We start from the raw sequence: 56,395 nt of genomic DNA, 5'->3' as shown, positions 1-56,395 counted from the left end.
AGAAAAATAACTTCGACCAGATGCAGCATTCAGATCTAGTACGTTTTATTTGACTGACCAGGCTCACTTACAGGTTGTTACGGAAGAGGACTGAATGAAATGTGACGAAGACTTTTGGACAAAAACACAAAACAGAACAGACCATTGTTTTTTTATGGGGAAGTTTGGTCCATGGACAATGTATAAGAGTGGTAAAATTAAACACATTTGATGTCATATATTACTTCAAGACAATATTCCAGGGAAATCTATCTTTTAAAATCCATAGTGCATCTGAGGGGCACCGTTGACAAATGATTGTGTCAAAATAAAAACAAAAATGGAATGTGTAACTTGATTAGGACACAGTGACGTCCAGTCACCAGCTGAGATGTAGCTCTTGATTAGGACACAGTGACGTCCAGTCACCAGCTGAGATGTAGCTCTTGATTAGGACACAGTGACGTCCAGTCACCAGCTGAGATGTAGCTCTTGATTAGGACACAGTGACGTCCAGTCACCAGCTGAGATGTAGCTCTTGATTAGGACACAGTGACGTCCAGTCACCAGCTGAGATGTAGCTCTTGATTAGGACACAGTGACGTCCAGTCACCAGCCGATTGTAGCAGAGGTGAGCGTCCTGCAGCAGTAGAAGAGACACTTGTGTGGTTCTTTTCCAATACAGTGACAGAAACTATGGATTGTACCCAGACCAGAGCAGTCATAGCCTGGTGTACTGTAATATCACCCTGACCCCTGACCCTGTCCTGTAATATCACCCCCGTGGTACCAGTCTGTTTGTGCTAACATTCCACTGTTGCCATGACAAGAAAATGGAATGTTAGCACAAACAGATCTGGGGCCAAGCTAGTTCGGTCGGGCAGGAATCAGAACATTTCTGCCAAGGTTAAAAGCGTATTTCTTGATGGCTTGCTGACACAAACTGTAGAGAGCCCGTTGCTACTCAAAGCATCGCTAACACATTGCATCACATACTGCAAGCTCACGTTCACAGCTTATTTAAAGGATAACGCTTCACAGGAAATAAGTGAAGACAGTTCATTGATAACAAATAGAAGTATGCAGTAAACAACCAATACTGACAATGCTTTCAATCAATGACCTTAATCATAAAAGTCATTGGAAAAAGAAAGAAAATAACAGTCTGATGTATAGACAGTCACAATGTACAGTCCAGTAACAATCTGATGGATACAGTCATAATATACAGTCCGGTAACAGTCTGATGGATAGACAGTCACAATGTACCGTCCAGTAACAGTCTGATGTGGATGTAAGAGTGGGGAAATGTAGAGCAAGGTGCCTCCATCTCCTATAACAACATATGAGAGTTTATTGAAAGTGTATTCAGATGATAACAGTGGTAAGAGACAGCATCACATCTAGTGAACAGAGGAGACAGACAGCATCACATCTAGAGAACAGAGAGAAGAGGAGACAGACAGCATCACATCTAGTAAACAGAGAAGAGGAGACAGACAGCATCACATCTAGAGAACAGAGAAGAGGAGACAGACAGCATCACATCTAGAGAACAGAGAAGAGGAGACAGACAGCATTACATCTAGTGAACAGAGGAGACAGACAGCATCACATCTAGAGAACAGAGAAGAGGAGACAGACAGCATTACATCTAGTGAACAGAGAAGAGGAGTCAGACAGCATCACATCTAGAGAACAGAGAAGAGGAGACAGACAGCTTCACATCTAGAGAACAGAGAAGAGGAGACAGACAGCATCACATCTAGAGAACAGAGAAGAGGAGACAGACAGCATCACATCTAGAGAACAGAGAAGAGGAGACAGACAGCTTCACATCTAGAGAACAGAGAAGAGGAGACAGACAGCATCACATCTAGAGAACAGAGAAGAGGAGACAGACAGCATCACATCTAGAGAACAGAGAAGAGGAGACAGACAGCATTACATCTAGTGAACAGAGGAGACAGACAGCATCACATCTAGAGAACAGAGAAGAGGAGACAGACAGCATCACATCTAGAGAACAGAGAAGAGGAGACAGACAGCATTACATCTAGTGAACAGAGGAGACAGACAGCATCACATCTAGAGAACAGAGAAGAGGAGACAGACAGCATTACATCTAGTGAACAGAGAAGAGGAGTCAGACAGCATCACATCTAGAGAACAGAGAAGAGGAGACAGACAGCTTCACATCTAGAGAACAGAGAAGAGGAGACAGACAGCATCACATCTAGAGAACAGAGAAGAGGAGACAGACAGCATCACATCTAGAGAACAGAGAAGAGGAGACAGACAGCATCACATCTAGAGAACAGAGAAGAGACAGACAGACATAATCACATCTAGAGAACAGAGGAGACAGACAGCATCACATCTAGAGAACAGAGGAGACAGACATCATCACATCTAGAGAACAGAGAAGAGGAGACAGACAGTATCCCTTCTAGAGAACAGAGAAGAGGAGACAGACAGCATCACATCTAGAGAACAGAGAAGAGGAGACAGACAGCATCACATCTAGAGAACAGAGAAGAGGAGTCAGACAGCATCACATCTAGAGAAAAGAGAAGAGGAGACAGACAGCATCACATCTAGTGAACAGAGAAGAGGAGACAGACAGCATCACATCTAGAGAACAGAGAAGAGGAGACAGACAGCATCACATCTAGTGAACAGAGAAGAGACAGACAGACAGAATCACATCTAGAGAACAGAGGCGACAGACAGCATCACATCTAGAGAACAGAGAAGAGGAGCCAGACAGCATCACATCTAGTGAACAGAGAAGAGGAGACAGACAGAATCACATCTAGAGAACAGAGGAGAGGAGACAGCATCAAATCTAGAGAACAGAGGAGACATACAGCATCACATCTAGAGAACAGAGGAGACAGACAGCATCACATCTAGTGAACAGAGAAGAGACAGACAGACAGAATCACATCTAGAGAACAGAGGAGACAGACAGCATCACATCTAGAGAACAGAGGAGACAGACAGCATCACATCTAGAGAACAGAGAAGAGGAGACATACAGCATCACATTTAGTGAACAGAGAAGAGACAGACAGACATAATCACATCTATAGAACAGAGAAGAGGAGACAGACAGTAGCACATCTAGAGAACAGAGAAGAGGAGACAGACAGCATCACATCTAGTGAACAGAGGAGACAGACAGCATCACATCTAGAGAACAGAGAAGAGGAGACAGACATCATCACATCTAGAGAACAGAGAAGAGGAGACAGACAGCATCACATCTAGAGAACAGAGAAGAGGAGACAGACAGCATCACATCTAGAGAACAGAGAAGAGGAGACAGACAGCATCACATCTAGAGAACAGAGAAGAGGAGACAGACAGCTTCACATCTAGAGAACAGAGAAGAGGAGCCAGACAGCATCACATCTAGAGAACAGAGAGAAGAGGAGACAGACAGCATCACATCTAGAGAACAGAGAAGAGGAGACAGACAGCTTCACATCTAGAGAACAGAGAAGAGGAGACAGACAGCATCACATCTAGAGAACAGAGAAGAGGAGACAGACAGCATCACATCTAGAGAACAGAGAAGAGGAGCCAGACAGCATCACATCTAGTGAACAGAGAAGAGGAGACAGACAGCATCACATCTAGAGAACAGAGAAGAGGAGACAGACAGCATCACATCTAGAGAACAGAGAAGAGGAGTCAGACAGCATCACATCTAGAGAACAGAGAAGAGGAGACAGACATCATCACATCTAGAGAACAGAGAAGAGGAGACAGACAGCATCACATCTAGAGAACAGAGAAGAGGAGACAGACAGCATCACATCTAGAGAACAGAGAAGAGGAGACAGACAGCTTCACATCTAGAGAACAGAGAAGAGGAGCCAGACAGCATCACATCTAGAGAACAGAGAGAAGAGGAGACAGACAGCATCACATCTAGAGAACAGAGAGAAGAGGAGACAGACAGCATCACATCTAGAGAACAGAGAAGAGGAGACAGACAGCTTCACATCTAGAGAACAGAGAGAAGAGGAGACAGACAGCATCACATCTAGAGAACAGAGAAGAGGAGACAGACAGCATCACATCTAGTGAACAGAGAAGAGGAGACAGACAGCATCACATCTAGAGAACAGAGAAGAGGAACAGAGCTGCCTGAGGAGAGTTGGTAGATTTGGAGAGTTAAGGATTCTGGGATGGTATCCTTAGGGCTGTGAGAGGAAGACAGGACGTGGTGATTGGTCAAGGGGGAGGGTCCTCAGTAAGGACGCTCTGACACGTATATCGTGAGCCGTATGATGCTGCTGCCTCTGAAGTTGATGACGTTGTTAACGGTTACCATCTCCAGGTCCAGGACCAGCTCCCTGGGACCCTTGATGGGCCGAGACAGGACCAGAGTGGCACTCACGTTACTGGTTTGCTGAAAGAGAACAGAGAAGAAAAGAGATAGAGAGAACTTTGTGACAACTCCGTTGACGTAAAAAGGGATTGATAAATAAACATGACAGACTGATTGACATCATGTGCTACTAGTTAATGTGATCCTATCTCCCCACAAAACTGGTCTTACCAGGCCTATTGCATAACGGTTATATACAGTGGAAGTATTCAGACCACTTCACTTTTTACACATTTTGTTACATTACAGCCTTATTCTAAAATGGATTACATTTATTTTTTTTCCTCATCAATCTACACACAATACCCCATAATGACAAAGCAAAAACAGGTTTTTAGAAATGTTTGCAAATGTATAATTTTTTTTAAAATGCCTTATTTAAATAAGTATTCAGACCCTTTCCTCAGTACTTTGTTGAAGCACCTTTGGCAGCGATTACAGCCTCGAGTCTTCTTGGGTATGACGCTACAATCTTGGCACATCTGTATTTGGGGAGTTTCTCCCATTCTTCTCTGCAGATCCTCTCAAGCTCTGTCAGGTTGGATGGGGAGCGTCGCTGCACAGCTATTTTCAGGTCTCTCCAGAGATGTTCGATCGGGTTCAAGTCCGGGCTCTGGCTGGGCCACTCAAGGACATTCAGAGACTTGTCCCGAAGCCACTCCTGCATTGTCTTGGCTGTGTGCTTAGGGTCGTTGTCCTGTTGGAAGGTGAACCTTCGCCCCAGTCTGAGATCCTGAGCGCTCTGGAGCAGGTTTTCATCAAGGATCTCTCTGTACTTTGCTCTGTTCATCTTTCCATCAATCCTGACTAGTCTCCCAGTCCCTGCCGCTGAAAAACATCCCCACAGCATGATGCTGCCACCACCATGCTTCACCGTAGGGATGGTGCCAGGTTTCCTCCAGACGTGACGCTTGACATTCAGGCCAAAGAGTTCAATCTTGGTTTCATCAGACCAGAGAATCTTTTTTCTCATGGTCTGAGAGTCCTTTAGGTGCCCTTTGGCAAACTCCAAGCGGGCTGTCATGTGCTTTTTACTGAGGAGTGGCTTCCGTCTGGCCAATTTTGAGTCTCATAGCAAAGGGTCTGAATACTTATGTAAATAAGGTATTTCTGTTTTTTATTTCTAATACATTTGCAAAAAAAATCTAAAAACCTGTTTTTGCTTTGTCATTATGGGGTATTGTGTGTAGATTGATGAGGAAAAACAAACAATTTAATCAATTTTAGAATAAGGCTGTAACGTAACAAAATGTGGAAAAAGTCAAGGGGTCTGAATACTTTCCGAATGCACTGTATGTTATAACACTGTCCCTCCCGTATGTTATAGTATGAAAAATGTATGCACTCATTAACTGTAAGTCGCTCTGGATAAGAGCGTCTGGTAAATGACGTAAATGTAAATGTAAATGTAAATAACACTGTACTGTTTAAGGAACTCAAATATACTGGCTTTTCCCTTCTGCATAGCAGTAGTTTAGTTAAAACCACTTCCTACTTTCCTTCATGCAAGTCATGATTTATGGTTTCAGATCAAACACTGCCGGATCATGAGCAAACAGAGGGTTCGGCACGACACTGTACGCCACAATGTACTTTGGAGGGATTTCATTACGGTCTTTGCAGTAGATTATTTAAAAACCAAAATCAAACAGCAGTCTTATTATTAGAGAACACAATCAGAATCTCCTGAGTGAGTGAGTCTGCATGACACTGGCCTAGCAGAGTAGAGCTCCACCTCTCTCTAACCCTACACACTCTTAGTGCCCCATCTGCTGGCCAACTACACCAAGCACAGTGCGCATACTGGATCCTGGACTTCCTGACGGGCCGCCCCCTGGTGGTAAGGGTAGGCGACAACACATCTGCCAAGCTGATCCTCAACACTGGAAAGGGAAAGGGCGATACCTAGTCAGTTGAATTCATTCAGCTGAAATGTGTCTTCCACATTTAACCCAACCCCTCTGAATCACAGAGGTGTGGAGGGCTGCCTAAATCGAGATGCACGTCTTCGGCGCCCGGGGAACAGTGGGTTAACTGCCTTGCTCAGGGGCAGAACAACAGATGTTTACCTTGTCAGCTCGGGGATTAGATGAGGGTTCTACATGAGGGTGAGTAAGGGAGGGAGGGAGGGAGGGAGGGAGGGAGGGAGGGAGGGAGGGAGGGAGGGAGGGAGGGAGGAGTTCTACATGAGGGTGAGTAAGGGAGGGAGGGAGGAGAGTAAAAAAAATATTTAAAAAAATAAATAAATAAAATTAAAGAGCAGCAGTAAAATAACAGTAGGGAGGCTATATACAGGGGGTACCAGTACAGAGTCAATGTGCGGCGGGGGCACAGGTTAGTCGAGGTAATTGAGGTAATATGTACATGTGGGTAGAGGTAAAGTGACTATGCATAGATAAAAAACAGAGAGTAGCAGCATCGTAAAAGAGGGGATGGGGGATAGTCCGGGTAGCCATTTGATTAGCTGTTCAGGAGTCTTATAGCCTGGGGGTAAAAGCTGTTAAGAAACCTTAGGGACCTAGACTTGGCGCTCCGGTACCGCTTGCCGTGCGGTAGCAGAGAGAACAGTCTATGACTTGGGTGGCTGGAGTCTTTAACAATTTTTAGGGCCTTCCTCTGACACCGCCTGGTATAAAGGTCCTGGATGGCAGGAAGCTTGGCCCCAGTGATGTACTGGGCCGTACGCACTACCCTCTGTAGTGCCTTAAAGTCAGATGCTGAGCAGTTGCCATACCAGGCGCTGATGCAACCAGTCAGGATGCTCTCAATGGTGCAGCTGTATAACTTTTTGAGGATCTGAGGACCCATGCCAAATCTTATCAGTCTCCTGAGGGGGAATAGGCTTTGTCGTGCCCTCTTCACGACTGTCTTGGTGTGTTTGGACCATGATAGTTTGTTGGTGATGTGGACACCAAGGAACTTAAAACTCTCAACCTGCTCCACTACAGCCCTGCTGATGAGAATGGGGGCGTGCTCAGTCCTCTTCTTTTTCCTGTAGTCCACACATAATCATCTCCTTTGTTTTGATCACGTTGAAGGAGAGGTTGTTGTCCTGGCACCACATGGCCAGGTCTCTGACCTCCTCCCTATAGGCTGTCTCATCGTTGTCGGTGATCAGGCCTACCACTGTTGTGTCATCGGCAAACTTAATGATGGTGTTGGAGTCGTGCCTGGCCATGCAGTCAAGGGTGAACAGGGAGTACAGGAGGGGACTGAGCACGCACCCCTGAGGGGCCCCCGTGTTGAGGTTCAGCGTGGCAGATGTGTTGTTACCTACCCTTACCACCTGGGGGCGGCCCGTCAGGAAGTCCAGGATCCATGAGCTGTTGTCAATGAATAGCATTCTCACGTACAGTTGGGAAAAAAAGTATTTAGTCAGCCACCAATTGTGCAAGTTCTCCCACTTGAAAAGATGAGAGAGGCCTGTAATTTTCATCATAGGTACACGTCAACTATGACAGACAAATTGAGAAAAAATATCCAGAAAATCACATTGTAGGATTTTTTATGAATTTATTTGCAAATTATGGTGGAAAATAAGTATTTGGTCACCTACAAACAAGCAAGATTTCTGGCTCTCACAGACCTGTAACTTCTTCTTTAAGAGGCTCCTCTGTCCACCACTCGTTACCTGTATTAATGGCACCTGTTTGAACTTGTTATCAGTATAAAAGACACCTGTCCACAACCTCAAACAGTCACACTCCAAACTCCACTATGGCCAAGACCAAAGAGCTGTCAAAGGACACCAGAAACAAAATTGTAGACCTGCACCAGGCTGGGAAGACTGAATCTGCAATAGGTAAGCAGCTTGGTTTGAAGAAATCAACTGTGGGAGCAATTATTAGGAAATGGAAGACATACAAGACCACTGACAATCTCCCTCGATCTGGGGCTCCACGCAAGATCTCACCCCGTGGGGTCAAAATGATCACAAGAACGGTGAGCAAAAATCCCAGAACCACACGGGGGGACCTAGTGAATGACCTGCAGAGAGCTGGGACCAAAGTAACAAAGCCTACCATCAGTAACACACTACGCCGCCAGGGACTCAAATCCTGCAGTGCGAGACGTGTCCCCCTGCTTAAGCCAGTACATGTCCAGGCCCGTCTGAAGTTTGCTAGAGTGCATTTGGATGATCCAGAAGAGGATTGGGAGAATGTCATATGGTCAGATGAAACCAAAATAGAACTTTTTGGTAAAAACTCAACTCGTCGTGTTTTGAGGACAAAGAATGCTGAGTTGCATCCAAAGAACACCATACCTACTGTGAAGCATGGGGGTGGAAACATCATGCTTTGGGGCTGTTTTTCTGCAAAGGGACCAGTACGACTGATCCATGTAAAGGAAAGAATGAATGGGGCCATGTATCGTGAGATTTTGAGTGAAAACCTCCTTCCATCAGCAAGGGCATTGAAGATGAAACGTGGCTTGGTCTTTCAGCATGACAATGATCCCAAACACACCGCCCGGGCAACAAAGGAGTGGCTTCGTAAGAAGCATTTCAAGGTCCTGTAGTGGCCTAGCCAGTCTCCAGATCTCAACCCCATAGAAAATCTTTGGAGGGAGTTGAAAGTCCGTGTTGCCCAGCGACAGCCCCAAAACATCACTGCTCTAGAGGAGATCTGCATGGAGGAATGGGCCAAAATACCAGCAACAGTGTGTGAAAACCTTGTGAAGACTTACAGAAAACGTTTGACCTGTGTCATTGCCAACAAAGGGTATATAACAAAGTATTGAGAAACTTTTGTTATTGACCAAATACTTATTTTCCACCATAATTTGCAAATAAATTCATTAAAAATCCTACAATGTGATTTTCTGGAAAAAAAATTCTCATTTTGTCTGTCATAGTTGACGTGTACCTATGATGAAAATTACAGGCCTCTCTCATCTTTTTAAGTGGGAGAACTTGAACAATTGGTGGCTGACTAAATACTTTTTTCCCCCACTGTAGGTGTTCCTTTTGTCCAGGTGGGAAAGGGCAGTGTAGAGTGCAATAGAGATTGCATAATCTGTGGATCTGTTTGGGCGGTATGCAAATTGGAGTGGGTCTAGGGTTTCTGGGACAATGGTGTTGATGTGAGCCATGACCAGCCTTTCAAAGCACTTCATGGCTACAGACGTGAGTGCTACGGGTCAGTAGTCATTTAGGCAGGTTACCTTAGTGTTCTTGGGTACAGGGACTATGGTGGTATGCTTGAAACATGTTGGTATTACAGACTCAGTCAGGGACAGGTTGAAAATGTCAGTGAAGACACTTGCCAGTTGGTCAGCGCATGCTCGGAATACGCGTCCTGGTATTCCGTCTGGCCCTGCGGCCTTGTGAATGTTGACCTGCTTAAAAGTCTTTCTCACATCGGCTACGGAGAGCGTGATCACATAGTCATCCGGAACAGCTGGTGCTCTCATGCATGCTTCAGTCTTGCTTGCCTCGAAGTGAGCATAGAAGTAATTTAGCTCGTCTGGTAGGCTGGTGTCACTGGGCAGCTCGCGGCTGTGCTTCTCTTTGTAGTCTGTAATAGTTTTCAAGCCCTGCCACATCCGACGAGCGTCGGAGCCGGTGTAGTACGATTCAATCTTAGTCCTGTATTGACTCTTTGCCTGTTTGATGGTTCGTCGGAGGGCATAGCGGGATTTCTTATAAGCGTCCGGGTTGGTGTCCCGCTCCTTGAAAGCGGCAGCTCTACCCTTTAGCTCGGTGTGGAAGTTTCCTGTAATCCATGGCTTCTGGTTGGTGTATGTACGTACGGTCACTGTGGGGACGACGTCATCGATGCACTTATTGATGAAGCCAGTGACTGATGTGGTGTACTCCTCAATACCATCGGAAAAATACTGGAACATATTCCAGTCTGTGCTAGCAAAACAGTCCTGTAGCTTAGCATCTGTGTCATCTGACCACTTCTTTATTGACGAGTCACTGGTTCTTCCTGCTTTAGTTTTTGCTTGTAAGCAGGAATCAGGAGGATAGAGTTATGGTCAGATTTGCCAAATGGAGGGTGAGGGAGAGCTTTGTATGCGTCTCTGTGTGTGGAGTAAAGGTGGTCTAGAGTTTTTTTCCCTCTGGTTGCACATTTGACATGCTGGTAGAAATGAAGTAGAACGGATTTAAGTTTCCCTGCATTAAAGTCCCCGGCCACTAGGAGCGCCGCCTCTGGATGAGTGTTTTCCTGTTTGCTTATGGCCGTATACAGCTCATTGAGTGCGGTCTTTGTGCCAGCATCAGTTTGTGGTGGTAAATAGACAGTTACGAAAAATATAGATGAAAACTCTCTTGGTAAATAGTGTGGTCTACAGCTTATCATGAGATACTCTACCTCAGGAGAGCAAAACCTTGATACTTCCTTAATATTAGATTTTGTGCACCAGCTGTAGCGTATATCCCGCCAGCTGTATGTTACAAATATACACAGACCGCCACCCCTTGTCTTACCGGAGTCTGCCGTTCTATTCTGCCGATGTAGCGTATATCCCGCCAGCTGTATGTTGTCCATGTCGTCGTTCTGCCACGACTCGGTGAAACATAAGATATTACAGTATTTAATGTCCCGTTGGTGGATATTCGTGATCGTAGTTCGTCTATTTTGTTATCCAATGATTGTAGGTTGGCTAATAGGACTGATGGTAGAGGCAGATTACCCACTCGCCGTCGGATCCTTACAAGGCACCCCGACCTACGTCCCCGATATCTCTGTCTCTATGTGAATGAAGGGAATTTGGACCTTGTCGGGTGTCCGAAGAAAATCCTTCGCGTCCGACTCGTTAAATAAAAAATATTCGTCCAGTACGAGGTGAGTAATCGCTGTCCTGATATCCAGAAGCTCTTTTCAGTCGTAAGAGACGGTGGCAGAAACATTATGTACAAAATAAGTTACAAATAACGCGAAAAAACACACACACTAGTACAATTGGTTGGGAGCCTGTAAAACGACAGCCATCTCCTTCGGCGCCATCTACCTCAATACCTTACTCCCCCTCATGTAGATCTCTCCTCCCTCCCTCCCTCCCTCATGTAGATCTCTCCTCCCTCCCTCATGTAGAACTCTCCTCCCTCCCTCATGTAGATCTCTCCTCCCTCCCTCATGTAGATCTCTCCTCCCTCCCTCATGTAGAACTCTCCTCCCTCCCTCATGTAGATCCCTCCTCCCTCCCTCATGTAGATCTCTCCTCCCTCCCTCCCTCCCTCCCTCCCTCATGTAGAACTCTCCTCCCTCCCTCATGTAGATCTCTCCTCCCTCCCTCATGTAGATCTCTCCTCCCTCCCTCATGTAGATCTCTCCTCCCTCCCTCCCTCATGTAGATCTCTCCTCACTCCCTCATGTAGAACTCTCCTCCCTCCCTCATGTAGGACTCTCCTCCCTCCCTCATGTAGAACTCTCCTCCCTCCCTCCCTCCCTCATGTAGAACTCTCCTCCCTCCCTCATGTAGAACTCTCCTCCCTCCCTCCCTCATGTAGATCTCTCCTCCCTCCCTCATGTAGATCTCTCCTCCCTCCCTCATGTAGAACTCTCCTCCCTCCCTCCCTCCCTCCCTCATGTAGATCTCTCCTCCCTCCCTCATGTAGAACTCTCCTCCCTCCCTCATGTAGAACTCTCCTCCCTCCCTCATGTAGATCTCTCCTCCCTCCCTCATGTAGATCTCTCCTCCCTCCCTCATGTAGATCCCTCCTCCCTCCCTCATGTAGATCTCTCCTCCCTCCCTCCCTCCCTCCCTCATGTAGAACTCTCCTCCCTCCCTCATGTAGAACTCTCCTCCCTCCCTCATGTAGATCTCTCCTCCCTCCCTCATGTAGATCTCTCCTCCCTCCCTCCCTCCCTCATGTAGAACTCTCCTCCCTCCCTCATGTAGAACTCTCCTACCTCCCTCCCTCATGTAGATCTCTCCTCCCTCCCTCATGTAGATCTCTCCTCCCTCCCTGATGTAGAACTCTCCTCCCTCCCTCATGTAGATCTCTCCTCCCTCCCTCATGTAGAACTCTCCTCCCTCCCTCATGTAGATCTCTCCTCCCTCCCTCATGTAAATCTCTCCTCCCTCCCTCATGTAGATCTCTCCTCCCTCCCTCATGAAGATCTCTCCTCCCTCCCTCATGTAGATCTCTCCTCCCTCCCTCATGTAGATCTCTCCTCCCTCCCTCATGTAGAACTCTCCTCCCTCCCTCATGTAGATCTCTCCTCCCTCCCTCATGTAGATCTCTCCTCCCTCCCTCATGTAGATCTCTCCTCCCTCCCTCCCTCCCTCATGTAGATCTCTCCTCCCTCCCTCATGTAGATCTCTCCTCCCTTCCTCATGTAGATCTCTCCTCCCTCCCTCATGTAGATCTCTCCTCCCTCCCTCCCTCCCTCATGTAGAACTCTCCTCCCTCCCTCCCTCATGTAGATCTCTCCTCCCTCCCTCATGTAGATCTCTCCTCCCTCCCTCATGTAGAACTCTCCTCCCTCCCTCATGTAGATCTCTCCTCCCTCCCTCATGTAGATCTCTCCTCCCTCCCTCATGTAGATCTCTCCTCCCTCCCTCATGTAGATCTCTCCTCCCTCCCTCCCTCCCTCATGTAGATCTCTCCTCCCTCCCTCATGTAGATCTCTCCTCCCTCCCTCATGTAGAACTCTCCTCCCTCCCTCATGTAGATCTCTCCTCCCTCCCTCATGTAGATCTCTCCTCCCTCCCTCATGTAGAACTCTCCTCCCTCCCTCCCTCATGTAGATCTCTCCTCCCTCCCTCATGTAGAACTCTCCTCCCTCCCTCCCTCATGTAGATCTCTCCTCCCTCCCTCATGTAGAACTTTCCTCCCTCCCTCATGTAGATCTCTCCTCCCTCCCTCATGTAGAACTCTCCACCCTCCCTCATGTAGATCTCTCCTCCCTCCCTCATGTAGAACTCTCCTCCCTCCCTCATGTAGAACTCTCCTCCCTCCCTCCCTCATGTAGAACTCTCCTCCCTCCCTCATGTAGAACTCTCCTCCCTCCCTCCCTCATGTAGATCTCTCCTCCCTCCCTCATGTAGAACTCTCCTCCCTCCCTCATGTAGATCTCTCCTCCCTCCCTCCCTCCCTCATGTAGAACTCTCCTCCCTCCCTCATGTAGAACTCTCCTCCCTCCCTCATGTAGAACTCTCCTCCCTCATGTAGATCTCTCCTCCCTCCCTCATGTAGAACTCTCCTCCCTCCCTCATGTAGATCTCTCCTCCCTCCCTCATGTAGAACTCTCCTCCCTCCCTCATGTAGATCTCTCCTCCCTCCCTCCCTCCCTCATGTAGAACTCTCCTCCCTCCCTCATGTAGATCTCTCCTCCCTCCCTCATGTAGATCTCTCCTCCCTCCCTCATGTAGATCCCTCCTCCCTCCCTCATGTAGAACTCTCCTCCCTCCCTCATGTAGATCTCTCCTCCCTCCCTCCCTCCCTCATGTAGATCTCTCCTCCCTCCCTCATGTAGAACTCTCCTCCCTCCCTCATGTAGATCTCTCCTCCCTCCCTCCCTCCCTCATGTAGATCTCTCCTCCCTCCCTCATGTAGATCTCTCCTCCCTCCCTCCCTCCCTCATGTAGATCTCTCTCCTCCCTCCCTCATGTAGATCTCTCCTCCCTCCCTCCCTCATGTAGATCTCTCCTCCCTCCCTCATGTAGATCTCTCCTCCATACTACATAGAGCCATGACTACATGGAACTCTATTCCAAGTCCGGTAACGGATGCAAGCAGTAGAATCAGGACTGTGAAGAGACACACGCATACGGGCGCTAGCACACGTACTCTACACACACACACATTGTAATATTGTTGTATGGTGATATCGTACATTTTGTGTTGTAGATACAGTGCATTGGGAAAGTATTCAGACCCCTTGACTTTTTCCACATTTTGTTACGTTACAGCCTTATTCTAAAATGGATTAAACCCTCATCAATCTACACACAATACCCCATAATGACAAAGCGAAAAAAGGTTTTTAGAAATGTTAGCTAATTAATTAAAAATACAAAACAGAAATACCTTATTTACATAAGTATTCAGACCCTTTGCTATGATACTCTAAATTGAGCTCAGGTGCATCCTGTTTCCATTGATCATCTTTGAGATGTTTTTACAACTTGATTGGAGTCCACCTGTGGTAAATTCAATTGATTGGACATGATTTGGAAAGGCACACACCTGTCTATATAAGGTCCTACAGTTGACAGTGCATGTCAGAGCAAAAACCAAGCCATGAGGTCGAAGGAACTGTCTGTAAAGCTCAGAGACAGGATTGTGTCGAGGCACAGATCTGGGGAAGGGTACCAAAAAATATCTGCAGCATTGAATGTCCCAAGAACACAGTGGCCTCCATCATTCTTAAATGGAAGAAGTTTGGAACCCCCAAGACTCTTCCTAGAGCTGGCCGCCCGGCCAAACTGAGCAGTCGGGGTAGGAAGGGCTTTGATCAGGGAGGTGACCAAGAACCCTATGGTCACTCTGACAGAGCTCCAGAGTTCCTCTGTGGAGATGGGAGAACCTTCCAGAAGGACAACCATCTCTGCAGCACTCCACCAATCAGGCCTTTATGGTAGAGTGGCCAGAGGGAAGCCACTTCTCAGTAAAAGGCACATGACAGCCCGCTTGGAGTTTGCCAAAAGGCCCCTAAAGGACTCTCAGACCATGAGAAACAAGATTCTCTGGTCTGATGAAACCAAGATTGAACTCTTTGGCCTGAATGCCAAGTGTCACGTCTGGAGGAAACCTGGCACCATCCCTACGGTGAAGCATGCTGGTGGGAGCATCATGCTGTAGGGATGTTTTTCAGCAGCAGGGACTGGGAGACTAGTCAGGATTGAGGGAAAGATGAACGAACGTGCCCCTGAATGTCCTTGAGTGGCCCAGCCAGAGCCCGGACTTGAACCTGATCTAACATCTCTGGAGAGACCTGAAAATAGGTGTGCAGCAACGCTCCCCATCCAACCTGACAGAGCTTGAGAGGATCTGCAGAGAGGAATGGGAGAAACTCCCCAAATACAGGTGTGCCAAGCTTGTAGCGTCATACCCAAGAAGACTTGAGGCTGTAATCGCTGCCAAAGGTGCTTCAACAAAGTACTGAGTAAAAGGTTTGAATAAATAAAAAAAATTCTCTTTTTTCATTTGCAAAAAAGTCTAAAAAACGGTTTTTGCTTTGTCATTATGGGGTGTTGTGTATAGATTGATGAGGGGGAAAAAACAATTTAATCAATTTTAGAATAAGACTTTAACATAACAAAACATGGAAAAAGTCAAGGGGTTTGAATACTTTCTGAATGCACTGTATGTAGTGGTGTAATAATGTTATATGATGTACTGTTTTATCTTTTGTTTTATGTGTAATGTAAGTGCCTTAATGTGTTTGGACCACAGGAAGAGTAGCTGCTGCCTTGGCAGGAACTAATGGGGATCCATAATAAACCCCAGGAAGAGTAGCTGCTGCCTTGGCAGGAACTAATGGGGATCCATAATAAACCCCAGGAAGAGTAGCTGCTGCCTTGGCAGGAACTAATGGGGATCCATAATAAACCCCAGGAAGAGTAGCTGCTGCCTTGGCAGGAACTAATGGGGATCCATAATAAACCCCAGGAAGAGTAGCTGCTGCCTTGGCAGGAACTAATGGGGATCCATAATAAACCCCAGGAAGAGTAGCTGCTGCCTTGGCAGGAACTAATGGGGATCCATAATAAAAGAGTAGCTGCTGCCTTGGCAGGAACTAATGGGGATCCATAATAAACCCCAGGAAGAGTAGCTGCTGCCTTGGCAGGAACTAATGGGGATCCATAATAAACCCCAGGAAGAGTAGCTGCTGCCTTGGCAGGAACTAATGGGGATCCATAATAAACCCCAGGAAGAGTAGCTGCTGCCTTGGCAGGAACTAATGGGGATCCATAATAAACCCCAGGAAGAGTAGTTGCTGCCTTGGCAGGAACTAATGGGGATCCATAATAAACCCCAGGAAGAGTAGTTGCTGCCTTGGCAGGAACTAATGGGGATCCATAATAAACCCCAGGAAGAGTAGTTGCTGCCTTGGCAGGAACTAATGGGGATCCATAATAAACCCCAGGAAGAGTAGTTGCTGCCTTGGCAGGAACTAATGGGGATCCATGATAAACCCCAGGAAGAGTAGTTGCTGCCTTGGCAGGAACTAATGGGGATCTATAATAAACCCCAGGAAGAGTAGTTGCTGCCTTGGCAGGAACTAATGGGGATCCATAATAAACCCCAGGAAGAGTAGCTGCTGCCTTGGCAGGAACTAATGGGGATCCATAATAAACCCCAGGAAGAGTAGCTGCTGCCTTGGCAGGAACTAATGGGGATCCATAATAAACCCCAGGAAGAGTAGCTGCTGCCTTGGCAGGAACTAATGGGGATCCATAATAAACCCCAGGAAGAGTAGTTGCTGCCTTGGCAGGAACTAATGGGGATCCATAATAAACCCCAGGAAGAGTAGTTGCTGCCTTGGCAGGAACTAATGGGGATCCATAATAAACCCCAGGAAGAGTAGTTGCTGCCTTGGCAGGAACTAATGGGGATCCATAATAAACCCCAGGAAGAGTAGTTGCTGCCTTGGCAGGAACTAATGGGGATCCATAATAAACCCCAGGAAGAGTAGTTGCTGCCTTGGCAGGAACTAATGGGGATCCATAATAAACCCCAGGAAGAGTAGCTGCTGCCTTGGCAGGAACTAATGGGGATCCATAATAAACCCCAGGAAGAGTAGCTGCTGCCTTGGCAGGAACTAATGGGGATCCCTAATAAATACAAAAATACAAATACCTCCCTCCCTCCCCCCTCATGTAGAACTCTCCTCCCTCCTTCATGTAGAACTCCCTCCCTCATGTAGAACTCTCCTCCCTCCCTCACCCTCATGTAGAACTCTCCTCCCTCCCTCACCCTGATGTAGAACTCTCCTCCCTCCCTCACCCTCATGTAGAACTCTCCTCCCTCACCCTCATGTAAAACTCTCCTCCCTCCCTCCCTCCCTCCCTTCCACCCTCACCCTCATGTAGAACTCTCCTCCCTCCCTCCCTTCCACCCTCACCCTCATGTAGAACTCACCTCCCTCCCTCCCTCCCTCCCTTCCACCCTCACCCTCATGTAGAACTCTCCTCCCTCGTTGCCCGGTCCTTTGATCTGGAAGATATAGAAAGCTCCGGGGTATCGCGTGGTGGCCTGCATCTGGAAGATGTCTGCTGGGACACTGCGGCCTGAGGACAGGTCCATGTGGCGGTACAGGATGGTGAAGGGCCTGTCTCTACAAGCTGGGTTCACAGCACTACACATACACTGACTGGAGGGAGGGAGGGAGGGAGGGAGGGAGGGGGAAAAAGAGAGATGCATCACTTAGAGAGAGACGCATCACTTAGAGAGAGCCACATCACTTAGAGAGAGACGCATCACTTAGATACTTATCACTTAAAGAGAGACGTATCACTTAAAGAGAGACATATCACTTAGAGAGAGACGTATCACTTACAGAGAGACATATCACTTACAGAGAGACATATCCCTTACAGAGAGACATATCCCTTACAGAGAGACATATCACTTACAGAGAGACATATCACTTACAGAGAGACATATCACTTACAGAGAGACATATCCCTTACAGAGAGACATATCCCTTACAGAGAGACATATCACTTACAGAGAGACATATCCCTTACAGAGAGACATATCACTTACAGAGAGACATATCCCTTACAGAGAGACATATCCCTTACAGAGAGACATATCCCTTACAGAGAGACATATCACTTACAGAGAGACATATCCCTTACAGAGAGACATATCCCTTACAGAGAGACATATCCCTTACAGAGAGACATATCCCTTACAGAGAGACATATCCCTTACAGAGAGACATATCCCTTACAGAGAGACATATCCCTTACAGAGAGACATATCACTTACAGAGAGACATATCCCTTACAGAGAGACATATCACTTAAAGAGAGAAAGAAATATCACTTGAACTCCTGTGTTCATGTTCATAACGCATCAGAGTAGGAGTGCTGACCTAGGATCAGGTCCCCCCCTGTCCATATGGAGTGCTGATCCAGGATCGGGTCCCCCCCTGTCCATATGGAGTGCTGATCCAGGACCAGGTCACCCCCTGTCCATATGGAGTGCTGATCCAGGACCAGGTCACCCCCTGTCCATATGGAGTGCTGATCCAGGATCGGGTCACCCCCTGTCCATATGGAGTGCTGATCCAGGATCGGGTCACCCCCTGTCCATATGGAGTGCTGATCCAGGACCAGGTCACCCCCTGTCCATATGGAGTGCTGATCCAGGATCGGGTCCCCCCCTGTCCATGTGATGTATTCATTATTATCGAAAAGGCTAAACTGATCCCAGATCAGCACTCCTACACTGAGATGCATTATGAACATAGGAGCATTAAAATGAGAGTGAGTATAAGAGGTAGTGAGTAGACATACAAAACCACAGTCCAAGACAGACAGACAGACAGACAGACAGACAGACAGACAGGAGGACAGACAGACAGACAGACAGACAGACAGACAGACAGACAGACAGACAGACAGACAGACAGACAGGCAGGCAGGCAGGCAGACAGACACCGAGTGTACAAAACATTAAGAACGCCTTCCTAATATTGAGTTGCACCCCCCCTTTTGTCCACAGAACAGCCTCAATTCGTCGGGGCATGGACTTTAAAAAAGGTATCGAAAGTGTTCCACAGGGATGCTGGCCCATGCTGACTCCAATGCTTCCCACAGTTGTGTGAAAAACCCAGCAGCGTTGCAGTTCTTGACACAAACCGGTGCGCCTGGCACCTACTACCATACCCCGTTCAAAGGCACTTAAATCTTTTGTCTTGCCCATTCACCCTCTGAATGGCACACATACCCAATCCATGTCTCAATTGTCTCAAGGCTTAAAAATCCTTCTTTAACCTGTCTCCTCCCCTTCAGCTACACTGATTGAAGTGGCTTTAAGAAGTGACATCAATAAGGGATCATAGCTTTCACCTGGATTCACCTGGTCAGTCTACGTCATGGAAAGAGCAGGTGTTCTTAATGTTTTGTACACTCAGTGTAGATCAAAACATTTGGGTGAACTGTTGGAATCAGAGAAACAGAATGACTAATTCTATGGTTGGTGTTGTTGGCATGACAACAAATTAAAAAGCCAGGTAGGAGTTATGACAGGGTAGGAACCAAAGAGCAGGTGTTCCTATTGTCAGTGTAAACATAACCACAGTCTTAAGACACAGAACGTACTGGTACTCACTTGTCACCGAGTTCAACGTACGGTGGATCACATTTTAGCGGATCCAAGCATGTATAGCCTCCCTGGAAATTGAAACATACTTGTGCTGTTGTACACGTGTTGTTACCAGTCTCACATTCATTGATATCTTCAAAATCAAACACACAACAATTCACGTCAGTTAGACAACATCGGCAGCATCATCCAGTTATTATTACACAAGGTTAAAAAAATTCACAAAACAAGAGGTTGTAAACCATGTTGACTGCAGTATGTCTGAGAAAAAGGGTTTTGTTAAAGTTGGTCACGGAGTGAATCTCAAATTAGTCCTCTTCTTCTCACCATTTGAGAAGGAGGCGGCAAGGAGAGAGGACTTGAGGAATCACGGAAATATACTTTTGAGATTCACCCACAAAAGTAAGGTGCATCTGAAATGGCATCCAATTCCTTATATAGTGCACTACTTTTGACCAGAACTCTGTAGTGCACTACAGAGGGTATTATAAGTATTCACCCTCCTTGGACTTCTAAACATTTTTAATTGTGTAACAAAGTGAGATTAAAATGGATTTAAATTGTAATGTTTTGTCAACAAATACACAAAATTCTCTTTAATGTCAGTGGAAGAAAAATGCAAACATTTTTTAAAGATTAATTTCAAATAAAACACTAATATACCTTGATTAAATAAGTATTCCCCCCCCCCAATGCTAACTAGCATTAGCGCAATGACTGGAAGTCTATGGGTATCTGCTAGCGCAATGACTGGAAGTCTATGGGTAACGCTAGTTAGCAATTGCGCTGGCGCTAGCTAGCAACGTCCTTCATACTGCACGCAGAGACATAAAAATGGTATCAACAAGTTCATCGGACTCTGGGGAAGTAGATACAGGGCTCTGCCAAAATCCAGAAGTTTCCCTTTAAGTCAAAACTGTAACTAGGCCACTCAGAAACATTCACTGACTTCTTGGTAAGCATCTCCACTGTAGATTTGGCCTTGTGTTTTAGGTTATTGTCCTGCTGAAAGGTGAATTCCTCTACCAATGTCTGGTGTAAAGTAGACTGAAGCAGGTTTTCCTCTAGGATTTTGCCTGTGCTTAGCTCCATCCTGTTTATTTTTATCCTGAAAAAGTATTTTCCTATGTCAAGCATTCCCATACCGTAACACAGCCACCACCATGCTTGAAAATAAGGAGGCAGTTACTCAGTGATGTGTTGGATTTGCCCCAAACATAAGGCTTTGCATTTAGGCCAATAATGTATTGCTTTGCCTTGTTTTTTTTTGCATGTTTTGGAATATTTTTATTCTGTATATTTGTATTCTTCTTTTCACTCTGTCATTTAGGTCATTATTGTGGAGTCACTACAATGTTGTTGATCCATCCTCAGTTTTCTACCATCACAGCCATTGAACGCCATAGCTGTTTTAAAATCACCAATGGCTTCATGGTGACATCCCTGAGCAGTTTCCTTCCTCTCCTGCAGCTCAGTTCAGAACAATGACTGTATCTTTGATGTGTCTGGATGGTTTAATAAATAATCCACAGCATAATTATTAACTTGAACATGCTTAAAGATAATTTATGTCTGATTTGTTATTGTTACCCATCCACCAATCACAGCCCTTCTTTATGAGGCTTTTGAAAAGCTCCCTGGTCTTTGTAGTTGAATCCGTGCTTGAAATTCAACACTTGACTGAGAGACCTTACAGATATTGTATGTATGGGGGCCAGAGGAAGGGTTAGTCATTTAAAAAAAAAATATTTCACACAGAGTGAGTCCATGTAACTTATTATGTGATTTGTCAACCCTCTACTCTCGTAACCATATACGGGTTGAAAATGGCAGATTTGGACACTGATAAGCACCTACATTGTAACGTAGTGGCTGTACAGTAACATGCTATACATGACGTCAGAGATCAGTGGCAGTACAGTAACATGCTATACATGATGTCAGAGCTCTGTGGCAGTACAGTAACATGCTATACATGATGTCAGAGCTCTGTGGCAGTACAGTAACATGCTATACATGACGTCAGAGCTCTGTGGCAGCACAGTAACATGCTATACATGATGTCAGAGCTCTGTGGCAGTACAGTAACATGCTATACATGATGTCAGAGCTCTGTGGCAGTACAGTAACATGCTATACATGATGTCAGAGATCAGTGGCAGCACAGTAACATGCTATACATGACGTCAGAGATCAGTGGCAGTACAGTAACATGATATACATGACGTCAGAGATCAGTGGCAGTACAGTAACATGCTATAGATGACGTCAGAGCTCAGGCTCTGAGCTTCACAGCTCTGTAAAGGGTTTTGACTGACAGCCGTTCTGAACCTGAGGACCACACGCAACAAGAAGTTTCCCCCCATCCCTCTTGCTGATTGGGCAACTTTAGCACATGTTTTGTTGTCGGAGTGACGGAAATGCTGTAAATTACGAGGACTCGATTGTATTTTGAAAGATGAGACGTTGAGGATTATAATAAATACCGGTTTGATGTCATACAAGCGAACCAAACATCCGTGAGTCCAAATGTGCACTTCACATTTCCATATCATAAAAGTAATGTTATATACAGCGTCAACGTTTATGATCACTGTTTGATGTACAGTTAAAAGATGACATGGCGTCATACCCTGGGTTGTCCTGAACAGAATGAGCCTGTTTGATGTATTGTGAAGAAAATTTGCCGCGGACCACGCATCTGAATGCACTCATGACACCTAAATTGCGATCGGCTTCTCTGAATTGCCCAGTGAAAGCCTAACCACTGTAAGATCGTATTTTATAATTTAGCTAGTCATGTTGGCAATAGAACAAGCTTTCAAATGACGACCACCTGACCCAGATTGAGATTTATAATGGATCGTTTTTGGATTCTAACAGTAATTGTGTGATGGCGGGGATGCAGGGTTGTGTTCCAAACGAAACAACTACCAGTGTGTTTGCTCTAGTTCCTCAACAGAACAGCTAGGAGAGCTAAAACAAGCACCTTATAGTTGAAGACTCTTCTTTGAGTCATAAAAGTGCATTGAAATTACTTAGGAACTGTGCACACTTTGGAGAGGTGTGGCCACTTGGAGACACCAGCAGTTAGTCCTCTCACTCAAACCCAGTGTAAAGGGGTTAAGCCACCAAATGTTACTCCTGAACTAATTTAGGCTTGCCTCAACCAAGGGGGTGAATACTTAAGCAACAACTATATTATAGTTATTTAATTTGTATTAATTTGTAGAATCTTCTTTTCACTTTGACATTACAGAGTATACTGTGTAGATCAATGACAAAAATAATCACAATTACATCTATTTCAATCACAAATTTGTAACAACAAAATGGGTTAGTACAGTAGGTGTCCATTACCTTCACAGCTCCTCCCATTCCCTGGGCAGGTTAGAGTTAGTACAGTAGGTGTCCTGATTACCTTCACAGCTCCTCCCATTCCCTGGGCAGGTTAGAGTTAGTACAGTAGGTGTCCTGATTACCTTCACAGCTCCTCCCATTCCCTGGGCAGGTTAGAGTTAGTACAGTAGGTCTCCATTACCTTCACAGCTCCTCCCATTCCCTGGGCAGGTTAGAGTTAGTACAGTAGGTGTCCTGATTACCTTTACAGCTCCTCCCATTCCCTGGGCAGGTTAGTTAGTACAGTAGGTGTCCTGATTACCTTCACAGCTCCTCCCATTCCCTGGACAGGTTAGAGTTAGTACAGTAGGTGTCCTGATTACCTTCACAGCTCCTCCCATTCCCTGGGCAGGTTAGAGTTAGTACAGTAGGTGTCCTGATTACCTTCACAGCTCCTCCCATCCTCATAAAGGTAGTATCCTCCTGGGCAGTGACACTGGAAGGAGCCAGGTGTGTTCACACAGTGGTGTTGACACAGAAACTCAGAGAAGCCACACTCGTCCAGGTCTACAGTCGATACACACCGTTAGTAGTCATCACATTACATGGCATCACAGTAATCACACTAGTGGCAGACTACCGTTGGTTAAATAAACACTAGTGGCAGACTACCGTTGGTTAAATAAACACTAGTGGCAGACTACCGTTGGTTAAATAAACACTAGTGGCAGACTACCGTTGGTTAAATAAACTGATTTTACAGCATTCCCTGAATTCTACATGCCTTTTACCATTACGGTATCGCCAAACATTATAGCTCAAAGTTAAATAAGGTTCACAGGCAATGAATTAATAATCATTTGTATCGCCTTTTATCAATCACTAAAACACTGAGTGAATAAGCTTAGCTTAGCCTTTTAAGACACTGGGTGAATAGCTTAGCCTTTTAAGACACTGGGTGAACAGCTTAGCCTTTTAAGACACTGAGTGAATAGCTTAGCCTTTTAAGACACTGGGTGAATAGCTTAGCCTTTTAAGACACTGGGTGAATAACTTAGCCTTTTAAGACACTGAGTGAATAGCTTAGCCTTTTAAGACACTGGGTGAACAGCTTAGCCTTTTAAGACACTGGGTGAATAGCTTAGCCTTTTAAGACACTGGGTGAACAGCTTAGCCTTTTAAGACACTGGGTGAATAGCTTAGCCTTTTAAGACACTGGGTGAACAGCTTAGCCTTTTAAGACACTGGGTGAATAGCTTAGCCTTTTAAGACACTGGGTGAACAGCTTAGCCTTTTAAGACACTGAGTGAATAACTTAGCCTTTTAAGACACTGAGTGAACAGCTTAGCCTTTTAAGACACTGGGTGAATAGCTTAGCCTTTTAAGACACTGAGTGAACAGCTTAGCCTTTTAAGACACTGGGTGAATAGCTTAGCCTTTTAAGACACTGAGTGAACAGCTTAGCCTTTTAAGACACTGGGTGAATAGCTTAGCCTTTTAAGACACTGGGTGAACAGCTTAGCCTTTTAAGACACTGAGTGAATAACTTAGCCTTTTAAGACACTGAGTGAACAGCTTAGCCTTTTAAGACACTGGGTGAATAGCTTAGCCTTTTAAGACACTGGGTGAACAGCTTAGCCTTTTAAGACACTGGGTGAATAGCTTAGCCTTTTAAGACACTGAGTGAACAGCTTAGCCTTTTAAGACACTGGGTGAATAGCTTAGCCTTTTAAGACACTGAGTGAACAGCTTAGCCTTTTAAGACACTGGGTGAATAGCTTAGCCTTTTAAGACACTGGGTGAACAGCTTAGCCTTTTAAGACACTGAGTGAATAACTTAGCCTTTTAAGACACTGAGTGAACAGCTTAGCCTTTTAAGACACTGGGTGAATAGCTTAGCCTTTTAAGACACTGGGTGAACAGCTTAGCCTTTTAAGACACTGAGTGAATAACTTAGCCTTTTAAGACACTGAGTGAACAGCTTAGCCTTTTAAGACACTGGGTGAATAGCTTAGCCTTTTAAGACACTGGGTGAACAGCTTAGCCTTTTAAGACACTGGGTGAATAGCTTAGCCTTTTAAGACACTGGGTGAATAGCTTAGCCTTTTAAGACACTGGGTGAATAGCTTAGCTTAGCCTTTTAAGACTCTGGGTGAATAGCTTAGCCTTTTAAGACACTAGGTGAATAGCTTAGCTTAGCCTTTTAAGACTCTGGGTGAATAGCTTAGCTTAGCCCTTAGCTGTGTCTCTGCAACACCATCTCATTGGCTGTAATGTAACACAGAAGACTATTATCTCTCATCATCACCATTGCAGCTGGTCCCATCAGAAGCCAGCTCAAATCCTTGATCACAGTTACACATGTAGGAGCCATAGGTGTTGAAACAGCCGTGGGTACACGGTTTATCCTCGCACTCATCCACATCTAGAGAGGAGAGAAGGTTAGATTACCACCTTTAATATATCTCTATATACACACTAATGCTAAATAATTAGTAAGGCCACCTACAGGTATTTGTGCATGTGTACGTGTAAGCATGCGTGTGCGTATGCATGTGTACGTGTAAGCATGCGTGTGTGTGTGCATGTGTATGTGTAAGCATGCGTGTGCATGTGTGCGTGTAAGCATGCGTGTGCGTGTGCATGTGTGCGTGTAAGCATGCGTGTGCGCGTGCATGTGTATGTGTAAGCATGCGTGTTTGTGTGTGCATGTGTATGTGTAAGCATGCGTGTGCGTGTGTGCATGTGTACGTGTAAGCATGCGTGTGCGTGTGTGCATTTGTACGTGTAAGCATGCGTGCGCATGTGTGCATGTGTACGTGTAAGCATGCGTGTGCGTGTGTGCATGTGTACGTGTAAGCATGCGTGTGTGCATGTGTACGTGTAAGCATGCGTGTGCGTGTGTGCATGCGTACGTGTAAGCATGCGTGTGTACGTGTAAGCATGCGTGTGCGTGTGTACGTGTAAGCATGCGTGTGCGTGTGTGCATGTGTATGTGTAAGCATGCGTGTGCGTGTGTGCATGTGTACGTGTAAGCATGCGTGTGCGTGTGTGCATGTGTACGTGTAAGCATGCGTGTGCATGTGTGCATGTGTACGTGTAAGCATGCGTGTGCGTGTGTGCATGTGTATGTGTAAGCATGCGTGTGCGTGTGCATGTGTAACTGTAAGCATGCGTGTGCGTGTGTGCATGTGTACGTGTAAGCATGCGTGTGCGTGTGTGCATGTGTACGTGTAAGCATGCGTGTGCGTGTGTGCATGTGTACGTGTAAGCATGCGTGTGCGTGTGTGCATGTGTATGTGTAAGCATGCGTGTGCGTGTGCATGTGTAACTGTAAGCATGCGTGTGCGTGTGTGCATGTGTACGTGTAAGCATGCGTGTGCGTGTGTGCATGTGTACGTGTAAGCATGCGTGTGCGTGTGTGCATGTGTACGTGTAAGCATGCGTGTGCGTGTGTGCATGTGTATGTGTAAGCATGCGTGTGCGTGTGCATGTGTAACTGTAAGCATGCGTGTGCGTGTGTGCGTACCTTGGCAGGTCCTGCTGTCAGGGTTGAGGAGGAAGCCAGGGTTACAGGAGCAGGAGTAGGAGCCTGGCACGTTGGCACACAGCTGCTCACAGTACCCATAGCGGCACTCATCAATGTCTGGACACAGAGAGGTGGAAGTTAAACAATCAATGGTCCCGTGTAGCTCAGTTGGTAGAGCATGGCGTTTGTAACGCCAGGGTTGTGGGTTCGATTCCCACGGGGGGCCAGTATGAAGAAAAAAAACTGTAAGTCGCTCTGGATAAGAGCGTCTGCTAAATGACTAAAATGTAAAAAAATATATAATCTGGACACACAGAGACAGGCAGGCAGGCAGACAGAGACAGAGAGACAGGCAGACAGGCAGACAGGTAGAGACAGAGAGAGACAGGCAGAGACAGAGAGAGACAGAGAGACAGGCAGGCAGAGACAGAGAGAGACAGGCAGGCAGGCAGACAGAGAGAGAGAGAGACAGACAGACAGACAGACAGGCAGAGACAGAGAGAGAGAGACAGACAGAGAGACAGACAGACAGGCAGAGACAGAGAGAGACAGGCAGAGACAGAGAGAGAAACAGAGACAGGCAGACAGAAACAGACAGACAGAGACAGGCAGACAGAGAGAGAGACAGAGAGAGAGAGAGACAGACAGACAGAGACAGAGAGAGACAGACAGGCAGAGAGACACAGACAGACAGACAGAGACAGGCAGGCAGAGACAGGCAGAGACAGAGAGAGACAGAGAGAGAGACGCAGACAGGCAGACAGAGACAGACAGGCAGACAGAGACAGACAGGCAGACAGAGACAGACAGACAGAGACAGGCAGACAGGCAGAGAGAGAGACAGATAGGCAGAGACAGAAAGAGACAGACAGAGACAGGCAGAGAGAGAGAGAGAGAGACAGGCAGACAGAGAGAGACAGGCAGACAGGCTGGCAGAGACAGAGAGACAGGCAGACAGAGCGAGAGAGAGACAGGCAGACAGAGAGAGACAGGCAGACAGGCTGGCAGAGACAGAGAGACAGGCAGACAGAGAGAGAGAGAGACAGGCTGGCAGAGACAGAGAGACAGGCAGACAGAGAGAGACAGGCAGACAGAGACAGACAGGCAGACAGACAGACAGGCAGACAGACAGAGAGAGAGAGAGAGAGAGAGAGAGAGAGACAGTCAGAGAGAGACAGAGAGATACAGACAGAAAGAGACAGGCAGAGACAGACAGGCAGACAGACAGAGAGACAGGCTGGCAGAGACAGGCAGAGAGAGACAGACAGAGACAGGCAGACAGAGGCAGACAGAGAGAGAGAGAGAGACAGACAGGCAGGCAGACAGAGACAGGCAGACAGACAGACAGACAGGCAGGCAGAGAGAGACAGACAGGTAGAGACAGACAGAGAGAGACAGAAAGACAGAGACAGAGAGAGAAAGAGACATGGAATAATCAGCGGAACTAAACCAGAGGAAACTGTTTGACACACGCGTAGTGACGACATAGCATCTGGTCTACCCCTGAAATAATATGATTTCATTGTGTGTAAAAGTTCTGATCCCAAATCTAATGGATGAAGACTTCCAGTTTATAGCACACACAAACACAGGTTACAGTCCGTACCCTGACACTGTCCCCCGACCAGCCAGTAGCCCTCGGTACAGGAGCAGGTGTATCCTCCGACTGTGTTGATACACACCTGGGTGGGGTTACACTGGTGGGAGTCTGTCTCACACTCATCAATGTCTGGAGAGAGAGAGAGAGAGAGAGAGAGAGAGAGAGAGAGAGAGAGAGAGAGAGAGAGAGAGAGAGAGAGAGAGAGAGAGAGAGAGAGAGAGAGAGAGAGAGAGAGAGAGAGAGAGAGAGAGAGAGACAGAGACAGAGACAGAGACAGAGACAGAGACAGAGACAGAGAGAGAGAGAGAGAGAGAGAGAGAGAGAGAGAAACAGAGCGAGAGAGAGAGAGAGAGAGAGAGAGAGAGAGCGAGAGAATTACTTGACACATTGGAAAGAACAAACAAAAAAACAGAGCAAACTAGAATGCTATTTGGCCCTAAACAGAGAGTACACAGTGGCAGAATACCTGACCACTGTGACTGACCCAAACTTAAGGAAAGCTTTGACTATGTACAGACTCAGTGAGCATAGCCTTGCTATTGAGAAAGGCCGCCATAGGCAGACCTGGCTCTCAAGAGAAGACAGGCTATGTGCACACTGCCCACAAAATGAGGTGGAAACTGAGCTGCACTTCCTAACCTCCTGCCAAATGTATGACCATATTAGAGACACATACAGTGGGGAGAACAAGTATTTGATACACTGCCGATTTTGCAGGTTTTCCTACTTACAAAGCATGTAGAGGTCTGTAATTTTTATCATAGGTACACTTCAACTGTGAGAGACGGAATCTAAAACAAAAATCCAGAAAATCACATTGTATGATTTTTAAGTAATTCATTTGCATTTTATTGCATGACATAAGTATTTGATACATCAGAAAAGCAGAACTTAATATTTCGTACAGAAACCTTTGTTTGCAATTACAGAGATCATACGTTTCCTGTAGGTCTTGACCAGGTTTGCACACACTGCAGCAGGGATTTTGGCCACTCCTCCATACAGACCTTCTCCAGATCCTTCAGGTTTCGGGGCTGTCGCTGGGCAATACGGACTTTCAGCTCCCTCCAAAGATTTTCTATTGGGTTCAGGTCTGGAGACTGGCTAGGCCACTCCAGGACCTTGAGATGCTTCTTACGGAGCCAATCCTTAGTTGCCCTGGCTGTGTGCTTCGTGTCATTGTCATAATGGAAGACCCAGCCACGACCCATCTTCAATGCTCTTACTGAGGGAAGGAGGTTGTTGGCCAAGATCTCGCGATACATGGCCCCATCCATCCTCCCCTCAATACGGTGCAGTCGTCCTGTCCCCTTTGCAGAAAAGCATCCCCAAAGAATGATGTTTCCACCTCCATGCTTCACGGTTGGGATGGTGTTCTTGGGGTTGTACTCATCCTTCTTCTTCCTCCAAACACGGCGAGTGGAGTTTAGACCAAAAAGCTCTATTTTTGTCTCATCAGACCACTTGACTTTCTCCCATTCCTCCTCTGGATCACCCAGATGGTCATTGGCAAACTTCAGACGGGCCTGGACATGCGCTGGCTTGAGCAGGGGGACCTTGCGTGCGCTGCAGGATTTTAATCCATGACGGCGTAGTGAGTTACTAATTGTTTTCTTTGAGACTGTGGTCCCAGCTCTCTTCAGGTCATTGACCAGGTCCTGCCGTGTAGTTCTGGGCTGATTCCTCACCTTCCTCATGATCATTGATCCCCCACGAGGTGAGATCTTGCATGGAGCCCCAGACCGAGGGTGATTGACCGTCATCTTGAACTTCTTCCATTTTCTAATAATTGCACCAACAGTTGTTGCCTTCTCACCAAGCTGCTTGCCTATTGTCCTGTAGCCCATCCCAGCCTTGTGCAGGTCTCCAATTTTATCCCTGATGTCCTTACACAGCTCTCTGGTCTTGGCCATTGTGGAGAGGTTGGAGTCTGTTTGATTGAGTGTGTGGACAGGTGTCTTTTATACAGGTAACGAGTTCAAACAGGTGCAGTTAATACAGGTAATGAGTGGAGAACAGGAGGGCTTCTTAAAGAAAAACTAACAGGTCTGTTAGAGCCGGAATTCTTACTGGTTGGTAGGTGATCAAATACTTATGTCATGCAATAAAATGCAAATTAATTACTTAAAAATTATAAAATTTGATTTTCTGGATTTTTGTTTTAGATTCCGTCTCTCGCAGTTGAAGTGTACCTATGATAAAAATTACAGACCTCTACATGCTTTGTAAGTAGGAAAACCTGCAAAATTGGCAGTGTATCAAATACTTGTTCTCCCCACTGTATTTCCCTCAGATTACAGCGATCCACAAAGAATTCGAAAACAAACCCAATTTTGATAAACTCCCTTATCTACTGGGTGAAAAACCACAGTGTGCCATCACAGCTGCAAGATTTGTGACCTGTTGCCACAAGAAAAGGGCAACCAGTGAATACAACCCATATTTATGTTTATTTATTTTCCCAACTATTTGCACATTGTTACAACACTGTATATATACATAATATGACAATTGAATTGAGAGAGAGAGAAACAGAGCGAGAGAGAGGGGGTGGGTCAGGTGGTAGTGTATAGGAAACTAAGTGGAGTAACTAACCTTGTTTGTCGATTCTACCCAGAGGTAGACTTTCCTAACATTCAAAGTTTTGGAAAATATGCAGTTGCTCTAGTCTCCTCAAACACAACTCTGGACCTTGAAGCCAGTTGCTCTAGTCTCCTCAAACACAACTCTGGACCTTGAAGCCAGTGCCACTGCATTTTTTCATTGTTCCCCTCTAATTAGGGACTGATTTAGACCTGGGACACCAGGTAAGTTCAATTAATTATTTACATTTTAGTCATTTAGCAGACGCTCTTATCCAGCGAGTACATTAATTTTTCGTACCGGTCCAACGTGGGAATCGAACCCACAACCCCTGGCGTTGCAAGCGACACGCTCTACCAACTCAGCCACACGGGACCAGGTAGAACAGAAAATCAGCCGGACCTCGTAGAGTAAGAGTTTAATACCCCTGTAACTAAACTGAATGCATTGATAGAGGGTCTATGCTGTAATTCCCAAAGACCGCACATAAATATCTCAAATTCCATTTCACTGTACTTGGGACATTAAAACTTGAATTCCCTATCCAGTTAAAAAGGTTATTACACAAGATTAACGACCAGTGTTCTGGGTGACATTCCTTACATTTTTACATTTTAGTCATTTAGCAGACGCTCTTATCCAGAGCAATTAGGGTTAAGTGCCTTGCTCAAAGGCACATCGACACTGCCCTACGTTTCCACATGTCCTCACAAATCAAAATGCCAAACAGTTTATGGTCCTAAGACAATGAAGTCCTTTTAAGAGAGAGCGAGAGAGAGACCGAGAAATAGAGAAGTCAGGAGGAGCCTGAACTCCAGCTAAGATAAGCGTTCTTCTTTAAAACAGGCAGCTAATTTCCACCAGCGTGTCACAGGCGGCGCTCCTAGTGGCCAGAGACATTAATGCAGGGAAACTCGGTCAATAAAGAAGTGGTCAGATGACACAGATGCTAAGCTACAGGACTGTTTTGCTGCACAGACTGGAATATGTTCCGGGATTCATCCAATGGCATTGAGGAGTATACCACCTCAGTCACCGGCTTCATCAATAAGTGCATCGACTACATCGTCCCCACAGTAACCGTACCTACATATCCCAACCAGAAGCCATGGATTACAGGCAACATCCGCACCGAGCTAAAGGCTAGAGCTGCCGCTTTCAAGGAGCGGGACACTAATCCGGACGCTTATAAGAAATCCCGCTATGCCCTCAGACGAACCATCAAACAGGTAAAGCGTCAATACAGGACTAAGATCGAATCCTACTACACCGGCTATGACGCTCTTTGGATGTGGCAGGGCTTGAAAAATATTACGGACTACAAAGGGAAACCCAGCCGCGAGCTGCCCAGTGACGCGAGCCTACCAGACGAGCTAAATGCTTTTTATGCTCGCTTCAAGGCAAGCAACACTGAAGCATGCATGAGAGCACCAGCTGTTCCGGACGACTGTGTGATCACGCTCTCCGTAGCAGATGTGAGCAAGACCTTTAAACAGGTCAACATTCACAAAGCCGCGGGGCCAGATGGATTATCAGGACATTTACTCAAAGCATGCGCTGACCAACTGGCAAGTGTTGGTCAACATTTTCAACCTCTCCCTGACCGAGTCTGTAATACCAACATGTTTCAAACAGACCACCATAGTCCCTGTGGCCAAGAAAGTGAAGATAACCTGCCTAAATGACTACCGCCCCGTAGCACTCACGTCGGTAGCCATAATGTATGCACTAACTGTAAGTCGCTCTGGATAAGAGCGTCTGCTAAATGACTAAAAATGTAAAATGTAAAGTGGTTTGAAAGGCTGGTCATGGCTCACATCAACACCATCATCCCAGAAACCCTAGACCCACTCCAATTCGCATACCGCCCCAACAGATCCACGGATGACGCAATCTTAATCTCACTCCACACTGCCCTTTCCCACCTGGACAAAAGGAACACCTATGTGAGAATGCTGTTCATTGACTACAGCTCAGCGTTCAACACCATAGTGCCCACAAAGCTCATCACTAAGCTAAGGACTAAACACCTCCCTCTGCCTCTGGGACTAAACACCTCCCTCTGCAACTGGATCCTAGACTTCCTGACGGGCTCCCCCAGGTGGTAAGGGTAGGCAACAACACTTCTGCCACGCTGATCCTCAACACTGGGGCTCCTCAGGGGTGCGTGCTTAGTCCCCTCCTGTACTCCCTGTTCACCCACGACTCCAACACCATCATTAAGTTTGCTGACGACACAACAGTGGTAGGCCTGATTACCGACAACGACGAGACAGCCTATAGGGAGGAGGTCAGAGACCTGGCCGTGTGGTGCCAGGACAACAACCTCTCCCTCAACGTGAGCAAGACAAAGGAGCTGATCGTGGACTATAGGAAAAGGAGGGCCGAACAGGCCCCCATTAACATCGACGGGGCTGAAGTGGAGCGGGTCGAGAGTTAAGTTCCTTGGTGTCCACATCACCAACAAACTATCATGGTCCAAACACACCAAGACAGTTGTGAAGAGGGCACGACAACACCTTTTCCCCCTCAGGAGATTGAAAAGATTTGGCTTGGGTCCCAAGATCCTCAAATAGTTCTACAGCTGCACCATCGAGAGCATCCTGACCGGTTGCATCACCGCCTGGTCGGCATCTGACCGTAAGGCGCTACAGAGGGTAGTGCGTACGGCCCAGTACATCACTGGGGCCAAGCTTCCTGCCATCCAGGACCTCTATACCAGGCGGTGTCAGAGGAAGGCCCCAAAAATTGTCAAAGACTCCAGTCACCCAAGTCATAGACTGTTCTCTCTTGTACCGCACGGCAAGCGGTACCGGAGCACTAAGTCTAGGACCAAAAGGCTCCTTAACAGCTTCTACCCCCAAGCCATAAGACTGCTGAACAATTAATCAAATTGCCACCCGGACTATTTACATTGACCCCCCCCCCCCTCCCTTTGTTTTTACACTGCTGCTACTCTAACTAGCACCTGCTAACAGTTAAAACACCATACACTCTCAGGCAGACCTGGGTTCAAATACTATTCACAATAATTTACTAATAGTGTATCTGTGCTTGACTGAGCGTGCCAGTTGCAATGGAACCAATAGAACAGTTCAAAAGAAGAGAACACTAAAAGTAGTTGAAAGACTTCGAATCATGTTTGAACCCTGTCTGTCTCAGTATGGTAGTGAGAGTTCAGAGAGAGAGAGAGATAGAGGCTGACCATGTGTAGTAACTCAGAGAGAGAGAGAGAGAGAGGCTGACCATGTGTAGTAACTCAGAGAGAGAGAGATAGAGAGCGGCTGACCATGTGTAGTAACTCAGAGAGAGAGAGAGAGAGAGAGGCTGACCATGTGTAGTAACTCAGAGAGAGAGAGAGAGAGAGAGAGAGAGAGAGGCTGACCATGTGTAGTAACTCAGAGAGAGAGAGAGAGGCTGACCATGTGTAGTAACTCAGAGAGAGAGAGAGGCTGACCATGTGTAGTAACTCAGAGAGAGAGAGAGAGGCTGACCATGTGTAGTAACTCAGAGAGAGAGAGAGAGGCTGACCATGTGTAGTAACTCAGAGAGAGAGAGAGAGGCTGACCATGTGTAGTAACTCAGAGAGAGAGAGAGGCTGACCATGTGTAGTAACTCAGAGAGAGAGAGAGGCTGACCATGTGTAGTAACTCAGAGAGAGAGAGAGAGGCTGACCATGTGTAGTAACTCAGAGAGAGAGAGAGGCTGACCATGTGTAGTAACTCAGAGAGAGAGAGAGGCTGACCATGTGTAGTAACTCAGAGAGAGAGAGAGAGAGAGGCTGACCATGTGTAGTAACTCAGAGAGAGAGATAGAGAGAGAGAGAGAGAGAGAGAGAGAGAGAGAGGCTGACCATGTGTAGTAACTCAGAGAGAGAGAGAGAGGCTGACCATGTGTAGTAACTCAGAGAGAGAGGCTGACCATGTGTAGTAACTCAGAGAGAGAGAGAGGCTGACCATGTGTAGTAACTCAGAGAGAGAGAGAGAGAGAGGCTGACCATGTGTAGTAACTCAGAGAGAGAGAGAGAGAGAGGCTGACCATGTGTAGTAACTCAGAGAGAGAGAGAGAGAGAGGCTGACCATGTGTAGTAACTCAGAGAGAGAGAGAGGCTGACCATGTGTAGTAACTCAGAGAGAGAGAGAGAGAGAGGCTGACCATGTGTAGTAACTCAGAGAGAGAGAGAGAGAGGCTGACCATGTGTAGTAACTCAGAGAGAGAGAGAGAGACAGGCTGACCATGTGTAGTAACTCAGAGAGAGAGAGAGAGAGAGGCTGACCATGTGTAGTAACTCAGAGAGAGAGAGAGAGAGAGGCTGACCATGTGTAGTAACTCAGAGAGAGAGAGAGAGAGAGGCTGACCATGTGTAGTAACTCAGAGAGAGAGAGAGAGAGAGGCTGACCATGTGTAGTAACTCAGAGAGAGAGAGAGAGAGAGGCTGACCATGTGTAGTAACTCAGAGAGAGAGAGAGAGAGAGGCTGACCATGTGTAGTAACTCAGAGAGAGAGAGAGGCTGACCATGTGTAGTAACTCAGAGAGAGAGAGAGAGAGAGGCTGACCATGTGTAGTAACTCAGAGAGAGAGAGAGAGAGGCTGACCATGTGTAGTAACTCAGAGAGAGAGAGAGAGACAGGCTGACCATGTGTAGTAACTCAGAGAGAGAGAGAGAGAGAGAGGCTGACCATGTGTAGTAACTCAGAGAGAGAGAGAGAGAGAGAGAGAGAGAGAGAGGCTGACCATGTGTAGTAACTCAGAGAGAGAGAGAGAGGCTGACCATGTGTAGTAACTCAGAGAGAGAGAGAGGCTGACCATGTGTAGTAACTCAGAGAGAGAGGCTGACCATGTGTAGTAACTCAGAGAGAGAGAGAGAGGCTGACCATGTGTAGTAACTCAGAGAGAGAGAGAGGCTGACCATGTGTAGTAACTCAGAGAGAGAGAGAGAGGCTGACCATGTGTAGTAACTCAGAGAGAGAGAGAGAGAGAGAGAGAGAGAGAGAGAGAGAGGCTGACCATGTGTAGTAACTCAGAGAGAGAGAGAGGCTGACCATGTGTAGTAACTCAGAGAGAGAGAGGCTGACCATGTGTAGTAACTCAGAGAGAGAGAGATAGAGAGAGGCTGACCATGTGTAGTAACTCAGAGAGAGAGAGAGAGAGAGAGAGGCTGACCATGTGTAGTAACTCAGAGAGAGAGAGAGAGAGAGAGAGAGAGAGAGAGAGAGGCTGACCATGTGTAGTAACTCAGAGAGAGAGAGAGGCTGACCATGTGTAGTAACTCAGAGAGAGAGGCTGACCATGTGTAGTAACTCAGAGAGAGAGGCTGACCATGTGTAGTAACTCAGAGAGAGAGAGAGAGGCTGACCATGTGTAGTAACTCAGAGAGAGAGAGAGGCTGACCATGTGTAGTAACTCAGAGAGAGAGAGAGGCTGACCATGTGTAGTAACTCAGAGAGAGAGAGAGGCTGACCATGTGTAGTAACTCAGAGAGAGAGAGAGAGAGAGAGAGGCTGACCATGTGTAGTAACTCAGAGAGAGAGAGAGAGAGAGAGAGGCTGACCATGTGTAGTAACTCAGAGAGAGAGAGGCTGACCATGTGTAGTAACTCAGAGAGAGGCTGACCATGTGTAGTAACTCAGAGAGAGAGAGAGAGACTGACCATGTGTAGTAACTCAGAGAGAGAGGCTGACCATGTGTAGTAACTCAGAGAGAGAGGCTGACCATGTGTAGTAACTCAGAGAGAGAGGCTGACCATGTGTAGTAACTCAGACAGAGAGAGAGAGAGGCTGACCATGTGTAGTAACTCAGAGAGAGAGAGAGGCTGACCATGTGTAGTAACTCAGAGAGAGAGGCTGACCATGTGTAGTAACTCAGAGAGAGAGGCTGACCATGTGTAGTAACTCAGAGAGAGAGGCTGACCATGTGTAGTAACTCAGAGAGAGAGAGAGAGAGGCTGACCATGTGTAGTAACTCAGAGAGAGAGAGAGAGGCTGACCATGTGTAGTAACTCAGAGAGAGAGAGAGGCTGACCATGTGTAGTAACTCAGAGAGAGAGGCTGACCATGTGTAGTAACTCAGAGAGAGAGGCTGACCATGTGTAGTAACTCAGAGAGAGAGAGAGAGAGAGAGAGGCTGACCATGTGTAGTAACTCAGAGAGAGAGAGGCTGACCATGTGTAGTAACTCAGAGAGAGAGAGAGGCTGACCATGTGTAGTAACTCAGAGAGAGAGGCTGACCATGTGTAGTAACTCAGAGAGAGAGGCTGACCATGTGTAGTAACTCAGAGAGAGAGAGAGAGGCTGACCATGTGTAGTAACTCAGACAGAGAGAGAGGCTGACCATGTGTAGTAACTCAGAGAGAGAGGCTGACCATGTGTAGTAACTCAGAGAGAGAGAGAGAGGCTGACCATGTGTAGTAACTCAGACAGAGAGAGAGGCTGACCATGTGTAGTAACTCAGAGAGAGAGGCTGACCATGTGTAGTAACTCAGAGAGAGAGAGAGAGGCTGACCATGTGTAGTAACTCAGACAGAGAGAGAGGCTGACCATGTGTAGTAACTCAGAGAGAGAGGCTGACCATGTGTAGTAACTCAGAGAGAGAGGCTGACCATGTGTAGTAACTCAGAGAGAGAGAGAGAGAGAGGCTGACCATGTGTAGTAACTCAGAGAGAGCGAGAGGCTGACCATGTGTAGTAACTCAGAGAGAGAGAGAGAGAGGCTGACCATGTGTAGTAACTCAGAGAGAGAGGCTGACCATGTGTAGTAACTCAGAGAGAGAGAGAGGCTGACCATGTGTAGTAACTCAGAGAGAGAGAGAGGCTGACCATGTGTAGTAACTCAGAGAGAGAGAGAGAGAGGCTGACCATGTGTAGTAACTCAGAGAGAGAGAGAGGCTGACCATGTGTAGTAACTCAGAGAGAGAGAGAGAGAGAGAGAGGCTGACCATGTGTAGTAACTCAGAGAGAGAGAGAGAGAGAGAGAGAGAGGCTGACCATGTGTAGTAACTCAGAGAGAGAGAGAGAGAGGCTGACCATGTGTAGTAACTCAGAGAGAGAGAGAGAGGCTGACCATGTATAGTAACTCAGAGAGAGAGAGAGGCTGACCATGTGTAGTAACTCAGAGAGAGAGAGGCTGACCATGTATAGTAACTCAGAGAGAGAGGCTGACCATGTGTAGTAACTCAGAGAGAGAGAGAGAGGCTGACCATGTGTAGTAACTCAGAGAGAGAGAGATAGAGAGAGAGGCTGACCATGTGTAGTAACTCAGAGAGAGAGGCTGACCATGTGTAGTAACTCAGAGAGAGAGAGAGGCTGACCATGTGTAGTAACTCAGAGAGAGAGAGAGAGAGAGAGAGGCTGACCATGTGTAGTAACTCAGAGAGAGAGAGGGAGGGAGGCTGACCATGTGTAGTAACTCAGAGAGAGAGAGAGGCTGACCATGTGTAGTAACTCAGAGAGAGAGAGAGGCTGACCATGTGTAGTAACTCAGAGAGAGAGAGGCTGACCATGTGTAGTAACTCAGAGAGAGAGAGAGAGGCTGACCATGTGTAGTAACTCAGAGAGAGAGAGAGGCTGACCATGTGTAGTAACTCAGAGAGAGAGAGAGAGGCTGACCATGTGTAGTAACTCAGAGAGAGAGAGAGAGAGAGAGGCTGACCATGTGTAGTAACTCAGAGAGAGAGAGAGGCTGACCATGTGTAGTAACTCAGAGAGAGAGAGAGAGGCTGACCATGTGTAGTAACTCAGAGAGAGAGAGAGAGGCTGACCATGTGTAGTAACTCAGAGAGAGAGAGAGAGAGAGAGAGAGAGAGAGACTGACCATGTGTAGTAACTCAGAGAGAGAGGCTGAACTGTGTAACACACTATGGGAGCGTTTCAGTTCAGCTCCTTATATAGACTGGTTCATGGGCGGCCCGAACCCAAACCCACAAGGAGATAGAGGAGGAGGACGATGCGGAGAGGAGAGAGAGAAGGGAAGAGAAGAGGGGGGGGGGGGAAGAGATGAGGAGAAAATAGAGCAGAGATAAAGTAGATACAAAAAAACATAAAAATAGATAAGAAAATAGGAATGATTCTAAATACAACCCTATATAGTTATCCAGTGAACCTACAGTACACCACACCAGATGATGACACCACACTCATGAAATGCATGATGAAGACCTATCGGTGGCATATCGTTGGACAACCAGCTTACCTGCGCCTTGTGTGTGTGTGTGTGTGTGTGTGTGTGTGTGTGTAGTGTAGAAAGGGTGAGTCCCAAATGGGACCCTATTCCCTATGTAGGTGCACTACTTTCTACCAGAGCCCCTGTGAGTAGTGCACTACATAGGGAATAGGGTGCGATTTGGGACGCTGCCTTTGTGTCATAGCAGTTTAAAGTCAGTAAGATGATATCAGCTGTCATTACTGTTCATAACATCTCTTATGTAATGGTTACGACGGGTTATGTAGGCTTTACGACGGGTTATGTAGGCTTTACGACGGGTTATGTAGGCTTTACGACGGGTTATGTAGGCCTTACGACGGGTTATGTAGGCTTTACGACGGGTTATGTAGGCCTTACGACGGGTTATGTAGGCCTTACGACGGGTTATGTAGGCCTTACGACGGGTTATGTAGGCCTTACGACGGGTTATGTAGGCCTTACGACGGGTTATGTAGGCCTTACGACGGGTTATGTAGGCTTTACGACGGGTTATGTAGGCTTTACGACGGGTTATGTAGGCCTTACGACGGGTTATGTAGGCTTTACGACGGGTTATGTAGGCTTTACGACGGGTTATGTAGGCTTTACGACGGACTATCGGACCACCATTTTATTACGTTTGCAATCGCAACAAATAATCTGCTCAGACCCCAACCAAGGAGCATCAAAAGTCGTGCTATAAATTCTCAGACAACACAAAAATTCATTGATGCCCTTCCAGACTCCTTCTGCCTACCCAAGGACGTCAGAGGACAAAAATCAGTTAACCACTTAACTGAGGAACTCAATTTAACCTTGCGCAATACCCTAGATGCAGTTGCACCCCTAAAAACGAAAAACATTTGTCATAAGAAACTAGCTCCCTGGTATACAGAAAATACCCGAGCTTTGAAGCAAGCTTCCAGGAAATTGGAACGGAAATGGCGCCACACCAAACTGGAAGTCTTCCGACTAGCTTGGAAAGACAGTACCGTGCAGTACCGAAGAGCCCTCACTGCTGCTCGATCATCCTACTTTTCCAACTTAATCGAGGAAAATAAGAACAATCCAAAATTTCTTTTTGATACTGTTGCAAAGCTAACTAAAAAGCAGCATTCCCCAAGAGAGGATGGCTTTCACTTCAGCAGTGATAAATTCATGAACTTCTTTGAGGAAAAGATCATGACCATTAGAAAGCAAATTACGGACTCCTCTTTGAATCTGCGTATTCCTCCAGGGCTTAGCTGTCCTGGATCTGCACAGCTCTGCGAGGGCCTGGGATCGGGAGAGACACTTAAGTGTTTTAGTACTATATCTCTTGACACAATGATGAAAATAATCATGGCCTCTAAACCTTCAAGCTGCATACTGGATCCTATTCCTACTAAACTGCTGAAGGAGCTGCTTCCTGTGCTTGGCCCTCCTATGTTGAACATAATAAACAGCTCTCTATCCACCGGATGTGTACCAAACTCACTAAAAGTGGCAGTGATAAAGCCTCTCTTGAAAAAGCCAAACCTTGACCCGGAAAATATAAAAAACTATCGGCCTATATCGAATCTTCCATTCCTCTCAAAAATTTTAGAAAAAGCTGTTGCGCAGCAACTCACTGCCTTTCTGAAGACAAACAATGTATACGAAATGCTTCAGTCTGGTTTTAGACCCCATCATAGCACTGAGACTGCACTTGTGAAGGTGGTAAATGACCTTTTAATGGCGTCAGACCGAGGCTCTGCATCTGTCCTCGTGCTACTAGACCTTAGTGCTGCCTTTGACACCATCGATCACCACATTCTTTTGGAGAGACTGGAAACCCAAATTGGTCTACACGGACAAGTTCTGGCCTGGTTTAGATCCTACCTGTCGGAAAGATATCAGTTTGTCTCTGTGAATGGTCTGTCCTCCGACAAATCAACTGTACATTTCGGTGTTCCTCAAGGTTCCGTTTTAGGACCACTATTGTTTTCACTATATATTTTACCTCTTGGGGATGTTATTCGAAAACATAATGTTAACTTTCACTGCTATGCGGATGACACACAGCTGTACATTTCAATGAAGCATGGTGAAGCCCCAAAATTGCCCTCGCTAGAAGCCTGTGTTTCAGACATAAGGAAGTGGATGGCTGAAAACGTTTTACTTTTAAACTCGGACAAAACAGAGATGCTTGTTCTAGGTCCCAAGAAACAAAGAGATCTTCTGTTAAATCTGACAATTAATCTTGATGGTTGTAAAGTCGTCTCAAATAAAACTGTGAAGGACCTAGGCGTTACTCTTGACCCTGATCTCTCTTTTGACGAACATATCAAGACTGTTTCAAGGACAGCTTTTTTCCATCTACGTAACATTGCAAAAATCAGAAATTTTCTGTCCAAAAATGATGCAGAAAAATTAATCCATGCATTTGTTACTTCTAGGTTAGACTACTGCAATGCTCTATTTTCCGGCTACCCGGATAAAGCACTAAATAAACTTCAGTTAGTGCTAAATACGGCTGCTAGAATCCTGACTAGAACCAAGAAATTTGATCATATTACTCCAGTGCTAGCTTCCCTACACTGGCTTCCTGTTAAGGCAAGGGCTGATTTCAAGGTTTTACTGTTAACCTATAAAGCGTTACATGGGCTTGCTCCTACCTATCTTTCCGAGTTGGTCCTGCCGTACATACCAATACGTACGCTACGGTCACAAGACGCAGGCCTCCTAATTGTCCCTAGAATTTCTAAGCAAACAGCGGGAGGCAGGGCTTTCTCCTATAGATCTCCATTTTTATGGAACAGTCTGCCTACCCATGTGAGAGACGCAGACTCGGTCTCAACCTTTAAGTCTTTACTGAAGACTTATCTCTTCAGTAGGTCATATGATTGAGTGTAGTCTGGCCCAGGAGTGTGAAGGTGAACGGAAAGGCTGGAGCAACGAACAGCCCTTGCTGTCTCTGCCAGGCCGGTTCCCCTCTCCACTGGGGTTCTCTGCCTCTAACCCTGTTGCAGGGGCTGAGTCACTGGCTTGCTGGTGCTCTTTCATGCCGTCCCTGGGAGGGGTGCGTCACTTGAGTGGGTTGAGTTACTGACGTGATCTTCCTGTCTGGGTTGGCGCCCCCCCCTTGGTTTGTGCTGTGGTGGAGACCTCTGTGGGCTATACTCGGCCTTGTCTCAGGATTGTAAGTTGGTGGTTGGGGATATCCCTCTAGTGGTGCGGGGGCTGTGCTTTGGCGGAGTGGGTGGGGTTATATCCTTCCTGTTTGGCCCTGTCCGGGGGTTTCTTCGGATGGGGCCACAGTGTCTCCGGACCGCTCCTGTCTCAGCCTCCAGTATTTATGCTGCAGTAGTTTATGTGTCGGGGGGCTGGGGTTAGTTGGTTATACCTGGAGTACTTCTCCTGTCTTATCCAGTGTCCTGTGTGAATTTAAGTATGCTCTCTCTAATTCTCTCGTTCTCTCTTTCTCTCTGAGAACCTGAGCCCTAGGACCATACGTCAGGACTACCGGGCATGATGACACCTTGCTGTCCCCAGTCCGCCTGGCCTTGCTGCTATTCCAGTTTCAACTGTTCTGCCTGCGGCTACGAAACCCCTACCTGTCCCAGACCTGCTGTTTTCAACTCTTAATGATCGGCTATGAAAAGCCAACTGAGAGACCTGAGCCCTAGGACCATACGTCGGGACTACCGGCCGTGGTGACTCCTTGCTGTCCCCAGTCCGCCTGGCCTTGCTGCTATTCCAGTTTCAACTGTTCTGCCTGCGGTTATGGAACCCCTACCTGTCCCAGACCTGCTGTTTTCAACTCTTAATGATCGGCTATGAAAAGCCAACTGAGATTTATTCCTGATTATTATTTGACCATGCTTGTCACTTATGAACATTTTTGAACATCTTGGCATGGTTCTGTTATAATCTCCACCTGGCACAGCCAGAAGAGGACTGGCCACCCCTCATAGCCTGGTTCCTCTCTAGGTTTCTTCCTAGGTTTTGCCTTTCTAGGGAGTTTTTCCTAGCCACCGTGCTTCTACACCTGCATTACTAGCTGTTTGGGGTTTTAGGCTGGGTTTCTGTACAGCACTTCGAGATATTAGCTGATGTAAGAAGGGCTATATAAAATAAAATTGATTGGTTATGTAGGCCTTACGACGGGTTATGTAGGCTTTACGACTGGTTATGTAGGCCTTACGACTGGTTATGTAGGCCTTACGACGGGTTATGTAGGCCTTACGACGGGTTATGTAGGCCTTACGACGGGTTATGTAGGCCTTACGACGGGTTATGTAGGCCTTACGACGGGTTATGTAGGCCTTACGACAGAGGGTTCAAAGTAAAGTGCGACCAACATTTCATGTTTTTTTTGTAAACCCTTGAACCAACATGACATATTTAGACCATGTTATTTACTACCCTGAATAAACTTGGAGAGTCACAATTTAGACCTTTTCAGAGCGCCAAGTCTCCAGAGCTTCGAGTCCACCTGCATATGGTCATAAACCTAATATGTTAACAGACTGATGGGGGGGTCTCTGGTAGTTTCAAATGTATAGACAACAACGGAGAAGGCACTTTGTTTATTTGTGAACCGGCATCTGTTATTCTTTTGAAAATCACAAACTGCGTATCAGATCACTTGCGCAATCTTGCTCAAGGAGGAGGATTGTTGTCCTTTCAGACGTATTTGTAATAGAGGATGACACAATATAATGCTAGAGGTTATCCAACGTCTTTATGGTCCTTAACTGGCAGCCAGCAGTTACCTGTAACTTACTGTTAGAAAAACCTGTACATTACGGTAAACGTTGGTTTAACAGTACATTACAGTAAACGTTGGTTTAACAGTACATTACAGTAAACGTTGGTTTAACAGGACATTACAGTAAACGTTGGTTTAACAGTACATTACAGTAAACGTTGGTTTAACAGTACATTACAGTAAACGTTGGTTTACCAGTACATTACGGTAAACGTTGGTTTAACAGGACATTACGGTAAACGTTGGTTTAACAGGACATTACAGTAAACGTTGGTTTAACAGGACATTACAGTAAACGTTGGTTTAACAGTACATTACGGTAAACGTTGGTTTACCAGTACATTACGGTAAACGTTGGTTTAACAGGACATTACAGTAAACGTTGGTTTAACAGGACATTACAGTAAACGTTGGTTTAACAGGACATTACAGTAAACGTTGGTTTAACAGGACATTACAGTAAACGTTGGTTTAACAGTACATTACAGTAAACGTTGGTTTAACAGTACATTACAGTAAACGTTGGTTTAACAGTACATTACAGTAAACGTTGGTTTAACAGGACATTACAGTAAACGTTGGTTTAACAGGACATTACAGTAAACGTTGGTTTAACAGGACATTACAGTAAACGTTGGTTTAACAGTACATTACAGTAAACGTTGGTTTAACAGGACATTACAGTAAACGTTGGTTTAACAGGACATTACAGTAAACGTTGGTTTAACAGTACATTACAGTAAACGTTGGTTTAACAGGACATTACAGTAAACGTTGGTTTAACAGTACATTACAGTAAACGTTGGTTTAACAGTACATTACAGTAAACGTTGGTTTAACAGTACATTACAGTAAACGTTGGTTTAACAGGACATTACAGTAAACGTTGGTTTAACAGTACATTACAGTAAACGTTGGTTTAACAGTACATTACAGTAAACGTTGGTTTAACAGTACATTACAGTAAACGTTGGTTTAACAGTACATTACAGTAAACGTTGGTTTAACAGTACATTACAGTAAACGTTGGTTTAACAGTACATTACAGTAAACGTTGGTTTAACAGTACATTACAGTAAACGTTGGTTTAACAGTACATTACAGTAAATGTTGGTTTACCAGGACATTACAGTAAACGTTGGTTTAACAGGACATTACAGTAAACGTTGGTTTAACAGGACATTACAGTAAACGTTGGTTTAACAGTACATTACAGTAAACGTTGGTTTAACAGGACATTACAGTAAAGTTTCCTCATTTTGTTGTGTTACAGCCTTTAATGTTAAAAAAATGGATTAAAATGAGATTGTGTCACTGGCCTAGACACAATAACCGATAATGTCAATGTGGAATTATGCTTTTAGAAATGTTTACAAGTTAATTAAAAATGAAAATCTGAAATGTCTTGGGGTCAATAAGTATTCATCCCCTTTGTTATGGCAAGCCTAAATAAGTTCAGGAGTAAAAATGTGCTTCGCAAGTCACATAAGTTACATGGACTCACTCTGTGTGCAATAATAGTGTTTAACATTATTTTTGTACCCCACACATACAGGTAATTTTAAGGTCCCTCAGTCGAGCAGTGAATTTCAAAGACAGATTCAACCACAAAGACCACTGAGGTTTTCCAATGCCTCGCAAAGAAGAGCACCTATTGGTAAAAAAAAATTAAAAATTAAGCTGACATTGAATATCCCTTTGAGCATGGTGAAGTTATTAATTACACTTTGGATGGTGTATCAATACACCCAATCACTACAAAGATACAGGCGTCCTTCCTAACTCAGTTGCCGGAGAGGAAGGAAACCGCTCAGGGATTTCACCATGATGCCAATGGTGACTTTAAAACAGTTACAGAGTATAATGGCTGTGATACGAGAAAACCGAGGATGGATCAACAACATTGTAGTTACTCCACAATACTAACCTAATTGACAGAGTGAAAAGGAAGCCTGTACAGCAAAAAAATATTCCAAAACATGCTACTTGTTTGCAATAAGGCACTAAAATAAAACTGCAGAAATGTGGCAAAGAAATTAACTTTGTCCTGAATACAAAGCGTTATGTTTCGGGCAAATTCAACACAACACATCACTATACCACTACATATGTTTAAGCATGGTGGTGGCTGCATCATGTTATGGGTATGCTTGTCATCGGCAAGGACTGGGGAGTTTTTTAGGATAAAAAGAAACGGAATAGAGCTAAGCACAGGGAAAATCATAGAGGAAAACCTGGTTCAGTGCTTTCCAATAGACACTGGGAGACTAATTCACCTTCAAGCAGGACAATAACCTAAAACACAAGGCCAAATATACACTGGAGTAGCTTACCAAGAAGACAGTGAATGTTCCTGAGAGGCCTAGTTACAGTTTTGACTTAAATCCGCTTGAAAATATATTGCAAGACTTGAAAATGGCATTCTAGCAATGATCAACAACCAACTTGACAGAGCTTGAGGAATTTAAAAATAATAATGTGCAAATATTCTACAATCCAGGTGTGCAAAGCTCTTAGAGACAAATTCAGAAAGAAACAGCTGTAATCACTGCCAAAGGTGGATTCTAACATATATTGACTCAGGGGTTGAATACTTATAAAAAAAATCAAGATATATTTGTTTAATTTGTCATTCATGTTTTACAAACTGTTAGAATTTCTCTTCCAGTTTGACAGAGTATTTTGAGTAGATCATTGACATAAAATTACAATTAAATCCATTTTAATCCATCTTTGTAACAAAACAAAATGTAGAAAAAGTCAAGGGGTGTGAATACAGTGTGTTTCGTTACAGCCTTATTCTAAAATTGATTAAATATTTTTTCCCCCTCATCAATCTACACACAATACCCCATAATGACAAAGCATAAACACGTTTTTAGAAATGTTTGCTAATTTATTAAAAATAAAAAGCTGAAATATCACATTTACATAAGTATTCAGACCCTTTACTCAGTACTTTGTTGAAGCACCTTTGGCAGCGATTACAGCCTCGAGTCTTCTTGGGTATGACGCTACAAGCTTGGCAGAACTGTATTTGGGGAGTTTCTCCCATTCTTCTCTGCAGATCCTCTCAAGCTCTGTCAGGTTGGATGGGGAGCGTTGCTGCACAGCTATTTTCAGGTCTCTCCGGAGATGTTCGATCGGGTTCAAGTCCGGGCTCTGGCTGGGCCACTCAAGGACATTCAGAGACTTGTCCCGAAGCCACTCCTGCGTTTTCTTGGATGTTTGCTTAGAGTCGTTGTCCTGTTGGAAGGTGAACCTTCGCCCCAGTCTGAGGTCCTGAGTGCTCTGGAGCAGGTTTTCATCAAGGATCTCTCTGTACTTTGCTCCGTTCATCTTTCCCTCGATCCTGACTAGTCTCCCAGTCCCTGCCACTTAAAAATATCCCCACAGCATGATGCTGCCACTAGAGTCGATATGAAACATGTATTCTACAAAAGGAGATTAGGAACTAGGAATAAAGAAGCAATGCTGTTGTTGAAGTGGTCAATGCAGCTATGTTTGGCATTCAACAAGATATCGAAATGGACTTAAACAACGCTAACCTGTGGCTGTAGAAGTCCCTGTAACACATTTTAACAGTCATCCCTGCCCACTAACAATCATCATTCAGGACCACTATCCCACCACCAGATAGACAGACAGACAGACCACTATCCCACTACCAGACAGACAGACCACTATCCCACTACCAGATAGACAGACAGACCACTATCCCACTACCAGACAGACAGACCACTATCCCACCACCAGATAGACAGACAGACAGACCACTATCCCACTACCAGATAGACAGACAGACCACTATCCCACTACCAGATAGACAGACAGACAGACAGACCACTATCCCACCAAGACCACTACCAGATATACAGACCACTATCCCACCAAGACCACTACCAGACAGACAGACCACTATCCCACCAAGACCACCACCAGATATACAGACCACTATCCAACCAAGACCACTACCAGACGGACAGACCACTATCCCACCAAGACCACTACCAGATATACAGACCACTATCCCACCAAGACCACTACCAGACAGACAGACCACTATCCCACCAAGACCACTACCAGATATACAGACCACTATCCCACCAAGACCCCTACCAGATATATAGACCACTATCCCACCAAGACCACTACCAGATATACAGACCACTATCCCACCAAGACCACTACCAGATATACAGACCACTATCCCACCAAGACCACTACCAGATATACAGACCACTATCCCACCAAGACCACCAGATATAGAGACCACTATCCCACCAAGACCACCAGATGAAGAGCCCACTATCACACCAAGACCACCAGATGAAGAGACGAAAGATACATTATTTTATTTCTAGGTCCATTTTCTGGGGAAGCCTGGTTTCCCTTGGCAGCCATGAATATAAGCCAGTGGAAACACAGTCATCCAGGCCCTCCATCCCCTCACCACTGTTATGACAGAAGTATAGGGCGGGATCTGGGTTTGTCTGTACTCTGTCTGTGATGAGGAAAAACAATTACGTTTTGACCCACTTAAATGTAATAGTATGATTCAATCCAATTTCTGCTTACTACAAGTCTAGTACTATTGACCTACACTAGTAGTACTTTAAAACAACCAGGAACAACAGTTGATAAACCCATCTGGGCCTATTCATGAAAAAGATACAATTTCAACAGGGCATAACATTGTGCAAACGTTTGTTTTGAATTGGTGCTCACCATGACAGGTCCCATCTTCTGCCAGGGCGTATCCCAGGAGGCAGGGAGCGGACCGGCTTACGATGGGGTAGCTGGGTGCCACGGGGCCAGGAGGGGGTGGCAGAGGGTAAGGGTATGGGGACCCTCCACCACCACCCCGGGGGTAGCTAGGCTGGCTGTACAGCCCCCGGGGGACGCAGAGATAGCCGCCGTTCTGGTTCACACACTGCATGTCCCCTCTGCAGGCGTCCGCTACCGTACGACACTCGTCAATGTCTAGAGAGGAAGGAACGTTAGTTACGGTAAGAATAAGGGGTTAACTTTATTGTTCCAGAGTGGAACACAAAGTAAACGATCCTGCCTTCAAAACACAGCCTATAAAGATACAGAATGAATGGATAGGAGTGATTCAACTCACCAACACATACTCTCGCTCTGCGGTCATAGGCGAACCCCTCTGTGCAGGTCTTCGTGACAGAGTAGGAAAGAGCAGATGGCCAGGAGCATTATTCAGACAACCACCGAGTGACAGCAAAAACAATCACTACAGTTTTGCTATGGTGATTTAATTTGAAGAACGTGAAACACTTGGAACATTGCAGTAACTTAGTTTCATTCATTGTCATATCTTGTTCATCGTTCTATAATCTTTCACTGAAGCTGTAGCCTACTTCTGTCCATCACTTTACTCATCTCTTTGCAGATCCGTGCAGGAATGAATATAACGCAGACAGGCAGGCAGGCAGACAGACAGACAGGCAGGCAGGCAGACAGACACAACAGACAGGCAGGCAGACAGGCAGACAGACAGGCAGGCAGACAGGCAGAGACAACAGACAGGCAGACAGACAGACAGGCAGGCAGGCAGGCAGACAGACAGGCAGGCAGGCAGGCAGACAGGCAGAGACAACAGACAGGCAGACAGACAGACAGAGACAACAGACAGGCAGACAGACAGACAGGCAGGCAGGCAGACAGACAGACCGGCAGGCAGGCAGACAGACACAACAGACAGGCAGGCAGACAGGCAGACAGACAGACAGACAGACAGGCAGGCAGACAGGCAGACAGGCAGACAACAGACAGGCAGACACAACAGACAGGCACAACAGACAGGCAGACAGACAGGCAGACAGACAGGCAGGCAGACATCACACTTTAAGAAATACCACGAGAGAAAGAAAAGCCTGTTTTACCTGACCATTTCCAGACTGGACGCTGAATAAAGCCAACACCAGAACTGTCAAAATTCTGAAAATATAGTTGTTGTTTTTTTGTCAGGAATAGACTTCATTCCACAAGGATGCATAATGCCATTGCCCACCTAAAGCCAATTTTAGGCTCCTGTATTATTATTCAATGGGACAAATACGTAGTATAAAGGCTGTTTTAAAAGGACCAGGATACATCAACGACTGCTTGTGCATGAGTATGATGCTGTTGGTGATCTAAAAGTAAATACATTGCTCTGGCTAGAAGAAAAAAAACTTGGTCAAAACTGTTTCACAACCAACATCATCCACTAACCTTGAGTAAGTCAAGACATTCAAGCCACGCACGTCAAAAAGCATAGTCTATGGATCCCGTTGATCGACTCAAGACGACCCGAAAAACCAGGATTTTATTAACAGCTGTCCAGTCGACCCAATGCCTCGATATATGGACCAACGGTACGTGGAATGTATTTCAAAACGGTCTGGTCTACTCCCCCTTTCTTCCGGCTGTACAGATAGTTTAGCAAATGAAAGGGTCCCCGAGCACTTCTGACAACAGCTGGAATCAATTACTGAGAGACCGCCCCCTCACCAAGGCGCGTGGAGGGGAGGGGAGAGCAATAGGGCAACTAGGGTGACCTCATTTAAAATACCCAAAGGCGGGACAACAGGATGAGTTTGTGGGACAGTGTAGTAGCCTACATTCAAGAAAAATGTTTTTTTTGTCAACAAGATATGCCAAATAAGTCAGATTTGACCTTTCAGACACAAGTCACATGGCCAGGAATCACATTTGTATCTGATTTCAGACCACCTAGGGTGGTGTCTTGAAATATCAGATTCCATATACTTTGTAAGTTCAGACTGCAGGAAAAAGAACAGATTCGAATTTGAGATGCACATTTTTTTTATTTGAGTCACTTCAAACTGCAAGTGTGAACAAGGCTTTAGTCTAACTTGTATCCATTTATTATTTTTAACATTTTACTGCAGTGGGCTAAATCGGGGTCACACAGAGTGATTCTTGGTAGTCTTAAACAAATCTAATTGAAACAAAAGTACACACCTCACACACATGGTTATGGGGCTTTAAAAAAAAAACTAGACACCTGTACCATGTCAGATATAGAGTTGAAATGTATTACATTTTGAGTTTGCATCCCAACATTACACTTTATATACATCACAGACAGCGGGTTTTTGAAAGAATGTTTATGAATTATGAAAAATCAGAATACAATTCAATCCATGAGGCCACTTGGTCATTTGACTGCAGGAAAGGGCTATGACATGTGACAGGGACACACACATGATATCATATTCTATATGTTCTGTTGTCTTCTATTCTGTCTGGTTCTGTTTGATTCTATTCTGTCTGGTTCTATTTGATTCTATTCTGTCTGGTTCTGTTTGATTCTATTCTGTCTGGTTCTATTTGATTCTATTCTGTCTGGTTCTGTTTGATTCTATTCTGTCTGGTTCTGTTTGATTATATTCTGTCTGGTTCTGTTTGATTATATTCTATTGTCTGGTTCTGTACAAAGTGACTGTCTACCTCCAGCACATATAATTAATCTAGCCTTATTGCGTTGACACAGTAAGGCTTGCCTTAGTCTGGGACTAAATATCTGGGCTTTCACCAGAGGCCTTACATGGCAGTGGTGCTTCAGTAAACACAGGTGGGTCTCACCTATCAACACAACACCGTCCACTGTTACTCTGTCAGCTCTGCAATATATGATCATTCTTTCCATCACTGTACAAGGCATATTTTAAAACCTAGCTGGAGGGTGTATTTTGTGGCAAACACTATTCATTGCATTAGCAAGGCTATATAAGGCTGCTAAATGGTTGTATCTCACGTTTATATAATAATACAATGCCCTCCTCCGGTCTCCCTTTTCGGCAAATCAGATCGCTCCTCCATTCTGCTCCTCCCCACCTATAGGCAGAAACTTCAACTGGAAGCTCCTGTGGTAAGACTGTTCAATGTTGGTCTGACCAATCGAAATCTATGCTTCAAGTTTGTTTTGATCACGTGGTATGGGAAATGTTCCGGGTCGCCTCTGAGAACAGTATCGACGTATACACTGGGCGGAATCGATTATGCTGAGCCATGGGCCACCGGTCTGTGGCGTGAAGGTAGCATGGTGCATCGTCCAATAAGCATACAACATCTCTGTTCCAAAAAATTTATGTTTGAATTTGATCAAAAGCAATTACGTTTCCATGGGAAAACACACAATCCTACTAATTATTACACATGCTTAATTACGTCACTTTTGTTTTGAGCCGACTTCACCGTTGGAGAGAGCGGGGCACTTGGCTCACGCCCGGGAGGCAGCCCGGTTCCAAAACTAATGCAATCAACTTTCACCCGGTGCAAAACACGCCTACCCGGGCCAGATTAATCTAATCCCCTCAATGACTCAGTGACTGAGTTCATCAGGAAGTGCATAGAGGATGTTGTTCCCACTGTGACGATTAAAACTTATCCAAACCAAAAACTGTGGATAGATAGCAGCATTCACTCAAAACTGAAAGCATGAACCACCGCATTTCATTATGGCAAGGTGACTGTGAACATGGATGTGTAAATATGACTGTAAGTCGCTTTGGATAAAAGCGTCTGCTAAATGGCATATTATTATTATTATATTATTATTATTATATTATATATTATACAAACAGGCCAGCTATGACCTCCGTAAGGCAATCAGAGGCAAAACGACAGTACAGGGACAAAGTGGCGTCCCAATTCAACGGCTCAGACACGAGACGTATGTGGCAGGGACTCCAGATAATCACAGCGTATAAAGGGATAGCCTGCCACGTCGCGACACAACTGCCTCGCTCCCAGACGAGCTAAACAGCGCCCACTACGAGCTAAACAACACTGAGCAGCCGACGCGAGGACTGTGTGCTCTCGTTTTCTCTGTGGCCGATGTGAGTAAGACATTTAAGCGTGTTAACCCCTGCAAGGCTGCCTGCCCAGACGGCATCCCAAGCCGCGTCCTCAGAGCATATTAAAATATTTCCCTATCCCAGCCAGAAACAGCAGGGGGTCAAACTGAAGAACCCAGTTCCTACATTTGAATATAAAATTGATTTGATCAAACAAAACTATGCTACATTTTATCTCTGGGACCCTCAGGATGACAAATCAGAGCAAGATTACTGAATGTAAGTACATTATTTACCTTCAGAGGTGAATGTATCAAACCAGTTGCCGTGAAAAGTGTTTTGTTGTTGTGCACTATCCTCAAACAATAGCATGGTATTTTTAGAGACTAGTTGTTCTGAGTTGCAGCGTATACAGAGGCTAGTTGTTCTGAGTTGCAGCGTATACAGAGGCTAGTTGTTCTGAGTTGCAGCGTATATAGAGGCTAGTTGTTCTGAGTTGCAGCGTATAGAGGCTAGTTGTTCTGAGTTGCAGCGTATACAGAGACTAGTTGTTCTGAGTTGCAGCGTATACAGAGGCTAGTTGTTCTGAGTTGCAGCGTATACAGAGACTAGTTGTTCTGAGTTGCAGCGTATACAGAGGCTAGTTGTTCTGAGTTGCAGCGTATACAGAGGCTAGTTGTTCTGAGTTGCAGCGTATACAGAGGCTAGTTGTTCTGAGTTGCAGCGTATAGAGGCTAGTTGTTCTGAGTTGCAGCGTATACAGAGGCTAGTTGTTCTGAGTTGCAGCGTATAGAGGCTAGTTGTTCTGAGTTGCAGCGTATAGAGGCTAGTTGTTCTGAGTTGCAGCGTATAGAGGCTAGTTGTTCTGAGTTGCAGCGTATACAGAGGCTAGTTGTTTCTTTGCTGAGGAGGTCATGGTGGAAAATGGTACAAATTCAAAATACCTGGAGATACTTGTGGAGATCATGAAACATATTAAGCCGATAAATCAGTGGTTTTTGTCTCAAACTCATAGGTAGCGGCTCAAATGGCACCCGATTCCCTATGAAGTGCACTACTTTAGACCAGAGAATGGCACCCGATTCCCTATGAAGTGCACTACTTTTGACCGGAACCCTACGGGACCTGTACAGGGAATAGGGTGCAATTTGAGACGCTGACAATAGCTTCAACTCAAAAGGAGGAGACAGACCTACATACATTTTGAGGGGATAGTAATACCTTTATTTTATCAAAACAACCAACATAGAAAGTCACTCGTTCTTCTGATCAATAATTATTTGAGTCTTCTTCCATTTTTAGGGTTTTTCTAATAATGCATTAACACTTCTCTATCTGAGGCTGCATCTTTAAACATCTGTTTTGGGGAGTATGAGGATATATCGTTTCAATATTATTTGACTATTTTACCTCAGAAGTATCGGTGAAAATAAATTTTCCAGCAGTTGACTGTGGAGGATATTCCTAGAAAAACTTGACAGAGTCGGCTAGACATCAGGTAAAGCTTTTTAATGTGCAGTTGTTGTTTTTACAACTTTGTAAATATATATTTATAATTTATAATTTACAAACCAAAATCACATACCTATCTTAATAGCAAAATTGGTAGGCGCTTTAGACAGTACTTTCAGAACTCCCTTAAGTGTCTACAAATATGAAAAATACCACCCATTTACACACATATTAATATTAATATATATATATATAATTATATAATAGCACTGTATGTTTAATACATACAGCAGTGTTATATAATACGTCCCAAATTGTACCCTATTCCCTATAGTGCATTACATTTGACCAAGGTTCTGGTAGGTAGATTAGGGTGCCATTTTGCCGGCTCAGACAGATTATACTGAAGTCCTATGGCTAAAATAAAAGAATACAAAACATAAAAATGAAGAAACTCCTACATCCTCAATTGGTTATAGGGTGAATGCACCAATTTGTAAGTCGCTCTGGATAAGAGCGTCTGCTAAATGACGTAAATGTAAATGTAATGTAAATGGTTCAAGCGGTCATATTTAGTAGTACGCCCGAGATGTTCTTCCTCACTCACACACGTTACACAGCTATACACAGGAGTCACACACACACACAAGTTCCCCTCGTTGTTCAATGCATAAACAGTAACAATCCTGTGGCAGAAAAGGTTACAGAGACCGAGTGAGTGGGAGGGACACTGAACAGCAAGTCCTGATTCTACCTCATCTCCTTAAAAGCAGCAATCTGTAGTTCAAACAACCAAAAAAACGTATGTACCGACACAGATTGCCCCTTTAATAGTGCCAATGAAACGTCGACCCCTTCTAAAGAATAAGACGACAAACTGACAGTACATTCAGAGAGGGTCTGCCTGACATGTCCTGCTGTGTGGAAGTCAGTAGAACCATCATCCTGTGTGGAAGTCAGTAGAACCATCATCCTGTGTGGAAGTTAGTAGAACCATCATCCTGTGTGGAAGTTAGTAGAACCATCATCCTGTGTGGAAGTCAGTAGAACCATCATCCTGTGTGGAAGTTAGTAGAACCATCATCCTGTGTGGAAGTTAGTAGAACCATCATCCTGTGTGGAAGTCAGTAGAACCATCATCCTGTGTGGAAGTTGGAAGAAAGAAAGCAGCACACTGTTATAATGTTCCTGCTCCCTTCATCTCAGTCTATGTAGTGTCAACACTCCTGATTGGACGAGGAGCTTTGAGTGACAGGCCGTGGCTCCAATCACTGCTTGAGTAAGTCTTTGAGCACCTGCCCTCCGCTCTCAGCAGAGACGGGCACGGGGGTGAAGGTAGGCAGGTTGTCTGAGATGGGTTTCATTAGGAGGTGGTGGTGGTGTCCTCCCCCCGACACACTGGAACTACCACTCCCATGATGCATCAGTGGTACGGCCGCAGAGCGGGGAGCCAGGAAAGGGTTGGACTCCCCGGCTGCTCTCTGTCCCCTGCCGGCTGCCGCCCCTCCTGAGAAGGAAAGAGAGGTTAGAGGTCGGAATAAGCTGGAGGTGGCAGGGGTTGAGCTGGTCCGAACCTACGCTTGAGGTTTGTTTGTTTACTTAAGAAATAAACAAAAACAAACAAGTCTGCTCTTATCCTTCTAGATCTGTCTGCTGCCTTTGATACTGTGAACCTCCTCTCCACCCTCTCCGAGTTGGGCATCTCCGGCGCTGCTCACTCTTGGATTGCGTCCTACCTGACAGGTCGCTCCTACCAGGTGGCATGGCGAGAATCTGTCTCCGCACCACGTGCTCTCACCATTGGTGTCCCCCAGGGCTCAGTTCTAGGCCCTCTCCTATTCTCGCTATACACCAAGTCACTTGGCTCTGTCATATCCTCACATGGCCTCTCCTATCATTGCTACGCAGACGACACACAATTCATTTTCTCCTTTCCCCCTTCTGATAACCAGGTGGCGAATCGCATCTCTGCATGTCTGGCAGACATATCAGTGTGGATGATGGATCACCACCTCTGCAAGATGGAGCTGCTCTTCCTCCCGGGGAAGGACTGCCTGCTCCATGATCTCGCCATCATGGTTGACAACACCATTGTGTCCTCCTCCCAGAGTGCAAAGAACCTTGGCGTGACCCTGGACAACACCCTGTCGTTCTCCGCTAACATCAAAGCTTGCTGTTGGCTGGCCTCCCTGCCTGTGCCATTAAACCCCTACAACTCATCCAGAATGCCGCAGCCCGTCTGGTGTTCAACCTTCCCAAGTTCTCTCACGTCACCCCCCTCCTCCGCACACTCCACTAGCTTCCAGTTGAAGCTCGCATCTGCTACAAGACCATGGTGCTTGCCTACGGAGCTGTGAGGGGAACGGCACCTCCGTACCTTCAGGCTCTGATCAGTCCCTACACCCAAACGAGGGCACTACGTTCATCCACCTCTGGCCTGCTGGCTCCCCTACCTCTACGGAAGCAGAGTTCCCGCTCAGCCCAGTCAAAGCTGTTCGCTGCTCTGGCACCCCAATGGTGGAACAAGCTCCCTCCACG

General features: G+C 45.8%; 2 protein-coding genes across 2 annotated transcripts in view; both read right to left on the bottom strand.

Moving 5' to 3' along the window:
- Nucleotides 1–4,071: 4,071 nt before the first annotated feature.
- Nucleotides 4,072–49,714, bottom strand: fbln5 (fibulin 5; the record flags this gene model as incomplete). The annotated part of the gene is made up of 11 exons (XM_084144518.1): nt 4,072–4,402; nt 17,457–17,655; nt 19,626–19,752; nt 23,403–23,525; nt 25,267–25,383; nt 26,488–26,604; nt 28,094–28,216; nt 48,309–48,563; nt 48,706–48,754; nt 49,484–49,538; nt 49,695–49,714. 11 exons carry the CDS (start codon nt 49,712–49,714, stop codon nt 4,241–4,243), a joined length of 1,347 nt encoding a protein of 448 aa, XP_084000644.1. The 3' UTR covers nt 4,072–4,240.
- Nucleotides 49,715–53,899: 4,185 nt separating this feature from the next.
- Nucleotides 53,900–56,395, bottom strand: part of trip11 (thyroid hormone receptor interactor 11) — a 61,230-nt gene continuing 58,734 nt past the window's right edge. The window contains exon 27 of the mRNA XM_084144517.1: nt 53,900–55,364. Coding sequence (XP_084000643.1) covers nt 55,126–55,364 — 239 coding nt within the window. The 3' untranslated portion in view covers nt 53,900–55,125. The remainder of the gene's footprint in view (nt 55,365–56,395) is intronic.

This window comes from Coregonus lavaretus (assembly GCF_964263955.1).
Source record: "Coregonus lavaretus genome assembly, chromosome: 27".
Lineage (NCBI taxonomy): Eukaryota > Metazoa > Chordata > Actinopteri > Salmoniformes > Salmonidae > Coregonus > Coregonus lavaretus.
The sequence above is the reverse complement of the archived record's forward strand: the minus strand, read 5'-3'. Positions and strand labels throughout refer to the sequence as shown.